The sequence below is a fragment of the Dermacentor albipictus genome, chromosome 10, assembly GCF_038994185.2.
Source record: "Dermacentor albipictus isolate Rhodes 1998 colony chromosome 10, USDA_Dalb.pri_finalv2, whole genome shotgun sequence".
NCBI lineage: Eukaryota > Metazoa > Arthropoda > Arachnida > Ixodida > Ixodidae > Dermacentor > Dermacentor albipictus.
In genome coordinates, this window is record NC_091830.1 from 49,440,684 (window position 1) to 49,512,772 (window position 72,089).

Consider the following 72,089-nt stretch of genomic DNA (forward strand, 5'->3'; position numbering starts at 1 on the left):
GCATTCGCTCTATCATCTTTCGCTGTGCTCGTTCGCTCGGTCACGCCGACACTCACTGCAGAAACGGGCGCCTGACAGCGGCACTCTGAAAAGTATCAATGAATAAGATTGACGAGAGAGCGGCCTTGGAACGTAGCCCCTGCGTGAACGAGAGGTAGCTTCACTGCACAAAAGTGGGTTGCAAGATGGTGGACGTGTGCCGAAATCCGGCTCCCTGCGGGGCCCATGCACAGTAACTCTAGAGACCCCAGCTTCATGTGCTCTCTTCAGACTGTGGACGGTTGGGATGTTTACACTATCACAGCCCAGCACGCGACCTCCACCACCCAACACCTGCATTTTTGTCGCATAGGCAAGCAAGCAGAGCACGTGCCAAACTGCTGGTGCACGTGCACGTGCCAGCACGTTTGGCACGTGCTGGCACGTGCCATGCACAGCCTGCGAGCAACGATGGATGGTAACTGGACTACGACGTTTGTTTGCTCGTGCGTTTAAACATTTAATGAAACAATTTAATATTCATAACTTACTTTTTAATTTCATCATCATCATCATCAGCCTAGTTACGCCCACTGCAGGGCAAAGGCCTCTCCCATAGTTCTCCAACTACCCCGGTCATGTACTAATTGTGGCCATGTTGTCCCTGCAAACGTCTTAATGTCATCCGCCCACCTAACTTTCTGCCGCCCCCTGCTACGCTTCCCTTCCCTTCCCTTCCCTTCCCTAGGAGATTGTAAATAAAAGCAACATTATATTGCCAGCAGGTCTTCAGAATTAAAAAAGTTAATCTTTATTAGTCAGCTTTGACCTCATGGCAGAGAAGGAAATTTCAATAAAAATATCATTATGATGATTAAAGCCTGTACACTTGAAAGTGGTTCGATAGGACAAAGTGCGAATGCACCCGTGTACTTAGACTTAGGTGCACATTAAAGAACCCCATGTGGTCCAAAGTTCCGGAGTCCGCCGCTACAAAGTGCCTGATAATCCGATTGTGGTTTTGACACGTACAGCCCCATAATTCTGCCAAGACTTCTGCCGCGATGCGATGTGCCATGTGAGGCAATGGCAATGCTACACCTTCTCATATATGTTATAAACAATTGCACACAACAATGCCTCAATAAAACGCGTTTCCCTGTATCTTCTGTGTACTACTCAAGCAACAGTGGTACATGCAAGGTAACATTTACCATCAGCTCACTACTCTCATATTGCACCAAACGCTTGAGAAATGAAACAGTAGCAGTCTGCATCACAGCTAAATATCTTCAATGAAATCAAGCAGCACAGAAAGTTTCGCTTACATCTATTCCCACTGTGCTTGAGATCCACATAACTTTCCACACTGTGAAATTATATCCTTAAGGATCACCCTCGTTAATGCAATAGTTATATTCGAAGTGGTAAAATGCGGCTGTCGTGTCCACGGAAATTTTGATTTTAACGGCTTCAGTCCAATGGTCGTTGCCTGATTGCCGACTTCTGTGGGAACGTAGCCTCCAAATGGGCTACAATTGACAATGAATTCAGGAAGTTGATGAACCGCAAGGAGGCAGGAGCTTTCAGACGGGCTCAAGAAAATAAAATTACTTTTTGTGCAGCATGGTCAGGATGCCGTGCTATATGTTTTCAACGTCTATCAAAAAAAAAACCCACAATATCAACAGAGGCCGACAAAAAATGTGGGCATGTTGAGAAAGGTGAAACCGATGGAAACCGATGGAATATAAAGACAGAACACCATGACGTACATTGGCAGGGTGGCCAAATTTCGGGATAAATAATTTGGCTGTTGGAAGAGTTCAGCTTGAACACGATGGTACGAAATAAGGCGACGATATGAGCACATGTTCAAGAGAGGTCCAGTAGGGTCCAATGGCCGACGCCAGCGCCTGGCAGCTATCGGTTGACTACACATATAAGCGAGATGCTTAGTCGTCAGCCTTACAAGGTCAGTACTTACAGGGTGAGGCACGGGTCTGAAATTTGGGACGCGGACTCCATCACATTTATTACAATGCACTCTACGGTGTCTTTCTTTGAAGGTTCATACAGATTTTCACGCACTGACGATGCAAACAAATTGCCTGATGTGGCGACTGTCACCTTCCTCGAACTGCCAACATTCCGTAATGATGTCCTCTACAGTCACAAACTATTGAATGGAAGTAAGTGCGAGGAGTTGTGCGCGAGGCCTTTGAGTACGTGGGCAGTCTTTGTGGCGTTTGATACCTGCTAGTGTGCATTGCAGCTATATTATAAAGGCATAATGGCAACATGGTAGAGAGTATGCAGCACAGACAAATACTGCATGTATTACTGTGCCATAATCTTAAATAGTGATCATCTTCCACGCACCTGAATAACATTGACAGGGCAGTGCTTTGACAACTAATTTCAAGTACGGTATATGCCATGCCCAAAAGTGTAGCTGGCCCGGTGACCAGTAAATGTCACGTGACATTGTGAGCAGCGTCTGCCATAGCATGCTAATGGATGGCGAAAAAAAACAGTTCACCCAATTATTGTGCCTTCCATTTTGCCCCAAGGTGCAAAGCTAACTTGTTCATGCATCCATCCTAAAACCTAGGCACATCTTTTCTCGATTTGCAGCTGCTGCGGTAGGTCATTAGTACGGAAAGCAAAATTGGTAGAAAAAAAATGTGGAGGACGCTTAAGCTTCGCCTTTAAGAGTAGAACGCGATGTATTGTTATAACAATACGCGCAGGCGACAGGTGTTGAGGCGAGGCAGCGCACTCGTCAACTGCACCTTCGTAGCAGAAACAGCGCCGTAGTAGCTACCATGCGTCTCACTATGCTGGAGCCGCGAGGAACGCCGCCACTGACGTTACGGGTGTCCCACTTCGACGGTGCACAAAATGAGACCGATGAAGAGCCGTTGGCGTTCGTAGCGCGAAGCTCCACGGCGTTGCAGTGCGTACACAAGTGAGGGGTTCCAACGTGAGCTGACTGGATAGTGCAGGCACCAATCCTCGTCGCTCGCTCTGGAGCTCCCCACCATACAGCGCGCCCTGAAATGAACAGTCCACTTAACAGAATAGCAAATGCACTGCCCCCCTCCTCCACTTGCCTGCTCAGGAAGAACATTACTGTTCTTACGCACAGCCCTCGTGCCAGCAGCGAAAGGCAAAACGCTGTCTCGCCGTTTAGCTGAGCGTGAACGTGCGCCTGCATTGCTTAGCCGCTTTTGCAGCCAAACGCACCTTACGTCTCTCAATCTCTGAAAGCCTACTAACCCTCAACGCACAGGCCGCTCACGCTCCGTCCAAACCATGGCAGCATGACGATGACGGACGCGAGTGCGCCTCGAGCCCCTGAATAATTGGTATCGCAGTAAAGCAGAACTGCTAAGAGGCAGGCCGATAGGATCACACATGGCGAGAGTTTGCCTATGAATAAACCGGGTAGAAAAACAATGGTGTTAACCGGGCAGTGTAGACTACACTCGCATAGCGATTCAATAAATACAGTGGAAAATTCTCGAACTGGCCAGTCTACAAACATGGTATTCAAATACTGTAAAAAATGACGGCTATGCCCTGCTAGCGCAACACAAATCTGGTAACATGCTTTGTCCCATAACAAGCATTCGCTGGCCGAGTAATGGCCTGTGTCCTCTTGTGGAGAAGTCGCAACCGTGGCTGCAGGAAACAATGTGCGAAATCTTTCTCTCTTCAGGAAGCGTAGTTTTCAAGGTGGCTCTGCAGCTATAGCATTTCAAAGATACACGGGTTAGGTAGATTCCAGGTTGCGCACAGATTATTCCGCAGGGCTCGCAGGTAGTGCCAGTGTCGCAGATTGCTGAGATCGTGGTTAGGTGACTTGCAAGCACCAATCGGCTGCCACTGGCTTTCACAGTCAACCCGAGCTTTCACGCACAAAAGAAAATGGGCGCTTGGCGACCCCGTGACAGCATTAAAACATTTTTAAGCGAGTGGGCTTGCCAAATGGCAGCGTCGTAGAACTACGTACAGAAGTGGTCAAACGTTCCTAGGCCACAGCGTGTTCGACAACGTTCACTCTCAAGCAAGTTGCGGAGTTCCTGGAGTCATTTGGGCACCACTCTGAAACTGTGGGTGTGGAGAAACAGTGTATATTACAGTATTTTGCAAGTCAAGAAACCTATTACTGCTATGTGCTGGAAGCTGTAGCGAGCAAAGGACTCTGAAGCTGTCCAGACAGGAAGATAAATAGGCTCAAAATGAACCATAACTGAGCAAAGAATGCTAATCGCATTAACAAACCATCTGACAACGCACTGTTCTCTTGTTATGACGCTATATTTGTCATGTTACACGAGACAACGGGAAGCATTGTTTCTCGTTTTCAAGCTACTGAATTGATCGCACATCCAGTTGACAATGGAAATGCATGCTTGCATGACAGTGTGTAAAGAAGCCTCTATTGAATCAAGCGGACTCCACGTAACATTTCCATTTTGCTTAGTTTGAAAATAGGAAACTGTATGTTATTGTATTGCACTTAGACATATCGTCATGCAAGCATTCCTAGTAATGTGGATCTTGTTTTGTTGCAGCACAAGCTGAACAAGTACAACAAAAAGGCACATTTGACACACATCTGACATCTGCTGTCCTTGTTCAGCTTGCGCTACAAGAAAATAACATATGCCGTACCAACAAGCCCCTATAGCTATCCTCGTAGTAATGTGGACCTAATAACGGATCCAGTCGCGTGCGTTATTCTGGATGGAGAGTGAAATATGGATTGGGAGTGACATACGAAAGGGAGTTAACTCACTCAGAACTGTTAATAGGCCGCTTTTTTTTAGAAAATAAAAAAAAACAATTGATAACATGACTTGCGCACGCGCAATTCATCGATTATGTTTCATGTCCTCCTCGGCGTTTTCTCCCTTTTTTGGTATACACATGGCAGGTAGAACGCATTTCATATAAATAGCTCACAATTTTTCAGGGTGGCCAGCGGCTCCCCCGTGCTCAAGTACGTGGGAAGTTGGTTACGAGAACTTGGTTGAAGTGCACGCAAAATCGGGCGAATTTGTTGCAAGTGTTTTATTCCTTGAGAGAATTTTACTTAATTTGTGCTAGCCCATGGTTACATTAGGAAGACGCAAATTCACTTGAACTATTCCCAAGTGTGGAATCCGCAGACACCTCTTTTGCACGTCTGAAAGACAGAAAAATAAAATATGGCGAAGCCTGATTACACCACTGGATGCGAAACTTACTTTGTCTATAGTCTGTATGCAATTCAAAAACATCAGTATATTTATTTGCAATAACACTACAGGGGTTGTTGATGGATTAACACACTTTAATGACGGGTTTTCATTAAAAAAAGAACATGTTTCAAGAGCATTTGCTGGAAATTGCTATTCGTTGTAGTATACTAAATCAGAAAATATATTTCGCGCGTAATACGTCCTTATTTCTCGTTCCCCAAGTCCTCTTAGATAAGGGGTCCCGTAAGCTTTGTTTTCCTAACCTGCAAAACTGACAATTTACACTACTATCCCCTCATTTTTCCCATCAGACACGTATGCGAATTACAGGTCCAGTTTAATTAACGCAATAAACACGTCTGTTATCTTTACAACAATTTATTTTCTACAACATTAGCATGCTGCAAAGCATGCTTCAAAAAGAACTCGCCAGAGATGACATACCTTTCCTCGATCGCACGCCATGCCAGCAGGCACATTTACCCTACGGCAGTTGGGATAGCCATGAGCAATAGTGCAACAATCCATTTTGCACATCTTGATAAGCTGCGGATTCTGAAAGCATACGAAACGTTACATTACGAGAACTTAGCGACATTGTGATATCTGAGAAAATTATCATTGATGCGAAGCGATTTTAATGCCTGCCATTACGCATCAAAGTGGCGCCAGTCCATGCTTCCTTCACGTTTTCTACAAATGTGCCTGCGAAAAATTCTGAGCAGTTTAATGGAGAAATTGAGCACCAGTGATAGGGAAGGAAACGTACTTCAATGCCCCCAGTTAGTCACAATGAAAAACGCCAGGAAGATAGCTGTCGCAAAACGTAAGTCTTATACGACATAAGACGTATATTCTAGGTCTATTTAATGTTGCGAGAAACGTGTTCATAGGGGGTGCATTACTTTTCATACCACACAGGTATTTGAAAAATCACCTGAGACACATACTACAATTGTATACGTTGGCCTGGAATACTGGCGCATAGTTACGCGAGAAATGAATAGTCAAGGTCAAGTAATTATAAAAATAAGCACCGCAATAAGTATTAATTTTGCGGCAAATATTGGAATTTACGAAGTGTAGCTTGCGAGTTCGCAATGCGTTCCACTTGGAATGAATTCTCGGAAAACACCACTCTTTATATTCGTAATGCGGATGAATAAGTACATTATTGGTCCAGTTACTCGTATGTTTCTTTGCATAAAACGATGTTCTGCTAAAAAGTAAGTGGAACAACATTCGCTAGTTATCGCAAGTTTGACGGCACACCTCTCGACACCAGAGACATTCTCAGAATATGTTCGATGGTGATATTCCTCTCGAACTCCCGGCCGCAATTTGTAAATTACAATATCTGCATTAAAGAAATTACTAAAAGCCTAGTTCGTGAAATATAGTTTTTAGTTGATTGCGAATTTCAGTTTCTCTTAGAAGTAATTTTCAATTCTTTTAGTTCTCCAGCTCAAGGATTAGGATTGTGCCTTTCCCACAAGCAATTAAAAAAATCTAAGAAACCGAGTCGTAGACAACGCAGACAGAGTATCTCATGCAAAAATATGGGTTCATACTGTAACGAGAAATCAAAGAGAGAGAGAGAGAGAGAACTTTAATGAGCACCAGCAGTTTAGTCAGCTGGGCCTAGGCCTTCCATGATGGGACGTCAAGATCTTGCCTCTTCTCTGCTTCGTAGGCCTGCTGGGTCGCCCAGAGTTGGTCGTCGAGATGGGAGCTGCGCAGAGCGGCGTGCCATCTCGATGAGAGGGTCACGGGAATAAGGTCTGGGTATTGATGCTTGCACTCCCATAATATGTGGCGGAGTGTTGCTGATTGAGTTTTGCAGGCCTTGCACATCTCGCTCGGGTAGATGTTGGGGTATATGGTGTGATAGCGTGTGAGGGAGGGCTACGTATTGGTCTGTAACAGGGGTGGTTGCCTGTGTTCTGTTTAACTTGCGGTAAGGAGTGGGGAAGGTTCTTCTTGCGAGGTAAAATGACTTCACAAGGTCGTTGTATCTTGTAAGGCGGTCACGTACTACGGGTGCACCTGCACCGTCTCTGGCATGGTTGACTAGTCCTCGTGCTACGGAGTGTGCAACCTCGTTGAGGCTGGTGAGGTGCGGATAGAAAACGCTGGCATGTGCTGGGATCCAGACGAGGGTGATTTGATTTTCAGACGAATGCGGGGCTTGTAAGATACGGAGTGATTGCTGAGAAATACGACCTTTGATGCAGTTGTTGATTGCTGCGCGAGAATCGCTCAGTATGGTGTGACAGGCTGCGTCAAGAGTGGCCAGGGCGATGGCCACTTCCTCGGCCGTCTCGGCATTTTAGGTAACGATGCTGGCAGCATGTCGGAGCAAGCCGCCTGGTTTGGTAACCGCCGCAAAGCGAGGTCCATCTTGGTACTTAGCCGCGTCGACGAAGGTGACGCTCGCGGTGTTGGCATAAGCTTTGATGAGGGAGGTAGCTCGTGCCTTCCTGCGTTCTTTGTTGTGGTCAGGGTGCATTTTGCGAATAGGGTCGGCGTGCATCTATTGCTGAATGTCGCGTGGTATTGGGTGTTTGTCTGCATGTTGACGGTGGTATGTGATATCAAGCTTGGTTAGAATGCTGCGGCCCATTTCTGTCAGGGTAAGCCGCTCAAGTTGAGATCATCGTTGGGCTTCGATTAACTCGTCTAGCATGTTGTGGATACCTAATTGTAGTAGAAGTCCCGTGCTTGGTGTGGTTGGGTAGTCCTAAGGCCGGCTTATATGCTCCTCTGATGATGATGTCCAGTTTAGTCTTTTCAGCTTTGTACCAGTTGAGAAAGGGCGCAACGTAAGTAATGTGACAGATGATAAAAGATTGGACAAAGCGGATGAGGCTTTCTTCGTTCATACCCCCTCGTCGGTTGGTCACTCGTTTCAGCTGTCTAGATATATTATCGGTCTGTCGAAGGATCTTGGAGATAGCCGTAGAGTTAGCTCCGTTGGCTTCTATGGTCATACCAAGAACGCGGATGCTAGGTACCACGGGTATGGGTCTGTCATCCCTCAGATTGAGCTCTATTTCCTCGTGTTGGCGTTTATTCGTGGAGCCCCATGGGGGGGGGGGGGGGGGGGGGGTCATCCACGGAGTGTGAGGCTGTATAGGAGAAGCTCCGAATTTTCGGGGGAAACAGCGGAGTCCCGTGCCTTCAAGATAATCTTTTACGACGCAATGGCGTCTTGTAGGGCAGTTTTGATTTGGCAGATACTGGCCTTTGTAGCCCAGATTGTAATGTCGTCGGTGTATATGGTGTGTTCAATGGCGTCGAATTTTTGTAGTTCTTCTGCTAATCCGAGCATAACCAGATTAAACAGTATTGGGTAAATGACAGAGCCTTGCGGTATGTCCATGCTGCCGAAGTAGAGTTCCTCCAATCGAATGTCTCCGACCGACAGGAAGGCCTTCCGGTTGGATAGAAAGTCTCTTACGTAGTTGTAAGTGTGTTCTCCAAGGTTGAGCAAGGAAATGCGTTCGAGGACGGTGGAGTGTCTTATGTTATCGGAGGCGCTCTCGAGGTCGACCTAAGTTATCCTCGATAGACGGGTTTTAGATAGGTGCGCGGATATATGATATTTGTATACATATCGTGGTTCAGAGCCGCACGTAAGCACGTAAGCAGGCAACTATGAAAGCGGCTGGATACACCAGACATTTTCATCATGCTTGAACAGCACTTAAAACGAGTAGGGAAAGGGATGATTGGGGTGTGGTTCACCTCGCTCCCCCCGAAACCACAAGACACGCACACACGGGCGCACGTACGTCCGTCTGCTTACTGGCGCCTCCAGCTGGCCCAGTCACAGTCACCATCCAATCAGAAATCTTATGTCTCTTAATTAGCTACGACGAACACGTCTGTAATCTAGAGGGTGTCATCTGTCAAACATGCCTTGTACATTTCGCGCAGGGAGACAGCCGTGCAAGAAAGGGTCACGAGAACAAGTCCTGTGCTACGTCGTGGGCCGAGCCACCGGCCTTGACTTAGGTGGAGTGGGAGGACAAAGCTGTAATTAATTACAGCTTTGTAAGTAGGGAAGCAAAGTATGGCGGTTCACCTCGCTCACCCAAATTTGACACAAATACGCCACATCCGATTTCAGCAAGCGATACCATTTCACCAAGCGAAGGACGTTCCATGCCAAAAAAAAATAATACATGAAAGCGTAATAGAGTAAAAGGAAGTAGAGGAAGAAGTCAGGTATGTTAACCAGTTAAGTGTCTGGTTGGTTACCCTATGCTGGGGGAAGGAATAAGGGGAAGAGAGAGAATGGAGAGAGAAGGTACAGTGCAGTGCTTGAATACAGTGCTTGAGTTAAAGCCGCTCTCGCAAACCAGACCTTCCGAGAAAGCAAAAAACGGCCTTCACTGCCTTCTGAGCCGATGATCGGTGGGGACGGTGATCTAGCACTGTCGGCTCACTAAGAGGACAATCATCTAATTTCCTCAATGTGTTGGACAAATATTGTCTTTGTGCTTGAAATTAATGACAATGGTACAATAAGTGGTCAATGTTCTTCTCGCATCCGAAAATATCATACGCAGCACTATCAGCCATTCCAATTACTGCTGAGGACTAGAGTAATAACTTCTTATGTCTACGCAGCAATACCAAAGGTACGTTGGTGTTATGGTGCCGAAAAAAATCAAAAAAGAACAATGCTAGTATAAAACAAATTCATTACATGTGGTTTTAGCAAGCGATCCCATTTGACCGAGCGAAAAAGAAAGAAAAAAAGAACAAAAATAGAACCTGCATTGCAAATAGGAGTTCATTGCAGGAAAGAGCTCTTCGTCACCCTGTGAGGGACAAACCTTCAAAGACAACCCATGACAAGCCTTTCAAGCCTTGAAGGCCTAGAAAGCGTTGAAAGATGAGTGTGCGAAAATTAGAGCTAGCAGAACGCTTGTAGGTCCCAAATAAGCTGACCTAATCTCTGGCATGCGAAAAAAATAGCGCGAGTGCATACCAAGAGGGCTGCGGAGCATGAGGAGGAGGAGGAAAGAAAATGTGCTGGTCTAAATATTTTAAACGTTACAAGCAAAGCTTCGAAAACTGATCTAAACATTTGACCAGAAGAACAATGACCTCCTTATTAATAATTAATGAGCACAGCATGAACCAACTAGCCCAGCAACACGTTTTGTTAATTCTTTATTAATATGCCTAATAATTCCATTGTGAAAGAAAAATATCCGCGCATTTGAGTTGCTCACCTTTTTCACTACCACCTTGTTTCGCCTTCCTTTGATGTGTTTCAAGATTGTCCTGCAATAGAACTCTTCGCGCATTGTTTGGCCAGGGAACTTCCTGTAGTTTTCCTGGTAGTTTTGATGCGCCTTGACCTCTATACATTCGGGTCTTAGGTTCCTGCGAGAAAAAAGCGTAAATGATTGTCACATTAGCTGATTAGGCGAAACAAAGTGCACATCACTTGTAGCGGCTCTGGTTCGCTGAAGCATAATGCAAACCTCTGTAGAAACCTCTTAAAAGAAACACATATTTGAGGCAACATACATGTTCAACAGTTATGTGATACCAGCATAAAGTGCTAATGCTAAGGCAGGAGATCTTGTTAGAGACCAGCGTGGAGGTACCGCATCCTCCAGAGGGTCCGGGTAGCCACTGGTATCTGGAGAACGTGGGCAGTTTCGAGAGCAGCCAGACGCGATTCCGAGGCATCAAAAGGTGTATCGACAACATGGTTGGTTTTAGACATGTCTTGTACCATATTTGTCTGACAAGCAACTAAATCTATAATGAAGCCCATGAATGTTGTGCAACTTTTTTTTCTATTTCTGTGACTTATTTTGAATTTCGTCCTGGCTAGTCTCAGTAGGTGAACCCGGAAGTTCTGCGCACGAAACAAGAGAGTCACTCGATGCTCGTGCCACTAAAGAAAACAGGAATGTAGCCCGGTTCTATATAGCACGAAACCTGCTCGCTCAGATGCACAGGCTACAAATCTCAGCTTGAAATTTTTTGTCTTCGACACCTAAAATAAACTCAGTTGTCCGAACACACTAGTACCTAATGATAGAATGCCACAATATGAGTATAGTTATTCCTGAACCTTCCTACTGTTTATATAGTGACAGCGACCAATAGATACATATTAACTTTTTCTAAAATGAATTCCAAGACTTATAGAGGGTGCGTGCCCTGCAGTAAACCACGATAGAAAGCCTGTCTGCAAATGAATGCAACCTCATTAAAAACTAGACGACTCTGAATAGGCCCGTTATAATGTCATCTATGCATTGAAGAGACAGAGGTTTCTTTTTTTTTTTCAAAAAGAACATAATGGTCAAAAAGCGGGCACAAAATCCAACACTCAGATCCCGCTCTCAATGCACATTACACACGTGGGAACCTTTTTGAGGTGCTTAGGGTCCCCGTTCGGCAGCCTGTATTGCAAAACCTACTCGTCAGTAAAGCTTGTGGGTCATAGGTCATGTTTAAATTTAATGTGCGTTCGGAGTGCATGAATGAAATCAATGACACACTCAGATAAATCTCCGAATAGTCCATTATGAGTCAGCAAATGTCGTAAGAGAAGATGAATATATCATTTCTCTGTGCATTACTTCACGTATACGATGCATGCGTATATTCATTAATCTTTCTTTTTGATATTTTTATGGTTTCATTACATTTTTACCAATCTTTCATTTTTCTGCTTTTCATTGGCCCGTTACGAGAAACCTAACCTTTGTAGTGCTCTGATTCCCGCATCCCCATTTTCCTATTGTTCCTGTACCACATTACGCCTAACCTGTGGCCAGCAGTTTCCATCCTAATGCAGGAAATGGCAGAATGTGCATTAATAATTGCGCAGACGTTATGTACCCGTGAAGCCACCCAAGGATCTACCAGGAAACGATTAACCACCAGCGACCTTTAGGTTAAGTTCTGACTCCCATTCCCCCTTCTGCTGGGTTCTTCCTCCCATTTCTTGTATGGTGGTAGGCTGTGCTTCCTCTTCCTCCTTTCTTTATTCACTCGATGGAACAATGGTGCCTTTGAAAAAAAATGTTTTTCTTGCAAATGCGTATTTCGTGATTGGTTAATAAATTCATTTGTGTCTTTTGTGTACGCATACCTTACCTGTCTGTTAGCAGTCATCCGACAAATGATTGACATTGTTTGCTTCTAGTTCTCCGTAACTAGTTGCGAAATGATGCAACAACGCTATGTTCTCATTTCGCACACATTCGTGGAAGAACGTGACTTGGCAAAAGCATTCTGCTTGAAAACTTGGACGCCTATTATTATGTTATCACACGTGCAGCATGTATCCTGTGCACACGTAACTAGATTTCGCGAAAATGCGTTTCTTTTGTAGTCATCAGTTCGACGAAAGTTCGTCTGGTCAGGTAACATGATCATGAAGAAATTGCGGTCACTTACCAAGTCAAGGCTAACATAACGCAGAGACGTTTCGGACCCGTACGGGTACCTTGACCACACTCAATGACGAGTGTGTTCAAGGAACCTGTACGGGTCCCGAAACGTCTCTGTTATTTTAACCTTGACTTTGTCAGTGACCACCATTTCTTCATCATGCGTTTCCTTTGCGTGTGTTAGGCAGGGCCTGACGTTGGCGCCTTGACTCACGGGCAAGTTGTACTGCAGTGTGTATTCCCACACTTTCTTTTGCTTCTTATAAAGCGAAACTGTATATGACTAGCCGATCTGTCCGTCCGTGCGTCCGTCCCTCTCTCTGTCGGTCACCTCTACGCTGAAAACTACTCCAGCGCAACCCCATGCGCATGCGCGAAAAGAAAGAGAGAAAGAGAGGCGCGCGATTAGCCAACACGACCTAGATAGCAAAAGGCCTGTTTACTCCCAACCATGACGTCACGCTACATCGCCCAAAATTTCCATGAGAAGGCTGGCGTGATGAAAGCGGTGACGTCAAAGTCCCTGTTGCCTGCTCGGGAGCATCCCCACTAGATTCAGTGGTAGCAGGACCAGGTAATATGACGTCATGGATTGTAGTGAGAAGGCCTCGTGCTATCTAGGAATTAGCTGCTCCAGTAGTGACGCCGTTGATACAAGGTCGATTCAAATAGGTCGCGAAGCTTCTGGCGAAAAGCGGTTCAGTACAGATTGTCAACGACATCAGCATGAGGGGTTATGGGAGCAGCGATCGAAGCGCGACTATGTTTGGAGGGAACAAACATTGGGGAAGAAAAACGCGTTTTTTAATTCAAACGAGACACAGGTAGATTCATTCAACGAAAATAAAATTCCTAGTCAATTTTATATATTCGTGATGAGTTAAATAAATACGTTTAATTTTATTATTATTAATAAATGCATTTCTTTTCAGCGCCCATCGCTACAGGGGGCGTTGACGCCACTATCAATCGCAGTGCAATGCACGTCTTGAAATGGGCAGAAAGGCGCACTCGTATCACCTGTTGAAATACGCCCCCCTCACTAATTGTGCTTTCTTGCTTGTCGAAGTTTGTCTGAATTTGGTGACGCGGGTAGCTTCATTGCTTCTTAATCTGTTCAGTCAAAAGTAGTGAGTTACGACCGACAGATAATTGTGTAGTTGTTTTCGTGCGAATGCGCTGGCCGACGGACTTGGCATCCGACTATAGGATCAGCACTCTACACCTAAAGCTTTCGTCGGCCTCCAAAGAAAGTATGTTCTGCGCCGGGATGCGATTTCGACAACCGTACAGCTGGCCTTTTCCTGCATCGCTTTCCACGCTGAAAGATCGAAACGCCCATCAAGTCGAATGGCGGGGCATTTGAATATATAGCTCCAAAGGAAGAACAACAAAACAAATTTCGCGCCTTCGAAAACAAAATGACGTCACTTCTGCTTTTAACGGACATGGCGTCACGTTATTTTTTCTTCCGCCGGAAGTGTTCCCACCACATACAGATGGCGCTAAGCCCCATGAACCGGCGATGGACCGCCATGTTTTGAACGTATGGGCTCCTATGGAAGCTTCGCTACCAGGTACATTTGCCTTGGTTGATATCCGTCGCTACCGAGCGCGCGCGCAGCAGTTTCTATCCGGCTCCGAAATGAGTAGGCCACTCGTCATACGTACTCCTGAGCAGCAGGCAGGTTTCGATCAGCAACGCCGCGAGCGCTGGCCCATGCAGCCGAGTGCAAGCAGCAACTGCGCACCGAGGATCCGGCAGCCTAATAGGCCGTCATTTAGTGAACTTTCGGGATAAACCCAGTGATAAAGACTGGGGACGAACGTTTCGGTTTTGCTGGTTAACCATAGGTACGGAGTGCTTGGGCGGCGATTTTCGTCCACAACTTCTGCTTTGCGGACTGACTGCAGAATCCTCAAGCAACTTTCTACTCAAAGTGCATAATAGAGCTGCCGTGGCCCTCTAAAAGCACTCTTGAAGAAGACCTGCCCCCGGCAAAAACGACTATATATTTGTTTTGCTACGCGGACCTGCGCAAATATATATATATATATATATATATATATATATATATATATATATATATATATATATATATATATATATATGTCAACCCATCTACAACGAAGTTAATAGAAATACCTTAAGAAAATGCATGAATACACAGTACAGTACTGCCATAGGCTGATGAAAGATTACGGTACCTGGCAACTGTATAGGTCGTCGAAGCAAACCACGTTACAAAAACAAAGCAGATTTATTTTCTACACAGACCTTGCCAAGAAATCGGAAGTAAATTTGATTGCGTTCTTTACTCTGAATTTTTAAAAATTATTATGTGGTACTTTGCGAGCACGGAAAATAATTGCAAGGCAGATTCACAGATTTGCGCGAAGGAGGACAGTAGTGGCTTCAAAATACGTCATTATTAAAGATGCCACTTAGCTGTTACCATATCGCCTACTTCAAAAATTATTCTATTGCTCAAGCCAAATAGTGTGCCAAAGCTTACTTGACATGGGCCCGTATCTTGTCCTCACTGCACCGTGAAAGTCGATATTTTTTCACACCGCCGTCCACGTAGCTCATCAGGTATCCCTGGGACCACGAGCATTCTGGATCGTTAGACCAGTCGCCGTCATGTGGTGCTCCAATTCTGCACGATGAATTGACATATACACTTGTTACTAATAATCTTTCTTCTGATCAGAACAGATACTATTCAATGATTTTAAAAGATCGGTACGACGTGCTAAACTATATCGATAATGAGCCGACACAATTATAACCGCAAATCGAGCAGCTGCAAGTGGTAAGACTTTCAAAACACTACTGCGTCGTTCAATACGCTCCATATTTTCCGTCGAATTGACACGAAAATATTTTCAATTTAGGTTCACTTACACGTGTGCCAGTTCATGAGCCATCGTGTGGGTTCCGCTGTACGTCCTTGCAGTGTCTTCTCCTTCGCCCGCAGCAAACTGTGAGCAAACAGCGCCCAGAGCTGCGAGTCCTACAGAAACGAAAGCAGTATTAAAAATCGCATCAAAAGCTATCCTTTCTGCTCTTAACTTGGACTTAAAAATATTCAAGTTGAAGACTGGCGTGGGCGTTGTGCGCACGGCACTACAAACACACCGACGTTCCTGAACGCTTACGGAGCGAATGCATTCGTCACGCAAGCGTTCTGAGATTTCTGTACACGTTCATCACGCCAGCGTTGTGAGATGCCTGGCAGCGCTGCCAGGGTGATGTTTCTTGTGCTCAGAGGAAGTTGCCTGGAGCTCTCCATTGTGCTGATGGTCACACCAGCGTGCAGTTCAACGCCACGCAACAAGTCCAAGTCCAACAACTCCACCCAAGCGCAACGCTGAAGCTTCCTATCGCTGTCGATGCTCCACTCTTTTGGCGATACTGAAAGGGTAAGGCAGCAACTCTATGATGCGGCCGGCTGATCCCTTCTCGTGAACTTAATACAAATCGTTGCCGCTCTCCTGCTGCTACCTGCTCTCGCAGCGCATGTCTAGTGCGTACCTTCTCTCTTCGTTCTTGGTCCATTTGTGAGTGCTCCACAGGCTACATCATGAACGCATGCCAAATCTCTCACTTTTCTATCATGATGCAGTTTATATTCGAGCAGCCTTCGCCCCTCCCCCCCCCCCCCCATTCTCGGTAGAACATTTTGAAATAATTTCCCCTGTCGTCGGAAACGCCTTCGTTTTTCTTTCTCCCCGTTCCGACAAGGGTCGACCTCATATAAACTTATTCGCTCTATTGGTTCTCAATCTCGACGCGAAGATTTATGCTGTCATCTTCCATGGTAGCAGGCTGAGTTCAAGTGACGCACTTGTAGCGCAATATTCTGAAGGTGTTGCTTGTGAGAAATAATTTAATTTACTACATTTGATTTCAGGAGGGCGATTTTTACGTTGTAAGGTACATTTAAGAGAAAATGTGAAATTAAGCAATATTACTACATTACGTTTCTCAAACGGCACAAAGCTCCCGCAGGCGATGTTCTGTAAGCACCACTTGTCAGTCGTAGTCCTAGGTTATGAACTCGATCGAGTCGTCGGACGTAATATTGTCTGGCTGAACCATATATGATGCTACCATAGTCTAATATGCTGCGTATCAAGATGCGGTAGATGCGTCACAGGCACTTACGGTCAGAGCCCCAGCGCTTCCAGGAAAGCACTTTGAGGACATTAAGTGCGTTCTTCGCTTTTATTTTAAGGCTATTTATGTATGCGAGAAAGTTCAATTTTTTGTCAGACAGAACACCCAGAAACTTGTGTTCTTGTTTTACCGGCAGTGTGGCTTCCTGTAGCTTAAGGAGGGGATCTGGTTGTGGGCCTCCATTTTGTGTAAAGACAACACCAATAGTTTTTTTTTTCACTTGAGAAGCGAAAAACATTTAGAGATGCCCACTGCGTTAGTTTATTTAACGTAATTTGAAGTTTCCGTTCGCAGGTTGCCGGGTTAGATGGGCGACACCAAATTTGTAGGTCATCCACATATAGTGAGTGCATTACAGAGTTGTGCTTAATACGCATCCCTGTGGCACACCGTTTTCTTGAATGAATACACGTGACAGCGCCGTTCCTAAACGCGCTTGGAATGTTCGGTTGTACATGAAATCGGCTAGACATTTGAGCATTCTACCACGGATTCCTAATCCCACCAAGTCCCTGAATATTCCAAACCTCCATGTTGTGTTGTACGCCTTTTCTAGATCAAAGAAAACAGTGAGACAGTATTGGTTGTGCAGAAAGGCCGCACGTATGTCATGTTCTAGCCAGACTAGGTGATTCGTTGTAGAGAAACCTTTCTTGTACCCACACTGAGGGTTCTTATCGGTTTCAAGAATGTATGTCAATCTTATGTTTATGACGGCATCATAAAAGTTTTCTAGACAACTTGTGAGTGCTATAGGTCTCTAGCTGGTTGCTGTTGTGGGAGGCTTTCCAGCTTTCACGAAAGAGATTACGACGGCTTTCTTCCACTCACTAAACATTTGTCCCTTTAATCAATCTATTTTTTTTTACATAACTCCAAAGCCCTCTACAGCGTCTCACAAAAGAAACGAGTAAAAAATTAGAACCCACCCTCCGAAGTATCACTATTATTCATCACAATTAAAAGTACTTCAGTAACCGCTTATAATTTTATACTATTACGTCACTGCATCTAGAATAAACCCAGTCGTATCAGGCATACAACAGAATATTTAGGATTATAACTGTTGAAAATATTTATTATTGATTTGCCCGCTATCTACTAATGGAAAACTAGGACTCCTTGCAGATGACTGCATTATTTACAGGCAATTTAATGCATTTCCTAACCCTCTAATTATTACTTCTTTATTAGAATCTGTGCACACGCGTTGTAAAGACTGGAACATGTGTTGTTTTGGCAATGCCTCGCAGAAATCGTATATTTCTGAGCCCAAGCCCATGTTCATTAGACTGCCCGAAAGTGCTGGTAATGGTGAATTGAGTTCAATAGTACACATTGCTGTAAAACTATAAATACAACTCCATGAGCAAGCATACGTTTCTCGTAAGCAATCGAAACACTATAGATGGCGTCAACGAGAGACATACTATTTATGGGTGAATTCTGCACAAATGTTGCAGTTAAGTTTTGCCTCTAGTGGCATTTCTGCGGATATTTGTTGGGACCACTCATAATAAGAGGAAAGCTCTGCTCTGTTGTCAGCTATCAAGGCAGAAAGCTGGGCTAGTTGGTGTGTCATCATCAATCAAAAGGCTAGCGCGAATAACAGGGACACCGACAGATAAGATGACAGGACGAGCGCTAAACATCAACTGAGGTTTTACTGCGAGAGAAGGTACATATATACATTTGGGCATTCTTGTGAGGCTTCTCCCTCATGATTTTGGCACAACCCCTAGCTCTCCTGACTTAAACTTTTGTGCGAAAAGTGTGTGCATTGATTTCCTTAAACATGGGGCCTGTAGGGGTATTGTGGGTAATGGGATAAAAGAACTGGCTTTAGACCACTTAACCATATCCGTAGAAAGGGGGCCAGTAGGACAAACTGAGTACTGCACTGAACGCACGACAAGCTTAATCGACTGCAATCACTCCTATGACAACAAAATTACCAAACTTTCGTAAGATACTTCAGTAAGTTTGATAGTAAATAAGGTGGACATATCTACGTCGTACACACCTTAACACCGCAGTCATGGAGGAGTGTAGGATGTGCACCAGTACATTTAGTCCTTTCGAAACACATAAGACTCACCTGTTACCGTTGGGTCCATCTTTCCATCTTTAACCCTTGCGAGATCTTGGCTGTAATGAAAGATAATTATTGGAGAGTGTGCCTCAGAAAACGAAGCTCTATACATTTCTGTACACGAGCTGCAATGTCTTGTTTGTAACATTTCTTTATGGCCAATCCAATATACCTGACAATGCACCTATCGCTACCGAAAATATATAAAATACGTTCGCTTACCCGGTTGCAAGATAGATCGTGTCAGGCTTTCCAGGTATTTTGCCTTCCCTGTAATAGGCTTTCAGCGCGTCTAATGTGCCTGCCGCAAAAAGGTATCCCTGCTTATGTATAACGAAAGGATCGTCCTGTGTGGAAATGCAAGGAAAAGCTTTTGAGGGAGGGATGCTTGTAATTAGAGTGATTTTCATTATTTGAGGGCATTTAGCATGTTGTTGTTATATTGTAAGTGGTTTCGCCGGAAGATCGCAGCAGCGCACTGTCACACACACACACAAAGTAAATAAAAATAAAAGATAGCGACATACAAGACACTACATGTACCTCTGGGAAAATGTAGGAGACAGTAATCGTTTCCGTTTTTTCGTTTTTTCATCGAGAGTGCTGGTGCTCTTAAATAACTTTCAAACATGCAAACTAGACAGCATGTCATGGGCGAAATGTCGGTTGTGTTGAGATCATAAGAAATGCAAACTCCGGACACTGACGCTGCCAAGAGCATAATTCATCTTCGATTTTTTATCCACATGGCCATATTCAAAATTATGAGGACCTCACGCCTGCTGGTTGGTAGACTGTGTGTTGAAGACTGCAAACCAGCCCAGTTTTGTGTCATGGAAAGAAAGAAAAACAATATTTTTTTCTCCAGTGGTTGCCTCTTTTCTCTGTGGCTTTTACTGCAGTTGAGTTGCACTAGTGGTAAGTACGTTGACCGAGAAGGTGTCATTAGACCGTTACATGCTCTTAAGGTATTATTTACTTCTTTGTAGTTTTGGACACCCAACTACAAAGTTGTGGTACAAAAAGTGCACTGCTATATTTTCATCTCTTGAAGTCACTGGCCACTTTGGCTGAACATCCATAGGCTTGTGTTGATTACCCAAGCGACTACGGATTTATCGGCTAGCCACGCCCAAATTTTTATAGAGGGAAGTGCTAGAATGTTGATGCATCTAATTTATTGATTGTGTTATTTACGTTGTTGAGCATTCGTTATAGCATACTGCGGACGCTGAGTCTAGTCGAAGTACAATATATAGGCGGCATTGTGCTTGGTGGGTGCGTCAAAGGAACGTCACCAAGAAACGCCAAGTGCGATCGGTTGCCCAAAAGATAGGATAAAACCTTTGCTTGCCATGGTGCACGTTTAACTGGGGGCCGCGTTGTTCTCTTAACGCAAAGTAGTGTATTGTGACAGAAAATATCGGTATCGGAACGATACCCAGCACCTCCGCCAGTTTGTCACAGACAAAGCCACAAAAGACTTCGGTTGACGCTATAGATCTTTTATAAAGCTGTTCTGGCAACTTCGTCGTTGTTTTCTTCTGGGAGCCAGACAACACGCCTAGCATGTGGCGCCGAATTGCACCGAGTGGCTCTCAGTTCTGTCAAGGTCGGGGCAATATGGCTACTCGCACCGGCGTCAAAAGCGCCACTGTAGCCAGCCTAATGTATGAAATATATGTCACGAGCAATGCAATACGAATGCTTCACATTCCATGTTGCAGTCGTCAATATTCTAGGAGGAAATCATCTCTCAGTACAGTGCAAAACGGTATTTAGGTGACAAGTATGTCGCCTGAAGCCCGGTATGGGCACAAAGGCATACTATAGGTGTTCCTAGTGTACTAACGCACATTTCGCGGTAATTCTTGATCGCGGAAAGACAGGGAGGGAGGCTGTGCCTTCTGGTCTTCGGGGTGGTGCCCGCGCAAGAGTCTCGGAGGCAGCGGAGGGCAGCACTGAGCATGCGCAATGGGTCGCACGTGATTCGCACATGCCGTTATGTGTGTAAAGCTGTTAGTTCGGAGAGTAAAGTGGCGCTGCCTAGGTGAGTTAACGTTGCTTCCGAGCTGCTTGGCAAAGCGGCGCGCAACAAACGGCGGTACACTAGTCTTAACGACGAGCACAAGCTTCGCACGTTTCCGATAGTTCCCGTTACGGAATTGCGGCCTTAATTTTTTTTTCTAGCTATCAGGGCCGTCTAATGCAGACTACTTGTGTGGTACTATCCACACCTAAAGCTCCTTGCCAAATGATGTCACAGTTATGGCCCAACGATTACTCTTGCTGCTGCTCTAACATTCTTCTTGAACTAGCTGTGAGTCTAGAAATTTGGGGGACGGCAGGAAAGCGCCAGTCCCGGCACCATTCCTACGTTTACTGCAAAAGTCGTCGGCTAGTTATGAGCTTACACTGTGAAGGTACACGTGGTCAGTTTTTCGATGGTGTGGAAAATGACACCTAGCAAAGTCGCTTTAGAAGGATTAAACCCGTCTTGGCCGGAACAAGGTGTTTTTTTTTTTTGTGGGGTGCAACTACTGAGCACAGAGCGGAAACGCGGAGCAAAAGCTTGAGAACAAAGCACCAAGTGCTCTTTTCACTTGTTCACGTGAATGGTGTTCACGTATGGTGGCATTAGCCACCATACGCTAATGCCAGTAATAGGGGATTAGAGATCTCACGTACTATCTCTCGTTGCAGAAAGAACACTAACACGGTTTAACTACAGAGCAGAACCGATGTGTTCTTCTCAGTTGTGTTCTCTTGTGCTGGTGAACACGGGTTGCAACACTTACTTTGCTACGTGTAATTCCAACGAGGATGAACCTTATCCGCGGATTTTTCATGTCCAGGTATCTTAGGTTCACCTGAAATACAGCATTATGTGCATTTGTGACTTGCTTAACGAAACAGTTGTTCCTTATAAGTAGTATGTTGAATCTTGGTATGCATTATTTTAATAAATTCCCATTTGTGTTGGTTAGAAATTTAGGGGTGCGCAGTCTGTCTGCAGGAATGAATCTCTCAAGGACGTTATTGCTGGGCATATGTTCAACATTCTGCTAAGGTGAGTCGTTTATTTAATATAAAATGATGCTTTCTGACAGCCAGAGATGTAGCTACTAATACACTCAGAGAACCGGAGAATATAGTCCTCTTCTTCACAAGTCGTCCGCCGCATCGTAGCATTATCCACATTGCATACGGTGCCCAGAGAGGGAGTAATTCAGAAATCATACGGTGCAGACTTTTAAAAACGGTGACATGAACGAAACTGGTAATGTCATAATGACTCCCAATGCACGTGACCCTGAAAATTACGTAAGTAATGTCACCGAGGTACGCCAGACTGTCGAAGGGGTCAGTGTAGTGGGCCATGAAGTTTAGGTGCAAGCGGCACTTCCGATGTGCAGTCCAATGCCACAAGCCATTTACTTTTGTGCATGAGATATATTTAGGTCGTTCATCGAGGGGGTCTGAATGCTTTGAGATGAAACCTACGGGCACCGCGTATGCGCCAGCCTCCTAAGCGCGACAGAGTGCCACGTCAAGCCAAGCTTGATCATGCTGGAAAAATGAAAATTGTCATTGTTGAGCGTGCAAGCGGCTCCGTGATTTACCTTACCAAATTTGGGAGGAAGACATAGGAAATAAGGGCACAGATCCCAAAATCTTTCATGGCCTCGTAGCTAGCGCAGTAGCTTCATGCTGGTGACTGTGACGACTTGTAGGTCGAATCGAACACCGTGCTTACTGGTAAGGTGAAAACGACAAAGTTTCGAGGTCACAAAAGCGACAACTAGGAGATCAAGGTCAGTGCAGCCCTATCGAGGCATGCGAGGACTACGTAAAGAGGAGAGTTGTGCTCAATGTACTCATGAAATTTAATGCTACTGAAGATGTTAACGTCTAGGCTATATTTGAAAATAAAATGTTCTACTTCAGGCTGCGGATAAGTGTGTCCACAAACGGCGGAAGGATAGGAGGGGCATTGCAAGAACGACACGGCATTACGTATAATAAACTTGAACTGGATTAATAGGTTTATGAGCGCAGTTTTCCTTTTCCGAAGGTATTGGAATTCGCCAATTTAATGACCTCATGGTTGCCAGAGTTGCGAATCTAGATCTGAGGTCCACGTACGAAAAATAAGCAGCCCACAGTAGAGGATCAATGCAGTCGTAGATACGATCGGGGAGGTGTGCGTTTTTTCTTTTTTTTTTTGCTGCAAGACTCGCTTGTAGATTATCTGCACACAACCTGCACGACCCATATTTTTTCTTTACGATGCGCACAGATGTAGCCAATAACACTTAAATGAAGGCCTTTCTTCATATTTATTTACATGTTCAACAATAATTTTATTCAGCCAGTGATACTCGGTATGACTTTTGCTGGTTCCGGATGGAGATCTTGTTTCTATAGCAGCATAGTTATCGAAAGCTGTACCCAAACATGTTGGGGCGGGTGCGGAGCATTCTTGAAAGTGTCATGGACAAGGGTATGTTTTGAGATAATGTGAACCATGGCTTCAAGCTTCACTGACAACGGAGACTTATTCACCATACTTGGTAACATGACAACGCCAGAGGAGGCAGCAATCGACTTATCTTCGATGCTCTCACATAGGCTCACCATGTCTCTGCTAATGTCTGGCTCATGTATGGCCAGAAGCATCCCACTGGACAAAACAACGGGTTAAAACGGAAGTTCCAACGCCCATAATTAGAACATCGTATTTCTAACGTAAAGGAAGCAACGCAAGCATATTTTCTTACGCACACTTGGAGATCACCCAAGCTAGAACGTCGAAGCTATTATGGTCGACATCACAAACATAAACAGGCACTCGCACTATAGTACATTATTAACAGTACATCATCCGCGACTGCTACAGACTCTTGACCACCACAGACTGCTTGGCAAGGACACACAGTACTTCACCAGCACCTTAGTTTTAGGGTGCGTTTTAGGGTTCTAGCGTTTTACGAGAACGATTCATATTCCGTCATGCAGGAAGTTGATATGAACTGGAAATTCATCCTGAAATACTTTCACATCCAACGTGATACCCGCCGTACTTTTGCAAGGAGCCCTTCAGGAGAAAACGTGTTTACGCCTAGGTAGTATTTGATGAAAATCATATGGGCTACAAAGGGCACAAACAAAAAGGAAAACACACTTACCATCACAGCCCTTGAAACTTATTTGTTTACCGTAGAGACTGATGAATATGTGGACAAATACCCGCACGCACACTCCATTCTCAATACCTGAGACAGCAAGACGTCTAACCACCTCGTCTCTGGTCGAAATGCATTGTATCACTTATGCGCTTAAGGTTTTCTCTTTCCTAAATAGTATGCTTGCATTACCCTGCATACGATCGCATGGTTGCTTCTTCCAAGCTCCCCGGCTACGCTACACGGGACAGGCCGGGCACTGTATAAATGAACCAGCCAGGGAGCATGATCTAAACCTTTTAAAAATACGACAAAGCACATTTTCCCACACGCTGCAAGGCCTCCATGTGTGAATCACGTTTCGGCGAAATAAATTCTCGACAGATGCAAAAATCACAACGCACGGGAGTTAGTCGAAGCTTACTATATAAGAAAGAAGAACACTAGCTGTTTAAATGAAACAACGCTTCTTTCATCTGAATCGTAAACAAGACTTTTTGACCACTGGGTGTCTCAAGTAATGGGATTAACATACGCATGCGTGTGTTCCTCACTTTGCAATCCAGCTTTCCTACTTTTTTTGCGAGGAATGGTTCCACAAGTTTGAACATCTTAATAATATTTGGGGTTTTACGTGCCAAAACCACTAAGTTTGAACATCATTCAGTATATCCTCTGTGTCCATACTGTATGTCTAACTTGGAAGTTCAGCAGGTTTTAAAAGCGTACTTTTGGTACGCTGCCTTTTTCCTTTTTTTTTCCTTTTCTACGAAGCACTCCTTCACCTTGTCAATGAAACACCACAGCGTAATAGTGCAAAGAGACCGGTGGCAGGTTTTGGTGTCGCCGGCTACACCTCGTCACAGGGCAGAAGAATCAGTCACACAAAAATGCTACAACTGAAAAATCGAACCTTAAGTTACGCGGAGTCGAGGAATCCGCTTACGTAAATATGTGAGAATAATACAAATGCTCCGCGCACGGCTACAGCCGTTCAAAGCAAAAATATATAAAGAAAGATAAGTTCTCGGTAAGAAAAAATAAATACTTAGAACTTAAAAACTCCGAGCAACGTTGTCCTTAATAAGTTACAAGAGGTACTCACTGCGTTAGTCATGACTGCCAGATAAGCAATTAACTCCTCATTATTTTTAAAGACTTCCTGATGCACCGAGTCAGAAACAACGTGAAGCTCCACAGTAAACTTTTCCGGGTACGTTGATCGCTCCTCTTCTTTATCTTTCGGGGAATGATGATCTACACATGAAAGCAAAGTGACCATTTTCATTACCGTTCCTTGTATATATTAAAGCTATTTTCACCGAACTCCAAATCATTCTAAGAAGTGATAGCCAAGAATTCTGCCACAAAAAGTTGCCAGCAATAAAACACATTCATGCCCGTAGCACGAATATTGCGATCGTGAGCACGAACTGCTCGAATTGTTTTGATACTACAACTTCGTATTATTTTTTGGCTGCAGTGGTGGAGCACAACGCACACCACATTTAGAACGGTTTTCTGTTTGTTCTCTAGGTTGGTGAAATTTCAATATTTTACTCTTTCCTACTTTAAGCTCTACTTCTAAAACTCAGTTGTAACAAATTGTAGCACTTTCAATACTAAGAGCTCCTTCCAATAGCTGATTTTAAGGTCTCCTTCTTCTGTGATGAGCGAAAATGCTTGTCGTCCTCGAAATGTTGGTTTCTCTTCAATATTGGAATGTGTTCTGGAGTGAGTGAGAAGGCCAAACGAGAAGCCTCTACGAAGAAGTGGAACTGTGTGAGAAGTCGAGGCAATGGGAAAAACTGTTTTGCTTCTGGCCAGGGTAGGAAGCGGAATAGAAGGTCATCTTGAAGTTCGCAGCGGTGGATTAGAAGCCTACCTTACTTTTGGACTTACCATGTAAAATGAACGGCTTCGAGAAATCTGTCCATATGCTGTCTATTCAAAGTTCTATTCAAAGTGCTGTCTACTCATAGGTGCTATTTACATATTCTTGCATTTTAGCTCCATGATCACTTATCACGCGTACTATATCCACAGACCACAACATGTATCACTACCATAATTTTATACTGTATATTATTTTACGCTTCCATGACACTGATTCATTTCAGGCCACTTTACAGCCATGTTACATCCCACCATCGCAACTAACAAATCAGCGCTTAAAATAACATTATCAGTCATGGCGCTCTTTGGCCATACCCGGCCCTTGCGTCACTAAACAACACACATGCATGCAACGTGATGAAATTAAGAAACGCCTTCATTGTCATGACCATGATATCAAGAACGTGAAGCAAAAGGTGAAAATTATGGGAAAATCTGTAGTTCCTCAGGACCTCTGTGAACTTCGGTATGACGTTGACGCCCCTTGAGTAGCGTAGCAGACGCTAAAATTTCGTGACATTGGGTTTTTGACAGATTAAGAAGTTGTGGCCATCCAGAAGGTGCCAGCTAAGCCGGGAAGAACACGAGGTACAATCGTCTTCTTCGCGCATCATGAACAGCCCAATGCCTGCTTTGATAACAAACACTCACTCAGAGGTACAAACTAAATTTGTGTCACAGACCAGAAATCTTCATAGTGCCTGCCTTTCCTTTCTTTAACACTGCGCGCACGCTACGCCTCGGCCAAGATTGGCTCGTACGTTATGAGCGTGTCATAGTGTCGTTGAAAGGAAGGTAGCGAGCGCGGAGCTTTTAAGTAAGCACACGCATGCAAGGCAGGGGACGGTTATTGTTGTTCGACAAAAGGACGCTACAGTGGGTGCAACAGCATCGATGCTAAAGCATCAAATCGCTTATCGAGCGAAAAAGCTGGCGTCTGTAGCAGTGAAATGGCACCTAAATTTCCCATTGGCTGCGACGCGATTTCGCGTGCACACCTCGACGGTGTCGAGCGGGCGAAAGGAACTGTTGCTACGCTGGCGCGCCACCAAATACATTGATAATATATGCAAGAACGTGGTGATGCTAATTATTAGCACAAGTGACGACCGCCACTGATATGTAGAACTTCACTACTCGACCCTTGCCGCTAGAATGGCAAGGATAAGTGCGCACGCGAGTAAAACTACGTTTTAATCCCTTACATGCGGGTAATGACGTAACTTATCATCACGAAGAGAGTCCTCTGGCGCCTATGACCAGTTTACTTATCCGGAACTTTCCGCAATTTTCACGCGCGTGTATATGTGGAATTTCTTGCAATTTCGACACATAAATAATGCACAATTATTTTGCTATTTTTAAGCAAGACCCGTTAATATGCAATGCGCTTCCCTGCATCATATATTTAAAAGAAATTTAGGTTTAAAGAAGTTTCACCTTTCTAAATATTTTTTTAATTTCTCATGACAGTTGAAGGTGTGCAGCATATTCTTGACACTTCCTAGGAAATAAATCAGTGCCGATTGCTCCTTTTTTATGTTAATGTGGATCAGTGTGGAGACCATGGTCTAATGCAGCCTAATCCGAATTCAGTCACTCGGCGTATGGCACTCGGCATGTATCGCTTTTCAATGAACTCAATTAACCTCTTTCACGCCAACTTGGCTGCTGGGCGCCTGCCGCTCTTCACTAAATCTTTTCACACTGTCACGATCCGCCCGGGTTCATGAACGAGGGAGGGCTCGAGGCACCCTCCGTTAGACAGACGCTCCGCAGCGTGGTGGTGTTGAACAATGACTGACCGCCGAGCAGCTGTGCGTGCATCAACTTTGCGTGGAGCCGGGGCTGGGCCAGCCTGTGAAATGACATGTCCCAAGTATTCAACACTGCGGCAGGAAAATGCACTTTTCCAGCTTTAGCATGAGACCGGCATCCTGCAGCCGTGCCAGGACGTTGTGCACGATCTGCAGGTGGCCCCCATCGTCGCTGCCGGTAACCAGGATGTCGTCCAAGTACACCACCACGTGTCTCATGCCCCTGAAGAGGGTGTCCATCTCCCTCTCAAATATGGTGGGGCTGAGGCCGCGCCAAACGGTAAGCGCGTGTACTGGAAGAGCCCCAATGTATTCCATATTGTGACATACTTCCGGGAGGCATCCTGGAGCACCAGCTGCAGGTAAGCATCTCGGAGGTCGAGCTTGGTGAACTTCTGTCCACCGAACAACGCTGACCAGAGATCTTCAATCCTGGGCAACGGGTACTTCTCGACGGTAGCGACAGGGTTGAAGATAACCTTGAAATTCCCGCAGATCCTGACACTGCCGTCTCGCTGGAGGACGGGTAGGATGGAAGCGACAGGGAGTTTAACTTGGTTAGGAGGCTGGAGACGTCTTTCACCGTATGCAGGCTGACTTCCTGGTACTCTGGCAGACGAACGCCCAGTGCATGAATCCAGTTTCGGCCCAGCAGCGTCGGCGACGACCCCTTAGTTAAGTACAGAGCTAGGGTGGCCTCCCTGTCGCCAAAGCTAACGCTGACCTGAGCCTGACCCTAGACCTGGGAGAGCTGCCCGGAGTAGCTGCGCAGCATCCCGCCCGAAGATTCGACGGACACGCCGGGGAAGGTACGCTTGAACAGTTTCCCGGCCATGACCATTACGCTGGCCCGTGTGTCCTGCTCCATGAAACTGGGGTGCCCGCAGACTTCAACGGTCAGCATGTGTGGTGGCACAGACGACAGAACAAAGCCTGTGTGCCACATGTCGAAAATTGGTGGGTCCTCGGCCACGACGTGGAGCCTGGCCGCGGAAAAACTCGAGCCTGCTGCCGCACGCCCACGCCGTGTACCCTTGCGACGGCTACCCTGGCCGCGGGCTTGCGTGGAACCTAGGCTTGAACCAGACTGCTAGTGCTGTTTGCTGTTCATCCTCCCCCTTCGGCATACCCGTGCCAGGTGCCCAGTTTTTCCGCACGTGAAGCACTGCGCTTGAGAAAACTGGCACCGTGAGGGAGAGTGGGCACCACCACAGCGACCGCAGGTACTGCCCTTTGTCGCCAACTTGTTGACCGCCGCTTCCGCCGATGATGAGCCAGTCACACGGGCAATCTCGACGGCGACCTTGGCGGCATCTTCCATTGCCAGCGCTGCCTTAACGACGTCGTCCAGAGAGGGGTCGGGAAGCTCTAGGAGTCGCGTCTGCATGGCGGGGTTGTTTATGCCGCAGACAAAACGGTCCCGGAGTAACGAGTCCAGCTGGTTCCCGAAGGCGCAGGCAGTCGCTAACCCTCGTAGAGCAACGACGAACTGCCCGAGGGTCTCTTCTTCCGGGCGGCTACGGTTGTTGGAGCGCGAACTCTCCATTAGTGTGGACGTTGCTGTGTTGAAATGCGAGAGCAGTATGGCGGGCAGCTCACCCAGCATCTTAACATGCAGCGTAGCTGGCTTGAAAATGTCGAGCAGGAGACCGAAGACGCTGGTCACGCAGCTGGCCAGGAAAATGCCCCACTGTTTGGCCTCGGGTGTGTCGTTTGCGCGGAAGAACACGTGCACTTGCTCCTCGTAAATTTTCCAGGCGGACCCATCTCCCTCGAACGTCTCGAGCCTTCCGGACAATGACATGGTGGCAGCAATGGGGGGAGGTGTTTCGCCACTCGCGGCGGCATGGGACGATCCGTGGGCACTCGTCCCCAGTGTCACGATCCGCCCGAGTTCTTGAACGACGGAGGGCTACATGCACCCTCCCTTAGACATACGCTCTGCAGCGTGGTGGTGATGAACAATGAGTGACGGCCGAGCAGCTGTGCTCAGCTGTGCTCGCCGGTGTTTATTGGTGCGGTGACCAATGTTGCCTAGTGAGCCTGGCAGGCCAACGAAGATTATGACCGAGGGAGCGTCACATGCTTGTTGCACACAGATTCTTAGGCCAAGTGGTAGGGGTGCGTAGGTGTGGGTCGCTGTCTTACGAAAAATCCTTTGAAAATTTCTGGTGTGAGGTGTGATCAAAACCGTACCACATTTGTTCAGTCTTGTCTGAATATGTATTTCAAAACGCCTGACTATGACCTCCGCGATTTACGCGCGCCCGGCTATACCGAGAGGGTGCTGTTAACCGGTAGGGTGCCTCGATGTCATCCGGGCTTGCCGCTCCATACAGGGTGGAGACAACGGGGGCGCCTACTACGGCGTTGGGCACCCGAATGACGGACGCCGTAGTAGACGCCTCTCACTGACGCCGTAGGGGCACGTTGCCGGCGCTCGTGTGTACGCGCGATTCGGGTGTCCGACGCCATAGCACACGCCGTGGTTGTCTCCACCCTGCATGGAGCGGCGGGCGAGAAGGACATCGAGGCACTCCAAGGTGTACGGCCCGAGCGGAGGTCGCGGTAGAAGGCAGACCGCAAGATCTCAACGTGTGCATTGGCTCTTTTTATTCTTTCCCTTTTCGCAGCGTTTTTAACCAAAGGGGAACAAGCAGTGCCCAGATCACGTAGTAAGACATTTAGGAAGTGAAACTCCCGTCAGCGCGAGCGAGCGCGGGCGACCAGATAAGGTCACAATTGTTGTATGCACCGACGGGGCCGTATACAGTGGCGACGCCATGCGGCGCGTCGTAGAAGCCGCAGCGAAAAAAAGTGCAGCGCTCGGGCAGCGGCTCCGGCGCACGGCGCGCTCTCAACGGCGGTAATTTCTTTCCAGGCCGCCAGGCGCCGCCAGCACGATAACGGCTCCATGGGCTTGTGACCTTTTCTGGTCGCCGCAAACAGCGGAGTTTCCACTCCTATATGTTTCTTGCTCCGTGGCCCAGATTTACTGAATGCATTTATTTTGGCTAGTTTACTCAGGAAAACACAGCAATAACTCAGTTTTCTCAAATTAGACCATTGCAGGAATATACCTTCTGGTCTGTTTTATTATTGTGTTATTTATTCAGGCCACCTCTCCGCAGCGTAAAATATCCTTATGTGAGAAGTAAGTGGGTATTCTGGCATGCTTCTTTGCTGAAGAGGTATCTGGATGGAAATTGAGATAATTGTGGTCGCCGATGTATTGTGGGGTCCTCATCCCGTAAAACATGGCATTATTGTCTATTTATTACTATTGATGGGGTACGGACAAACACAAGCAGGGCTGCTTTCTGTGTTATAAGAATCCCATTTAAACACCAAAGTCATTGGAGGTCGTCAGCTGTTACTTTCGTAGGGTGCTGTGCAATGAAAGTTGACGGCTCCGAAAGATTTTGAAGCATTGTGATACCCGACACATGCTCAGTGCTTATGTTCTGGTATTTAATGTGCGTTAATACCTGTCTACGCAAGTCATTTGTTTCCCTTGAATCCTGCATGTATTTCCGGAAGCTTAGCGCAACCAAGCAGTATCTACTGTCACGCTAGTTGGTACGGGAACGAGCCCACTCGTTGCAATCCCAATTGCCATCGGCGAAATTTCATAGGGAACTCGTCACACCAGTCAGCTGGTTCAATGCCATCTCGAGAGGGGAATTCTGGAGATGGTGGCTCATCCTCATTTGGCTTTATTGTCACCGCGCCCTTGCCAACGACAGTGCTGAGCTCAAAAGTGAATGGAAAGTGGATATCACATATGTAAGCAAACTCGCTTATGAGTCGACTCACGCGAACTTACACGGACTCACGAGTGTGAGGCTGGCTGAGTAGCCTTAGTCCGACTGAGCCTTAAGCAAAAAATAAATGTTCTGTTTACGTCTGTTCCAAAAAAGGCATCGCTAAAATCTTTGCGACGACGGAAACGCCAAACTTTGTCTAAACGAGAAGAAACGGGGTTAACCAAGGGGCCTGATAGTCTTTGTCTAAGCAGCATGCACCATACTCCAAACGACTCCGCTGCCATCTCAGAGGCCATGCACCGAGATGTGTAGTTCACGGCGCGCCGCTAGGTGGACCACCGTCTGCGGAGGAAAGCGCGAGAGAGGATCCCAGCTGCAGTACATGGGTCATACGTGACGTGCTTTCGCGTTGGCGCTACGGTGTGCTGCTAGGTTGCTGCAATGATAATCGCATTAACGTCAATAGTCATCTTCAGGTTATTTTTGTTGGAATTTTCACCCCGCGAGTATACATAACGTTACCAGCATGGCCGGGTGTTCTGCAATATATTTTACGTAATTTTTTATTTAGGTAAAAAAACTCTCCCGCTGCCAATTTGTTTGAATTGAAGTCCAACTACATTTGATGCGGTGCATGACGAATGGATAATGTGGTGTGTAGAAACCTCTAACAGTGATAAATACCTAGATAAAGCTCGCGAACGAAACCTGTGCTTATTTAAGTTTCAGGCTGAATTTATAAGCATTAGGTGGATTTCTAAGCTATTCGAGTGTTCTTCAGTGCTTTGACGCGGATCATAACGAAAGGGCAAATAGTAAAACATATGCAATCATCTAAAATTGAGATCTCCACTACTTACCCTTTGGATTTCTTCCGCCTCTTCTATTGCGTTGGTTGAGCCCATATGAGCCTTGGTATACTTGTGAGAGCGTCGGCTCTGCAAAAATAGACACACATATTTTCTTCGCTGCGCAGTAAGCTGGAAGTTGTGGAGTATTATTGAGCGGCTTAATATCTATTGTAATTTGTCACCTCGAAGTGGTTTAACGACTGTGGTGAAACAAAGGGAAAGTACTGGAGCAGCGACTATCGATGTTGTTGCCAACCGCTGTAATCATGTGCAGATGACAGGCATTAAAGCGTATTCACTTTCTTGTGCATAGATAGAACAGCAGACATAAGTAATAAGCAACAGGTGCTATATACGTATACCAGTACGAAAACGACCGAATATTAGACAAGAAACAGGACTAGTTAACGAGAATTTTCTACCATACAAACGGTAAGCCGGTTGTTGCGACCTCACTGCCCTGTCCAGAGGTATCTCTCACGTAGCATCGCTCTGTATTTGATTCGCTGGCTATTTTTCCGCCATAGTCAAGGTTACAACTCAAACCAGTCAGGACAATATTTTAAGTGAGTGTGTGCCGCGAGGTGTTGAAGCCCTCCTTTGGACTTTTTTGACGTCTGCAAACATTAGGCCTAAAATAAGCTAGCCAGTATTGTACCTACAATAAGGAAGAAGACAATATCGACCTTTCTCGTGTGGCAGTTTGCTATAGAGCGACAAGATGGCGCTTTCAGTTGCGCTGCGCACGTTGCTTCAGCTGAAACGCACAAATACTAAACCAATACAGCTTCTGTTCAGCTACTGTGGGATCAGCTGTCGGAAAGTGGAAGAAGCACAACAAGAGCACCCCAACTCACCGCAGATCAATACCACCACTGAAACGTTGGAGGCGAAGGCTTCTCCTGACGATCTCGACGTCCAACGCATTTCGGTTACATACGCTCCAGTTGTCGGGAAGCGTGAGAAGCAGCCCGAGATCTTTGGATGCTATCGGTCTTCCAATCTTAAAGGCGAACCTTAAGCTTCCTCCATGTTTTTTATTCTCTGTCTCTCTCATTAACGTTATAGATGGATTTCTACGCCTATCAATCGCGTTTCTAGCCGCGTTCCAATATAACTGCTTAAAGCTTCGTAGATACCTTGATGGGTGATCAAAGTTTTCGGAATACGAAACATCTGGAAATGGGATATAGTTAAAATGACTAGTTCACCTTTCCCCTGAAAAAGAAAATGACATGAATAGCGTGGAGAACTTCGCTTACCATTGTCAATATAGGTGCCGTGTATCTCTTGTACTTTGTAGATCTTGTGCAGTATTTTATCATGTAACGAACGTTCGTCTTGTGGTAGAGGCTTTATTCTCAGTTCGTGGTTGATAATACCTTCCTGGTAGAATAGGAGCAAGTATAACTCATTCGCAGTCAAAAACACAGTAAGCAAGATCTATGTATTCAGCGTTTTAAAGTGCACGAAAGAAAAATGTAAGGTAATGTCGAAGTTTTACAGCGAAACTGTTAGCATTCAGTCGGTATGAAGTTTTCGTGTCCCCGTGCGCGGAACTCACACGAAAATGTGAGCCCATCTCGGAGACAGAGAGACTTGCGCTGAACGGAAGCCCTAGAGGACTGGGCACGTACACTGCACTTCCGCGCGCAAACGTGTACGCGTAGCGTATGTCGCTTGCGGTGGTGCTTTATTTTTAAAAGAGAGTGATGCGCTATGTTAGTCATACATCCTCAGCCTGCATCTGAAATCTAATAAAGGTAAACATTTGGCGTCAGTCCTTACATGACGTCACAGAATATGTCATAACGTTGGTTGCGAGTGGCGGTTCTACATTGGAAATCGCGTAGGGCTCCACGTACATCGCAAGGCCGGCAAAATGGGCACAAGAAAGGCACAAAGACAAAGAAACAAAGATCAATGTACTCTTGCGTGTCAGTTCAAACTTTGCTTACTAGATACACCGCCTGCTGTCCATAGACATTGAATTTTAGCGAACACTGCTGTAAGAATACTGATGTCCTTTATGGAAGGAGCAGGCTGAGTCGTACAAGGCGAGATAATTTTATTGCGAAATAAATTTTTAGAGGCACGTGATACGCGCTCGCACCATCGGCGCCAATGCCGGCGCCATGCGGTGAGGCAGGTCATGACGTCACGAGCTGCTCTCGGAGCCGACTTTCACGAGCATACCGCTGGGCGCATCCTAGGCCGTCGCGCTGCAGGTTTCAAGTCGCGTGATTGCTGCGGGTGCAAGGTTAGCAAACGACGCGGACGGCAAGGGGCTAGCCGGAAATTATTGCGCTTCAGTGGGCGCTCTGCTGTATCTCGCATGCGCTGCTACATTTCGGAGTCGCGAAACAGTGACATGTTGTAGAGTGAGCGCAGCACATTTTACGACATCTGCGCATGAGCCCCGCAGCCTACCCATTAGTATTCTTCAGATCACGCGAGTGTTGTTACCGTGAGTGATCGCCGTGATCGAGCGGACGATGTTCTCGTGTGTTAGGACGGGTTAGATGGTGTGTACTTAGAAAGGGAATGTTTGCTGTAACTTGCACTGCGTATGCAATTCCGAGCCATACTTCGAGCTATATTGATGCGCCCTTCGGACAAAACGGTGACTTCAGCTTTTAGACTAAAATACGAGACGGACACGCTACTAGACTGACATACTGGAAGGTTTCGAACGCGTGAGGCATATGATTGTACTTTCAGTCCTCAGTAAACACAGATAAATGCTACATCACCTATTACCGTATGAAGTCCGCAGACAATAAATAAAAGCAAAGCATCAGGGACAGTACTTGAAGGCTGCATATCACAACCTATGAGGACGTGAAAAAAACAGCCTTTCCAGCAGTGAGAGCCAAACCCACAACCTATGTTGAGATGTCACTGAGATTTTCTCTTGTGGTGTCTGGAGAGGCGTATCGAATATGGCACGCTTATTGTATAGGACGACACCACACACTACAGGCTTTAAGTATATGCTGCCCAATATGTTACTGACATTGTTATGAAATATTGGAGCAGTACATTACCCATATTGCCTAGTGAGTACAACCAGACTAGTTGCATAAGAAAGGACTTACGACTTCCACAACGCCTTCCCTCTGGCGTAAGACAAGAGAGGATTGATGATGCACGTCCTGGTACAGAACCTCTTGAATTGCTGAGGTGTCAACCTGCGTATACACGTCAATTTTGGAGTTCGCGATGCGTAGAAAAAATGTATGGTTCTTTGTTCGATGCATCTGGGGTATTCCGCGCGAAAAATGTCACTTTTTTTCTAGCTCCACAGTAAAATATTTCTTTTGCTTAAGTTGCGTTGTACGTGTCGTTATGCTCTGCTGCTTCACCACAATCCTAATTTTTACACAATTAAGACTTAATTATTTATGGCACTAAATGGTACATTTTCGTAGTAAATATATGAAAAGTTCTAAAAACAGATTCTGCATGCATTTTCATAATTCAAAGTTCTTTACACAACACTTACAGAAGAATCATGGTTTCGTAGAAAATGCAGCTCATTTGAAGGTAATAATACAGAAAAGAAACTAAATTGTGATAATAGCGTAAACGTTTGCGTAGGAACGATAAATTAATGAAACATTCTTCGCAGAGGAGTCTGTTCATAGGAGTGCGCCAGGACACAGTATCTATGACCCTTCTATATCTTGAAGATACTCAACTGTTTTGTGGGCTATGGGCGTGTAACCTCAGTAAAAGAAACACAATTAATGAGGAAAGAAAGGGCTCCCGTACAGAGCGCTACTTTACTCAAGAAAAGAATTCGTGGTGCAGAATTTAGCACTGTAGATATTCTACGTCTACATTTACAGTGCTCCGTCCTACCGCCCTTTTTTATTCCTCCCTTCCTGCACTACTTTCCATAACGTTCAATATACTCATTTCAGGGTATCACCTAATTCTTTCCATATGATTAACAGTACCTTTTGCGTTCTGCTCATCATCTAAGAAGTTTTAGCCAGACGTTGAACAAACGCGTTAATTGTAGGTTGGTTTTAACAGCCGGCACTGTATTGCACGGATCTGGAATTTCTCGTGCAGGAGACTCATATGTATTCTGTAAACAATAAAAGTATCGATGTGTGAAATACGGTCTCAGTCCAGTCAGTGGACCTGGGTGGCATGCGGGGAATCCCTGGCCTAGAATGAAAGTTTCCAAAACATGGGGCGCTATAACATAAGCCCATTTCAAACGTTTCTATTCCATTTCTGCAATCATCTCTCCACGATTGGTGAAAATATTTCGGGTCACGCACACGTCGCTTTTCTATCACGTGACGTCAGGACAACAGTGAAAGTTCCTCATGTGAATGACTTGTGCACACTGATTTTGCAAGATTAGTCTTAGCTAGGGGGAAAAAATCTGAGAATGCCTAAGCACTTTTTATGAGTTGTGAATGCGAAAGCATTAATGTCCAATTCAACACCACTGAGTGACCCTTCCAGTTTTGTGCTTCGAGTAATATTTGCGTTAATTAACGCTCCTTCCACCCTCCTTGTGTTGGTAGAGTTGACGAAGATGGATTTCCAGTTACCATGAGTTCTTGTTAACATTCAACTGGCTCCCTTTGCAGCCCTCTGTGAATGACGATGACCAGAAAACCTTTTATATACAACAGCGTTTACCCAATACCATAAGAATTTTGGTACTTTATAATGAATTGTACTGAGGCACAGTGCGAAACATTCTGAAGTTAGAGTTCATGAACGTTGCGTGTTTTTAATCTGCACATAATTTCGCACAGTGGTCTCTCCTGGATTTCACATTCATGAGCACGTTATACACGCCTCCTCGAAAACTCTAGCTCATGAAATTGTAGCTCCATGACTCAAAATTTTCTAAGACGCGTGCACGTATAACTTGTTCATGCATTCGATATCTTAATGGTCTGATTAGATAGAATTACATTGAAAACTTATCACTTCAAGACAAATATTAGCGCTTGCTATTTGCAGGCCACAGGATGGCCTGCCTTGCCACTTAGAAGAAAACTTGAGACTGGGACCAGTTTTCAGGTATGCGTCAGTAATAGTTATGAATGACACAAGTTTGCTATGTGCATTTTAAGAAAGCTATAAAAAAGTAAGTAGGGCTTTGTTTTTTTGCTGCAGTTGGGAGGGCACCTATATTAACACTGATGCTCTTTTTTAAACGAACATGCCCTAATCTCATCTTTTTCGTTTCGCGAATTTCAAAGGGCCCCTAAAAATTCACCGACGATTACGATACTCCCTAATCCCGAATTTGAGCGCAACCCCACACGTGTTTTCGATTCGTGATACATTGGCTAGCATGGGCAATCTTTCTCGTGCGGCACATTGCAAATGGAGTGATGAGTGCCGCGTACTGCCTCGCTAATCGGGAGATCGCGAGAGGCAGCGCGTGGCCGACGCCCGGACGTGATTCACAGCAGCCGCTGCAGCCAGACCCCTGCTCATGCAGCGCTTCAGTTGACGCGCTCGCAGCATGCCATTGGTGAACAAACGACGGCACGTTACTTTGGCGCCCTCTCGTAGCGGTCGTCGTCACACAGTCCCTCTTGCGCGGTACTAAGCTTTCCCCCTCACGCTTCCGCCATACGCTCCTCCTCCACATTCTTCATCGCGCTCTCTCCGCTATCACCGTCTTCCATCACCCTCTCCGCTCCGCGCTCGCTCTTTCATGCTTCACTATGCCGTTCGCTCAGTTACGGCGACGGACGCCGACGCTGAACGCAGGAATGGGCGCCTAAGTTTAATAAGTTGCGTGTAAAGTTACTTGTTTAAATTCTGTCCAATGCTTCAGTGTAGACTGCGATAAATCAATGCTTAGTGTACGCTTCATAAAGAAATCCAAATATGGCAGTACAATTTCACTACCTACCAAAGGTAACCTTCTCGCTTTATTAAGTAAGAGTTAACTTGCCTTACAACCATTTATTTTTTGCCGCAACTTGCTAATCAGAAAAAAACACTTCCTATTACTTTAAAATTAGTTTTTCTTGCCACGTTAGTTCGGCAATGTGCAATATTATTACATGTATCAAGAAAATTACACTGCCTGTACGTACTTCAAACAATCTATTGCAGGAAAAAGCAACTGTGAGTGAGATAAAGAGCAGAAATTTTATTTTTACGCGCGATGTGTGTTTGTTTACCGGAGCAGGTTAAAAGAAGTGATAGTCCGGAAAAGTAGCCACTGATATGTAGTCAATCACCCGACAGACTGTCATCGTGCTGCTTTCAACGTCTTTCTTCGCAGCCCTGAACATTTTTAAACTTGTAGCTTAGATGAGATATCAGCGCATGTCGGACGCCCGTATGTGCAAGCACTGTTTGAATCTATGGTACATTCCTGGTTCCGAAAGACTTGTAATGTTCAACGCCCATGCTTGTACGTTGAATGTGATCGATTTAAATTACCAAGTGAACTATTCTACTTTCACGCAGAATATTTACCTGAATACGATATATTCTGAACTCATCAGTCTTCTTCCGAACGCTTCTTTTGCTCTTCAAAACGTGGATAATCTTGTTATTCTTGTCATGACAATGATCACGAAAACACAATTTCCGCTACGTCACAATTCCAAATGTACTCATTACACAGTATGCTAAACCCGCTACAAAACGAATGTGTGTCGTCGCAAAATTTGCAATTACGCCGGAGCGCCGGCGTCAATAAGTTTTGACAAGAGGGCGAGAAGACAACAAAATTTCTCTTTTGGGCAATAACACGGAGATGTTGGGCGTGTATCATATTTGGGGGCCGTGTACACAATAAAAATATGGGAAATGTACAGCATACCGGGCTAACTGTGAAGGTACTTTAGGCTATCTAGTTTGCAGCAATAATGCTTTTGCTCGCTTACCGTGTCCAACAGTTGTCCTTCGTGACTGCTAGTAACAAGTAGTAGGTTATCAGCCAGCACCGAGCTTTTTTCAAGATTCAGTGTGAGATTGCTGTTGAGGCGTAGAACCAAGCTTTTGCCATTTGTTCTCTCTTGTAGAATAGTTGGATACACATAGAAGCCTTGTTCTGCCAAAGAAAGATAATCAACAACACAGACCGTCGAATGAACCCGCTATAATACCAAATTGTTTAGTCCTCTTAGATTGCAATAGCAGTTATACAGACAGTCCTCGTCAATTCGCACCGTCGTCATCGGCGTAGACGTCTACGCTGCCATGAGCTTCCGCATAAAATCCAAGTGCTATAATATGGCTGCTGTTCACCGTATACAGCAGGTGGGAAAGCGTACGAGTATGAGCCGAGAAGAATGCCCGCTTGATTTCGCCATCTGACTCGTGGAAGGGGGAGGGACGGCTAGCGGATACTCTTGCTAGGAGGGGGCAGGTTAACTTGACGAGAGCGTTTTCCTCGCATTTCTCCGAGCATTGTGTGCATGAGTGAGTTGCGAGAGAGACATCTGGATGCTGTGGTTGAAGCTTTAGTATTTAGATTTTACCTTTAGTATCCTTTTAAAGTGCACGGCTTTTTTTCCGGATCAGCTCAGCGATGTCATAATTCGGAGAATGAGTGCGCGTACTATTGATCAGCAGGTGAGAATTTGCCTGAAGGAAACGACAAATCAACTTGTGTCGAAGAGGCGCAGACTAATGCATAGACGTACTACGACCAGGAGACAGATCTAAGTAGCGCTAACATGACTGAGAAAATGTGTGAGCGCGTTATGTCACTGTTCATTGCCGTTTTGATCAAGCACTTTTTGTGTGAAATGGGTATATATTTCTGCTGTATATGTTGGGTCACGGCGTGAGAATATTCACTTTTGGTCTCTCTGGAAAACTTCTTATATGTAATTTAATACATTTTGGGGAGTACGTTGCCACTATAGTGAAAGCGAGCCTTCTTTAGAAGAATGTGCAACTTTTCAATAAAACATGAAGTCGTCACTGGCGATCGGTTGGTCAGAATGAAGTGAGATTTCATTTTCCTGCGCCAGCTCCATGATCTCTAGCTAAATGCATTAAAAAGGGGGCAAGGCATGTGGACTTCTTGCCTTTCAAAATACTTCTGATAATATGCGAATACTGTGCTGGCGCGGTTCTGTTTGGTGATGACGGTTTTTTAAAAACTGTTCTTCGAGAAAGAAGCTTCAGCTACAATATGTTAAAGTTCGAGTTTCTTGGAACATTCCTAACGTCCCTGAAAATGCTTTAGTAAACCGTCGCAAAAACAAGCAATGACGATGAGAAGTTGTGACCGAGGAAGGTACATTTCAAGTTATAGATGTGAGTGGCATTAGCAAGTGACGGGAGCAATGTAATAAAGGCAGCCCACTAATACACTTACGGGACCAAACAAACCCGCAGACGCAATGTTGTAGACGAACATTAAAGCTGTGCGCATCAAATTCATCGCAACAACGGACCGATGCCCAAACAACAGCTTGCATGAATGAACAGGACAGTGAAAATTTACCGTGGCAGCGCAGTGTACAACTAGAGAAGTTTTACATTTTACTAAAAGAAATTATTACCTATAGCTTACTTCAAATTATTAGAAAGACCATTTACGAACAATACCCGTGCACATTCTCGTTCGACTACGCAGGCCTTCGACACTTTTTGTGTTTTCTCTTTTTCACTCCATTTTTTTTTCAGGCAGGAACAATCACTCCATCATATTCTTGTCGAGCAGCGCACCGAATCAACAGTTCATTCATTCACACTGTGTCGCTGCACTATGTACGACCGATACTCCTAAAATGGTTTTGTGCTACGTTTATGTCCTAGCTTTTAGTCCAGCGGCACAAACTGTGCAGTTACTCCTCATTGTGCATACCTTTATCGGCACTACGTTTCTCATATCTTCAAGTAACGTTATCCACTGCGAATATCGACAAAGTTGTGACAGACGGGTACTACCCAAACATTTTCGACATTCGCAGTGAATAACGTTATTTGAACATATGAGCAAAGGGAGGTTTAAACAATGATGTGTAACATGCGCAATTTTCATTGAGTTTAACAAAGAAGCAATAAATACACTAGAAGTATTTAAGCATTGAAGCGCATGTTTGTACGCCTCAAGAAGTTTAAACTGACTTGCGTGCACGGGTCTCGCCGCAAAAAAAATGAATAAATTATAAAGCTCTTCGCGAAGTTTCTCCCGATCACACTTCTAATCGATGATTAACTGCAACTACATTTTCTTAAGTTTTAAATAACAATGCCGTCACTAGGGAGAGAAATGCAAGAGACGTAAAACGGATTTACCTTCTCGGGTGTATAGGAAAAGCGAAAGGAAAGACATGATTGCAAGCTTGTCTAGTAGGCCCATATTCACATAAAGCGTTATTTTGAATGCCTATGTTCGCTATATCGAAATGCGCGGCAACACGTCTTTCTACTATATATAGTGGACCACAAAAGCCGCACAAGGTTCGTACCTCAATGCGTCTTGGCTCACATTGTTAACGCTCCGGAAAGTTCATCCTGCCATCGAAGCCTTCAACTCAAACTGAAAGTTTATTACGTTTACACCACCTCCTGTCAACGCTCAACGCTAAAAATATAGACCTTGGCTTCACTGACCGAATTCACCTATTATGAAGAAACACCATAAAGTTCATCCTGACCTTCACGTTCTATAGCACAGACGTAACGACCACAAAAACAAGTGCAAGACGGCACACGAAGCCAACAAGCCAAAATTTCCACCATGTTGAAGTTCATCCTGACATTGTGAACTTGGAGTAAAACTCGAAGCTTATTGTGTTTATACCTCCTCATTTGAACACTCAACGCTAAAAATGTGCCCCCAGGTGTCCTGATGGCGGTCACCTATTCTCATTACATCAAGTGTCTCACAGCAAGTCGTAAGTGCGACTCTTATGCAAATGCCAAATTCGTTCTGGAGCACTGAGTTCGAAAGAAATGAGGCTCAACTTTAGTAGGGTGCGTCGTGTCATGGCCACTAACTTTGATGCCGATGTGGTGAACCTATGCACTCTTTTCTATCAATCAAACAGCCGAACAGGCAGAGCCAACAATTATCTTTTTTATTTCGGAAAGAAATTATGTAAGCGATCGGTTCTAATTACTGAAACAACTGAAAATGCAGAAGCATCAGCCTCGTTAATGCATTAAGAAGCAGAGCAAAACAATGCCTTTCTGCATAAGATAATACATTTTACATTGTGATTCAACTTTGTCCCAAACGCTGACCTAACCAAAGCGGAGATTAAGAGAGCATGCTAGCAGTGCTTCTCTTCCGATAGACAAGTAAGAGCGAGAATTCAGGCATAACCAATTTTTTTGGTCATGCTATCCTTTCTAATGCAACTAACATTGAGCAACAGATGCACGTGTAATTTGGGGATCAGGGATGAAATATTGAGAGGTTAGATAAACATTCGTTTATTGTTACGTAATTATGAAGCTCATGTATGTACTAGGAATCCCCGGAGTTCCAAGATTCGGCCTATACTTGCACAAGTAATGATTACGAATCCAATCTAACAGCAGATAAATTGAGAATCAAATATCAATATGGTACAAGGTCGAACGGTTTCGAAAAGAAAAGTGTAGAAAAGCACAATGAGTTTTTAGATCCTCTTCCATGTTCTTATGTAATCACCTGTTAATTCGAATAATTGCGTCTCGCGCGAGAAGTTTCTCCGAAATCAGTATTGATTAGAAAAGAATAAAAATTTTTGGCTTCCAGGTGGCCGTATACAACTGATGCAATCACATGTTCTAGCATCTTGCAGCATATAGATGTTAGTGATATTGGACGGTAGTGCTACCGCGTGTATTCATTACCTGACATTAATATTGATATAACCTTTGGTATCTTCCAGTCTGGTTGCAACACCAGTCTCTAATGTTGCCTGGAAATGTGACGCAGAACTTTACTAGATACTACGGTGGTGTTCTTCATAATTTTATAATTAATGTCGTCAATGCAAAGGATGTGCTTAGCTTCAGGTTATTTATCAGGCACGTGACTCCATGAACTGTTATTTCTAAAGGAAACATATATTGGCAGTTAAGTATCGATACATCCGGCGCATCAGGCTCATCTTCTGTGGTGAATATAGGAGAAAAAGAAGCGTTGAAAATAGCAGCACAGTGAGTACCTGGAAGGAAGTGTTATTATTGTGTAAAGAAATGTTATCGTGGTCCTGATCTGGGCTTATATTGTACCAGAACTTTCTGTAATGACATTTCAGAAGAGATGGCAAGTCATGAGTGAAGTATTTGTATTTAGCTGAAGACTGGGCTGGGCAGGTCATTTTTAAGCATTCTTTGTATGTGTCCCAAGCTGCTTGCGTGCGCAGTTGTTTACCACTATTCTAGTGGCGCTTGTTCCTGTTTGGCAGTAAGCGTATGGATCTGGCAAGCCATGGGTGAGGTTTATAATTGGTTATCTTAATCAGAGGAACGTACTGATTTACAAAAGGCAGACATGTTTACATCGCGTGGGGTATCTCTCGTTGCTCAGTGGATACCTTCACACGTAGGAATCGCCGGAAATGAAGAGGCTGATCGGCTCGCTTCAACTTGCGCTCATAACAACTGGGACTGCCCAGAATGTTTGGGCAAGCTTCATGGCGCTCGTCTGCTGATTCGTCGCCACCTACTCAAGCAGCATCCAGACCATTGCGTCGCAAATGGAACGTTCCCGCCCCGTGTTCGCGGTCGAGGCTTGACCCGACGTGCTAGAGCACAACTACTTAAGCTGAGGGCTGGTTGTGTGAACATGCACGAACGTTTATACACCTCTCAATTACGCTTGTTTTCAACGCGGTGGCATTAAGGGCCTTGTATCCCAGAAAATCCAATGTTGCGGTGTCGGTGGAGTCAACCGCGCGCGAAAATTTTCGTATATATCTATATGAGGTACAAGCATATATATCCCGCGCCTTGTTATGTGACGTACGGTATATACGGTTTATATTGCCACACCATTCTATCACTTCTCGACAAAGTTGTTCCTCAAGATCTTGAGAACGAGAGCCCAGAAAGAAGCTGTCATGAAACAAAGCACCAGCAGCGCATGCCTTTTATGTTAAACCTTCTCAGTCGTAAGTATTAAAAGTGGGAAACAAAACAAAACCTCAAAATTAAGTAAGTTCCTTGGCGCCTCTGCACAGAACCTCCGCGATCGGCCCACGCCGGAGGCCGCTTTTTGACCAGAAAGCTCGCCTTTGTACTGAGTGTTCGCCGCCAGCGTCCCCCGGTAAACATTACGGTTACATAAGGCTGCAGTTGCCGTTAAGCGTGAGCAGTCAGGGGTCTTTGAATGCTGTCACATTCCACTCTTAAAGGCGAGGCTTAAGCATCCACCAATTTTCCGTTCATCAAGACATGATTCTCCTTCTGCTTTGGGAATCATTGGTTGATTCGTTAAGTTGGGTTTAATTGCACGAAGGCAACTAAGGCCATGCTTGTTATTTGTTTTTTGTTTCTTTGTTCGTTTTTGTTAATCAAGTCTGCGAGCGTCCGAGCACACACAGAACGCTGTTGTAGTTGCAAACACTTATTCGCCGGACTGACCACTGTAAATTTCAAGAAACCTGTTGGAGAGGAAAAACTAATTGCCTAATGCCGCTTTATATCTCTGATGTGTCTTCGCCGACTTCAAAATTGTCTAATGCAAGTATTTTGAATACTAATTTCTTGTAGGTTTCTGTTGTAAAATTCTGTCAGAAATTATATAAATGTTAGAAATTAAACCGGGTCTCATTGCATAAAAAACATTTTCTGGCCAATCTGTGATCTGTTCTTGCTGGTCCATTTATAGATAAGTAGATGGCTAAAAAATTTATAAAATAGTAAATTACTCCATGCAAGACGATGGCTGTCAGGTCTAGGGGATGATAGGGGTATAATAAATGCCTCAGGTGGTGATAGCATCTGCCCGTGCTGATTTAGTCAAAGCAGTAAATTCAGATGAAACATCCATTTTTTGCCTAAAGAACGCGGACAGACGCAAAAAAGTGCAATCCTATTTCTGTTACAGAGTCTCCTTGGACCAAACTTTGCTCCTGACGCCTGATTGAATGAATTCTCCACTATACCAAAATAAAGAGGCCTTGGCATATGGCACTTTTGGTCTTTTTGGAGGGCACACAAGATCTGCCTGGACGGCATCACTGCCTTCTTTATCTACGAACCACACTTTCTTGCTGGCAAAAACGGAAGGCTTCGTGATATGCAAAGAGCGGTCTCAGATAGACATCGATTTTTAAGCTCCTCCAGTACATGTGGAGTAGTATGAACAGTTCATGACATAACTTTTTCATGTATGTCAAGTAAAATATAAAATGACCTGAATTTAAGCGTTTTCTTTTTTATAGAACGCTGGGCAAGGTTAGACATGCAAACAAAACTCAACTTTTCTTCAATCCAAACAAAAAAGCCCGTCTTAAAACGTATGACGCGCGCGTTCATTGTAACATGTAATCGGAAATTTTGAGCTAAAACTAAAATTGTACATCTTTGAACGAATGAGAGCTCACAGATATCAACAGTTTGTGATCCCGCTATCAACATTTCGTAACTTCAAAGAAAATTTACACCAAAGCAAACATGTGCTTTGGTATAAAGGACGCTGAGCCTGGAAGTCTTATTCTCATATATCTAGGAAACAGCACTGAGAAAACGAGAACATATGACGAGTTAAAAGGTGAACGTGACAGCGGGTTTCTATATGCCGCTGCTTTCTTCGCCGACAACACAATTGAGAAGTTTATCCCAAAGGTCGAAGCGTTGAGAGTCACATCAAGTTTTAGCTTTGCGATCACGCTCCTCGGGCGATGTTGCAACAATACGCGGGGGCGACACCTGTTGAGGCGGGGCAGATCACTGGGCAAGGGCTCCTTCGTAGCACAAACAACGTCCTAGAAGCTACAATGCTTAACACTATGCTAAAACGATGAGGAACGCCGTCATTGGTGTTTCCGGTGTCCCGCTTCTATGACTCACAAAATGAGACCGGTGAAACGGCGTTAACGTTCGTAGAAAGAAGTGTGCTTCCCGTTGCGCTCAGACGACTGCAAGCTCCACGGCGTTGTACGTAACCAATTAAGGGGTTTCAGCGCGAACTGAATGGACACGTCTCGAAGCCGGTAGTGCAGGCGCCAATCCACGTCGCCGGCTCTCGAGCTCTCCAACATTCAGCGCGCGCTGAAGTTGACAGTCCACTTAGCGGACACAAAACAGAATAGACTACCCTCTCCCGGTTCCGGAAAAAATATTACTGCTTGTGCACAGCGGTCATACCAGCAGCGAAAGGCGAAACACTATCTTGGCGTTCCTGCGGACGCGACTAACCTGAGCGTGAACGTGCGCCACTTTGCATAGCCGCTTTCGCAGCCAAACGGCTCACACGTCTCTCGATCTCTGGAAACCCACTCACGCTCAACGCACAGGCTGCGCATGCGCAGTCGAAATCGTGGCAGAACGACGACGACGGCCTCGAGTGCTTGTATAACTGGCATCGCAGTAAAGCCAAAAAGCAGTGAGGCAAGTTGATGGGGACACACATGGCGAAGGTTGACAGATAAATAAACCGCCCAGAAAAAGATGGGTGTTGACGAGGCAGTGCAGAATCAATACGCATGCCGATTCAATCTCGTCGACATGAATCATATTGCACCAGTGACATCGCTCACTAACTCAAACGTGCAATGAGCACCCCAGCGTGTCTTACTATGGCTTGGATGCTAGATGTGTAACTTGTGTCCATGTAGCTTAGGTTACCGAACCCGATTATGATACACAAGTATGGCACCGAACCTTCCAGACAATGTCAAGAATTGCTCGTAAATATTGAGCTACCGTTACCCTGTCCACTGCAAAGGCGCGTGGACGACACCTTAGCAGCTCGGAATAGGCCGGTTTCCATATTTTTCAATGATTCAGAACCTCTGTTGTAATGCATGTCTGGGTAAGGTGTGCGGTCAAGTGCAGTGAACAAGTTCTCTCGGAGCAACTCGCAGAGGCAAACATCCACGTCATATCGATTCTGAGATGGCACCACGTTTTCACCACTATTAGGCAATCGGCACTACAAAATGTATGTCAGCGTGCCCATATTAATACGTATACTTCTTTATCTTTCTCCAATGACCCCTGTTCACCGGACAATAAACGTTAAACCTTATCGCCCAGCGCAAGACGGCCTGCATGATTTGAAACTTAGGCAGATGTTATTCTGTGCTCGCCGAACCTTGTATTATCAGATTTTGATGCGTGGCATGAATTGTGCAGTTGTCTCTGGAAACCAGGCAGGCCCCAGCCATGGGCAACCAGCGCTGAAGCTTCGCGTGCCGACAGCAGCGCCGTAACACACAGCCTAGCGAGCGGTAGACACAGTAGAGAGTTTTAGCCCAGCGGGTTTACGGCCAGCGGAGCGGAGCGGTCTCCACCGTTGCGCCAGCGGAGCGGCGCGCGAAAAAAGAATTTTAGCCCAGCGGATCACCCGCTCGAGCGGGGTAAAGAGCGGGGAGCTCTGCTGCCCCACCTAGTGGTTCGAATAGGAATTACTGAGAAATGAAATTGAATTACGCTTGCTTTTATTATGCAAGAAATGTTGAATAAAGATATATTACATGTTCTCAGTGCATTATTTGTTAATAATGTACTGAGTATTAATGTACGGGTCAGCGCGGCAGTCGCCGTCTTCGATGCAGAACTGCCGGCGTTCATGATCGCGGCTGCCGTCTTGCATTTCCCATACACGCCCGCGCGCCCTTACGCACGCTCGCGCGCTGCGTATACGCTCCGCTGGGGAGTGCTTTCCAGCGGGCGTAAACGCTGCTCCGTAAAACCGCTGGCCGCCTCAGCGTGGTGCGCATGCGCAGTCGCGTCTCCGCTCGCCCGCTCCGCTCCGCTGGCCGTAAACCCGCTGGGCTAAAACTCTCTAGTTTCCAGTAGCACACGCAGTGATTTCGTGTCAGCAAATTCACCGATTGTCTTGAGTCACACTTTTCACGGCTCCTCAAACGGCAGGGAACCGACGTGCTAGGACGTAGCAGCGCATGCGCTCTACGCAGCGCGCATGGCCATGGACAGAACTTGGCTGGCCGCATCGGGCTAGACAAACATTGATACAGGCGCACGTTTCTTATCGCTAAATATGTCGTGCCATCTTCGTAGCCTCCCTATCGTACGGTTTCAGCATATTTTAGTAACGCATGAAAAATGTCGTAGCGCCTCCTGGCCAGCGCTGGTTCCAAGGTAGATGTACTGGCAGCGAAGGCTCCATAGACGCCCATTGGTCCAAAAAATGGCGGCTCGTGGGCACTCCAGCGCCCCCTGGATTTTGGGGGGCAAACTACGCAAACGTGACGTAGAATGACGTCACGCATACGTATGCTTTTGGCGCGAATTATAAAGCGGTCTTTCTGTAGAATCCGCGCTTTCGAGCCCGTACCTGTCGAACGTTGCTGCCTTTCAGCGCGCCCTAACCTTTGCCAGTCAAATGTGCTCGAGTTCCTGCTAGTTATGGCCTTGTTAATGTGCAATTGGGAACGCAACGAAAGTGACTGGTCAAGGAGGGGCAGCATAGAAAGGCAGCAACACTTCCAGACACTGGCGAAGCATGCATGATTCGTAGTGCAAATACTGGTGCTAGTACTTTTGAGAGCTTTTGAGTACAGCAAGGTATGATGCACAAAGCACTGGCTCAAGTGCACAGTTCGCAATAGAGTGTACGGCAAGTATGGTTTTCATAGTTTCATATTCATTGTTTATTGCAGCAACCAAACAAATACAGTCACAAAGCACACCCTTGGCACACAAACAAAAAATACATGTCACAGGCAGCACAAGCAGTATTGTATAAGTTGGCTAATCATCTCAATAGTCACAGTGCAGATAGGAAAAAGCCCTGAAGTGCCACGAACGTTGTCAGTTAGGAAATTGAGAAGTATAGAAAACAATGCTACGACAGCTTCAATTGAAGCAAACATAACATGACATAAGTAGGCGCATCAACACAGACCATAGAGCACAGTGGGACGATTCTTCACATTTAATTTCTTCAGCTGAAAGAATATAGCAGGTGCGTTTACATCTGCAAGGCAATGTTAAAGCCAGCTTTAGCACCCTCAAACGTGCTCAACGTAGGAGCAAATACCATACATTGAGCCGGCGTACCATCTCCAGAGTACTTCTAGTCGTTAGCCGGATCAATTTGAAGTAATTTTACGTCAACAAAAGTACACATGTACGTCAACAAAAGTACACGCTGTCGCAGTGTACCACGGAGCATCGTTTCTTCACATGCCGCAAGCTCATCTTGAAATGAAGCGCTAAGCGCTTCAAAAGACTTCGCACTGGCCGCACGCCGAAGGAAACGACAAAACCGAGAAAACTGCCGCAGCGGTGCAGCGGGCTGCAAATCTTACCGAACGGTGACAAAGAAGCGACGTGCAAGGACGAAGAAAACTTCGCAAAAGGAGCATTTTGAGACCGGCGAGCTAAATTTATACGCTTTACCAGGCGCGCCATCGCAGACAGCTGGCGATAACAAATCGCTTCGTAAGCTCCCGCCACTGTGGCCGGGTTAGCCGGGTATCGAAACAAGGCCTGCAAAGACGCGCTGTAATGCACCGCACACTCGTAAATAGGGGGCAGGTCAAGAGTGTTGCAAAAATACAAAATTTGCCAGGTTTTAATAAAATGACTTACCTCTTTCATAAAACAAGGTGCTAATATATTTTTTCTTTTCTATTGGCAGATTACATTCCAATTTTGTAGCTTTATCATTTCTTTATATGAGTGTTTTGCCCCCCATCCTCTGGTTGTGCTGCAGTCGCGCTAAACCACTTTTCGGCCCAGCCTTCGCCACCACTTTAAATCCGCCTTGCTGGTTCCCCATTACACTAGAGCCTGCGACGAGTGATGTATAAACGCCGACACGCTTGACCAACTAATAGGTTTTTCGACGATCGGCGTCCCTGTCCGCCGCTATCGCTGTGCTTTGATTGTAACTTGCTATTGTGGGCACAGGTTTGCCCATTATAAAATTTCTCATATTATTTGCAGTATCGTTCATTTGTTCTTCTCCGTCATTACTGACTCACAATATGAAAGCGACGATGGCCTTTGTACTTCTGCGAAGAATAATTAAAACGTGATGAACCTGTGCCCAGCATGAAGACGTAAAATCATCGCTTAGTTTCTACAATGAAAGTGCTGGGCAAAGTAGGCTGTCCCCAAAGATAGTACATTCGACGTGGTGGCTGAAAGCGCTAACTGTTGTGAGGCAAGTACAAGACAAACTGGCCCGTGACGAATGCACCAAGGGTATGAAAAAAATAGTCGGCTTTAGCCGGAGAGGAAAACATGTGCGAGTAGGACCTACGGCAACCAAGAACAACAATCATGGCCTAGTGGTTAGAGCACTGGGCTGGTGTGCTCGGTGGAAGAGATTCGATGCGAGTGTTGGTAATGCATTTAAGTTTAATAGAGTTCCCAAATGAGGTGAAAGAGGAGTCTAGTTCCCTACCTATCTACCGCAAAGCGCCTTGAATGAGCCACCTAACGCTTCGCATTAAATCGAAGCAAATGTTCGCCCTGACATCTGGGATGTAGCAGCCTCCTTTAGCCGAATACATGCGAGGTGGCAGAACGAAAATGCGCCCCAGCACAGAGCTGCACGAAAGTATCTTGCATCCGTGCCCTTAGACAATAATTTACCCCCGAATGCATAAACGCGACTGAACTCGAACTTGAACTCCAACCGGCATGACGTGGCTTCCATGCACTGCACAAACCTGCATCGACTTGAAGCGCCCAGTTGAAGCGAACTCGACTCGACCAAGCCATGGTGAATTCCAAGGCACAACTACGTTCGACCCGACTTCCAGCAGTCGCAGCACAGTCGAACATGGCGGCTCGTTTCATCGAAGCGCATGCGCTGGCGATATCGTCCTCGGCGCAGTTTATGCACTATTTAGAGTGCTCTGCGACTGCTGAGTGATAGGGAATACCCGATGGACCTGTACAACGACCAGCAGTTACTCCTACGCTGCCTATTCTCTAAAGAAACTGTGCGAGAACTGCTGCTGTGGCTGCCGCTGGAAACATGTGGCAACAAACGAGGAGTACCTCTCTTGCAGATGCTGCAGCTGCTCCAGGCACTCTCTGCTTTTACGGCGCCCGCACCTTCGAGATCGCCACATGAGAACTAATCAGCGTGCCTAAGCCGCCATTGTGCGCAGCCGTCGGGAAGGTCACGCGCCTCATGGTGATGCAGCTGTTCCGAAATATTGCGTATTTACCGGAACTGTCAAAGTTTTCTTCGCTGATGCGCGACTTTCATGAGATTGCTGAATTCCGACTTGTTACGGGGTGCATTGATTGCACCGACTTGGGCATAAAAAGGCCCTGGCGGTGAAGAAGTGAAGTGCTTCGCAACCGGAAAAGAGTGTTTTCACTGAACGTACAAGTGAGTTTTACCGGATTTGAACAAGTCAAGAAACGGTTGTACAAAGAGAAGCACATAATAATATCACCGTAAATGTTGAAGATTCCAAACTGGAACTGATGTGTTTGGCGATGCTGAGAATGTAGTTAATTCACACAAACAGTGATTGTGAAACAGTAGTGTTCACGCATTTAACATGCATCAAGCATCTATAGCTGATTGAGCATTTAGACGAAAACTGTCATGGGAAGGAATTTCACGCGCACGTAGTGTGCCACTGCCAAACACTTTATTGTGGCAAAAAATACTTTAATCAAAGTAATTTTATCAATACAGGAAGCTTTATGTACAGTGACTGAAACTACTGTGGTAGGAGAAGTATTGCTCAATTGGTGGCAAATGCGTTGCTAGTCCTACATATCTCCACTCATTCGAGCTTAATGGAAATTACTTGTTAACAAAGCATCAAAACAAATATGTATGAGGGGTTCATTTGATTGGTCATCTCTGTAAAGCACAAACGAGCATATGGTTCTACAAGACTACCACCATAGTGCTTTCATCTATGAAATAATACTTTAAGTATCCTCGCTAACCCGCCTGCTTCGCATTTTTCTGTAGCTTCAACGTTACCACTTGCAGGTAATCGCTGGCCCCGAATTGCAGTTGTATTATGTAGCTGCCAGTGGGCTAGAATCAGTGCACGATAGCCGGATTTTCAAGATTACCCATGCCCGAGTTCTGTACGAGGAGCACCGGGTGCCAGGAGTGCTCCTTGGAGACACGGGCTGAGCCCGTCACACATTTCAGATGACACCAGTTTACGAGGAAAGTACACGAGATGTAGCACGATTCCGGCAAGTATATTCTGATCTTGTTTGAACATTATTTAATTATGGAAACATAATAAATATTGGTTGTAATACTACCCTAAATCAGCTATTGTAATCGGCAATCAGCAACGACGCCCATTTGGTTCGCCTACTAGCTCGCATGAAAAATGTCTTGCTATGCTGCTTGCTAAAACTTTTGTTCTGTACCACTGTCAGCAGTGACCCAAGGTATACTTCAGCTACAACTGCTGCGTGTATTCATTTGATAATTCCAAGCCTTAGACTCAGGAATGAGCGTTACCAAGCAGTAGAGCAACCGCAATAATGGAGAATTGGTGTAAAGCAGCTTATGTGTTATCATAAATGTAAGCATCACTTGTAGTTACTGTCTGACTGCGTGTTTTGCAGTCCCTTAAGCAAAGTTATGTTGCAGGCGAAACTCAGTTTTTGTGTGTTTTCATTTAGACAGGTACAACAAGGCCCACAGATCAAGCCGAAAGTCCACAGAACAAGCATTTGAAGTCTGGAAACGTTGCTACGCTTTCCTCGAGATGAAACTGCAGCGCGAACCTCGTTGTTCTGTGCGGACATAACTCCATATGGAGCCCTGCACAATCTGGCATGCATAAGGAAAGATCCAGCGATTGGTCCACCGAGGCCAGCCAACCGCAGGTGCAGGTCGAACCTGCACTCGCACCTTACGTCTTTTCACTGCACTGAAGATTCCTGTCAGGCACTCAGGCGCGAGAGCTGTTTGTTCGCAGCTGCTTCACATAACATTCATACATGCAGCTTCACATCAATGATTAAACTTCAGTTTGCTGAGAGGAGTGTTGATGGTCGACTTGTTACAACTGCTAAGATCACTGCTTGTAACCAACTCTGACCAAACTGTTTGTGTATTTTTTATGTATTTGCAAAGTGTTCTAGATATTGTAAGCTTGTATTCATGTGTGTGCAGTGTCCTTGTATTCAATCATTGATCTTGAATTTATTATCAATGAGCAGGTTTTGATTAGGTTTTATGGTTTCACCACCAGTGCTAAAATCTTTGATGAAATTTATTACTTCGTCTCTTGTTTTTCTTGTTGAAACTATATAAATTCTGCGTTTATCATGTATAATGCAATGGCCGGAATGCTCTGCACATGTGCTCTTTGTTGCTGCACTCCATGTGTAAAAGGCATGAGGTCGGGGACCTACTCAGGTGCGAACGCCTTCCGTTGCTGGCATTTAAGTGTTTAAAAATGAGAATGTTGCATTAAAAAACAAGCCTTCCTAAACATGCTATACCACAGCAATGATTGTGATGTACAACACAAAAGAAGAATTGTTAGGTTTGTTTACACCACTGATGCAGTTGGAGGCTACCCTGCCTCATCTGATGCGTTCTTTTTCTTGGACTTGAAGCAGTTCAATTTTTATCTTGTTTTTCCTTTTCTATCTTCTTGAACAAGTCTCCGTGATCATCCTGCATCAGGTTCAGGCGCATAGCGTGCTCCTCATGCTGAAGTGCTGTACAATGGCAGCTTATTCACCAAGAGCCTGCTGAAGAAGTGCCATCCGGCCTCATAGCTGCCTAACGTTTTGTGCAAGATCGTCTCCATTTTCGTCTGCTACTGAATCATCTCCCCCGGTGTTCGAACATGATGACCTTGTTCAGTATTTGAAGGCTCGTGCGTTGACTGTTCATTTCGATAGCCGGGCACTGGCGTTAAGCCTTGGCAGCTTTCGCCTCAGTTCGCCCCGTGCATTTGTTCATAAATGGGGCTGCTGCACCGGTAGTCATCCACAATAAGAACACACAAAAAATAAGACATCTTTCTCTTTCATGATGCATGCACGGGAAACTCCACTGTTCACGTTATACAATACGTGGCCTATTTTGTTTTACTTTTATCTCTTAGTTTGAATAAGAGGTCATGCAGTGGCATACACAGTGTTTTGCCTGCCCGCAACAACCACGCACCTTGTGAGCACTTGTTATCACGTTACACAGCTTTGCAATGCTCATTCAAGCTGAGAAGGAAATTTATTTTATTGTATCAGTACATGTGCTGTTCATGCTAACAAATTGCCTCCTTTTACAGAATTTTCAGCAAAAGCCTATACACTGAAATTTGAATGGATGCATGGGAGTGACAGCGTGCCGTCTCTATACTGCACAAAATGTAATTACCGTAGTCAACAAATTTTTCACAAGATCCTTGTGACCTACTTTTTACGTTAGGGCTTGGACTTTCCACTACTGATTGCTCGCCTCAGAGAACTTCAGTTTGGCCTAGTTGGTATTTACCAACTAGGCCTTGCACTTGCACATTTACCAACTAGGCATTGCACGCGCTACACATAGGGTGCTTTACCTTTGTACATGAACAATGAACATTGCATCAGATCCTTTAGCACCCATGTCACGTTGCGCACGAAACTTGAATGTTTGAAAAATTATTTCATTCCGTGTTGTTATGCTACAATCGTAATTTATGATTCTAAAGAAAGGCTATACACTTTTGAGTGTCTGTACTGTATCAAGCTGTCACAAAGTGAGCCCTGCTCGCCTGTCACCATGGGTGCAGCAGCCGGACAACAGGCTCGCTTTCAATGGCAGGGAGATCAAGTGCTCCATTGCTCTCGTCAATGTTTTGCATGAGCGTGGCCATATGACCATCCAAGGAGCCCACAAGTGCTAAGACAGCAGACATCGGTGTCGGTGGTGGTCCTAGTTCTGCAATATATATGGGGTGTTCCAGCTAACTTGGACCAAGATTTTTAAAAAACCCAAGAGCTCTAGAGAAATTGTACAGACTGCGTGGTAGCGGCAGTCGTGTGTACTTACAGCCACAGTTTCTTAACCACGAAGTATTATTTATTTACCCGCCGTGGTTGCTCAGTGGCTATGGTGTTAGGCTGCTGAGCACGAGGTCGCGGGATCGAATCCAGGCCACGGCGGCCGCATTTCGATGGGGGCGAAATGCGAAAACACCCGTGTGCTTAGACTTAGGTGCACGTTAAAGAACCCCAGGTGGTCGAAATTTTCGGAATCCTCCACTACGGCGTGCCTCATAATCAGAAAGTGGTTTTGGCACGTAAAACCCCATAATTTAATTTTAAGTATTATTTATTTATTTGCTTTAATTACCGATTTCTTAAATTATTGCTTGAATCGCAAACATAATAATTAAAATGTTGTAGGGCACCTTATGTAACCTCCGAATCGAGCATTTATTTCGTGCTGAAGTGGTCCTGGTTGTTTTTTCCAAGAAAAACAAAAGCCCGCGAGACATGCGAAATACGAAATAGATGCGCACTCGCACGCCGCTACTCACGCGCCTACAAGCAACCATTGAAAGATGTACGGCTGCATTCTCTTATCGCCGCATCGTACAAGGCTCAGCTACGCTTATCAATGCGTCAGCGACGTGTTCTCTTGATGCCGCGACCATCACGCAACGTGAAGCCCTGTGTCGAGCTGCCGCCGCTAGTAAAGCCGTGTATGCGTGGCTAGTCGCTTGGGAGCGCTTGAGTATCGGCGCGCGAGCGCGTATCTATTTCTTATTTTGGATGTTTTGCGCGGTTTTGTTTTTTCTTGGAAAAACCGACGAGGCAAAGCTGAGCACTAAACCAATGCTTGATTCGGAGGTTATTTGAGGTGCCCTACAACTTTGTAATTGATACGTTTGAGATTCAAGCAATAATTAAAACGTTCACTAATTTAAAGTAATCAATTATTACTTCGTTGATGAAAAAATGCTGGCCGTAAGTACATACGACTACGGCTACTATGCAGTCGGTGCGATTTCTCTAGAGCTCTTGGGTATTTTTAAAATCTTGGTCCAAGTTAACTGGAACACATTGTATATACTACATATTCTATCACCACCCACGGTAGGTGTTCGTATACACCCACCGTGGTTGCCTAGTGGCTATGGTGTTGGGCTACTAAGCACGATGTCGCGGCATTCAATTCCGGCCATGGCGACCGCATTCGATGGGGGCGAAATGCGAAAACATCCATGTACTTAAATTTAAGTGCACCTTAAGAAACCACAGCTGGTCCAAATTTCCGGAGTCCCCACCCTGCGGCGTGGCTTATGATTGGATCGCGGTTTTGCGCGTCAAGTCCCATAATTTAATTTTTTTACCTTTACAAATATAACTAATGTCACTGCAGCAATGCAGAGCGAGAGAAAATAATTTTCTTAGAACGTGGTCCGGCAGTTTTCCTTCGGGACCAGACGAAGCAAAACATTTTCTAGACAACCGCTAATTTCTTCCAGCTGGTTCCTTTATGGTTTTGTGGATGGCTACAAAATTTATAATATCATGAAACTGCTCCCGGCAAGACGATGGTTGTAGGTCTAGTTGATGCCATGGCAATAAAAAATGCCTGCGGCAATGATGCCACGTGCTCGTGCTGATTTATTCCAAGCATTAAATTCAGATCAAGCCGTCATTTCTTCTAAATAGGGGTGGCAGACGCGAAAATTGCAATGCATTTCCCATTACAGAATCTGCCTGCACCAAACTTTCTGCCGCAAGCCTGGTGCAATGAATACTCCAAAATACCAAAATGAAGACGCTGTGGCATGCGCGTCTCGCTTTTTCTGTTCCTTGGACGACATCACTGCCTCCTTTTTTCTGCAAGTCACAAGTCCTTGACGATAAACACGGAAGCCTTTCTAATATTCAAGAAGTGATCTGAGTCAGACCTCGATTTTTAAGCTCCTCCAGTACATGAGGACTGGGATTATCGTTTGTAATATCCTCTTTTCATGTAGATCAAAGAAAATATAAAGTGACCCGAATTTAAACGTTTTATACAGAGAGAGGAAAATACTACAACTTTTCTTCAAGCCAAACAAAAGGCCCGTTTAAAACGTATGACACATGCGTAAATTGGAGCATGTAATAGGAAATGGTCAGGTCAAACAACAAATATTGCTCCTGCAGTACATGAGGAGTGGGATGAACAGTTTATACCCTTTTCATGCATGTCAGAGAAAATATAAAGTGACCCAAATTTCATCGCTTTCTTCTTTATAGAACGTCAGCGATGCGACGTATGACAGTAGAATCCTGCAACTTTCTTGAATCCAAACAAAAGGCCCGTCTTAAAACGTATTCGGCGTGCGCTCATTGGAACATGTAATCCCAAATTTTTAGGTAAAAGTACAAAGTTTACACCTTTGAACAAACGACAGCTGGCAGTGATCGATAGTTTATTATCCCGTTATCAACCTTTAGCAACTTCAAACAAAATTTACACTAACGCGAAGAGGTGCAGATGGCCATATCATAAAAACAAATGAAAAGTGCGTCTAGACCGGCGAAAAGGACGCGGAGCCTGTCAGTGTTAATCTCATCTATCGAAGAAAGAACACGGAGAAAACGAGAATATATGACGAGAAATAGTCAAAGCGGGAGCGTGACAGCTGGTTTCTATATGGTTCTGCTTTCTTCGCGCAGTTCAGCCCAAAGGGCGAAACGTTCAAAGCCATATCAAGGTTTAGCTTTGTGCTGATGCTACTCGCATGATGTTGTAACAATACGCGGGAGCGACGCGTTAACGAGGAGCATCCTGCTAGACAAGTGCACCTTTGTAGCATAAACAGCGCCCTATTAGCTGCCATGCGTCTCACTATGCTGGAGCCACGTGAACGCCGTCCTTGGCGTTGTCGGTGTCCCACCTCGACGCTGAACAAAATGAGACCGATGAAAAGCCGTTAGCGTTCGTAGCGCGAAGCTCCACGGCGTTGCACGTACACAAGGGAGAGGTCTCAGCGCGAACTGACTGGATATACCTCGAAGTCGGTCGTACAGGTGCCAATCCACGTCGCCGGCTTCCGGGCTCTATAGCATTCAGCGTGTGCTTAAGTTGACAGTCCGCTTAGCGAACATACAGAGAATACAGTTACCTCCTTCCCCCCCCCTCCAGGCTCTGGAAGAACGTTACTGTTTTTGCGCACAGAACTCATCAGCCTGCCTCTGAGTGCGGTGTGCATTCAGAGGCAGGCGGGTAGGAACACACTTGGCGAGAAGGAGCCTATAAATAGACCGGGTAGCAAAACATCATTGTTCAGCAGTCAGTGTGGAATGCATTCGCATACAAACTTAATAAACAGAGTGGAAAATGCTCGAAGTGGCAAGTGTACAAACATGGCGCTGAATTACTGTCGAAAATGATGGCTATGCCGGTCTATCACAAAGCAAATCTGGTAACATGCGTTGCCCTGCAACATGAATTTCCTGCCCGAGTAATGATCTGTGTCCTCTTATCGTGAGGCTGTCGCAAACGTGTCTACACGAAACAATGTGTGACACAGTTTGACACGGTATGTGTGACACAATACTTCCGGGCAGGCATTATGTGGTAACAACGCAACACATTGGCTGAGGCCTCTGTGAAGGGTTATATCAGAGCTTTTGTTCGGGCAGATGATGAAAGAGGGTAGGCTTGTGAGAGGCTAGGGAGATGACGAACACTGAAACAAAATTGGTTTCTGTCTGATGCTTCTGCTGCGTTCCGCTGAGTACACTTCGTGTCCAGTCTAGATTTATTGCCTCCGCTGAAGTAACTGGATCAGATAACGTCATCGCTGAAAGCCGTTGTATCTCACTCTTTTAACAAGAGATTCAGAATTCGTTCATAAAGAGACTCAGGTAGTGAACATTGTAATGAAAAATTGTATAAATTTCCAAGCACAATAGCCGCGCAAAAGGGAATGAAATATTGGAGAACACAGCTAAGTCCCTTTCTCTTAAAATGAGCCAGGCTACGTTCGGTCTCCTATAATCATATCACTTATATGAACAGAACGGCGTCTTTTCCTTTAGGTGAATAGAACATGAATATTTTAATGAAAGCAGTAGTTCGCGAAAATATAGTTAAATTATAATATAAAGAAACCTGCTTGCCTAAATATTTTGCAGAACTTGAAACGCTTGCAAGAACTTCAAAAGAAAGTGTTTTTTTGGTAAGTATTTAGTAAAATTATGGTTCGGTTGCATTCTCAGTCGACACACCGGCGCTTTGCTCCACAAGCATTTATTGAAAGTACGTCGATACTTAGTTTGGAGACAGTTATGTTTTCGTAATTTCGGTGTGATTATATAAGAACTTTTACATGCCATTCCCAATCCTATGGACAATAGATTATTCATTTATTCGGCCTTGGTACCCATCAAAGCTCAATATAGGTGAAATACAGCGCCTTCATTGCTTTATAGAAACACCTGTTTTCTCGGAACTGTTGTGACACCGTCCAGCCATGAAGGACATCTTTTTCTACAATGTTAGTGAAAAACACGAGGAATGCGTGCAAACCGGCACATTGTGCTTCTGCAGTGTAGGAATGCACACAGGCTCATCCTGGTCAGGTTATCAGGAATGCGAGCTGCACACATGTGCAGACTTTACCGCTCTCAGGCTTTCCCTGTCTGAGTAGGCTAGATTTATTATTTAAAATGCACTCCTTTATTGAACTTGTGATTCGCAGCTGCGTGGCCCAAATACTTATCATAATTACCTTTTTTTTCTCGAGGTGGTTGAACATCCTACTATTTGAATACATTTGGTGCAGTTAATCATAGTTCATCGCGCTCATTTTTGTTGCTGCTGTCAGTTAGCAGCGGCAGGTAGCATTGTCGCGGTAAGAAGTTTAGAGAACTTGTGTAAACGGACACATTTATTTCTTTTCGCCGTTCAGTAGGACAGCGCCCAAGTGCCGACCTGCCCGACAGGTGTGGAGGGTGACATTTGAGATCACCTTCATATTTGAAGTGCTCGTATAGCGTTTAATAAATACAGTTTTCACACAATCTAAAAGTTTAGGACTGCAGTTGAGCAACCTTTTGCTGCGGTAATGTCTTCTTGCATGTACAAGTCGATGAGTCATCGTAAATATCCCGCTTGGGGATTAATCAGCTCCGACACCAAAATTTCTACTAAAACTGATGCCGCGACTGAAATGACACAGTACCACCTACGAGGTTCGACGTATGTTATGCTGTCTGTATATTTGCAGTGCTGATATATAGGGCACTATGTCGCTGTCAATACATGGAACTATTAGGCAAAATACCTGGTATTGGCGTTGTCACCTTACTGTTGGCATTGACGTAGTTGTTCCTTTCAACGTTGCTTTCCACCAACCACAGTAATTCATATTCGGCGCATCCTGCACTGTGGCTGTGTTCTGTGTTCGAGGCTTATCATCATCATTGCCATGCACGCCTCTTTTTTGGCACCGAAGCTGTTTTCACGAATAAAAGAACTAAATATTACACGCAGTCTCACCACCATCTTGTCAGTAACGTTCTCTACTCGATACATTTGAAGTAATTTTTGTCCGCTACAGTATAGCTGATTACGGCTTCCGGTAAGCATAGATAGATGCTACTTCTCTAAGAGTCCACCTGCGCAAAGCCTTGCACTGAATGCCCAATATTGTTTGTTTTTTTCATGCAGAAAAAAAATATTGCGTGACAACTCAGTACATAGCGCGCTCGATACCCAACTACAGACTGCTTAGCTGACGTGGGTTTATATCCTAGTGGGGGCGATTATGTAAAAGTTGGGGATGATGATGATGATGTATGGGGTCTTTTGGCGCAAAGGTCCGGGATGTGCAAGGAGCGCCTAGAAATGGTATGAGGAAGTGAAGTGTCAGTGTAGCGAGGCTGTATAAGGACCTAAAATATTCTCTCAGAAATATGTAGAATATGGAATTATTAGAATAATGCCGAGGACAAGTGACGAGGGCGATGACCATAAGATATATTTTAAAATGAAGAAACACGAAAAAATTTATCAGTCGCACTAGCACTACCGCCTCAATATTACCCTTGAGCAGAAGAATCTGGAGGCACGTGATCTATAAAAAGTACATCGAGCTAATTCAATGTTTGTGCATCCCACAAGTTTTTTGCGTAGGAATGACATCAAGTCAGTGGTAGGAATGGGCATGGGCATTTCTAGCTTTTGCTGCGGTGGACGTTTCCATGCAGTTTATCGGCAAACTCGTTACGCTCTATACATTTGCGCCCGGGCACCTAACATATTACAACCTGTTGCTTATATGCATACGTATTGCAGAGCAGTGAATACAGAACGTTTATTACCGCATTGTTCTGTTTTCGTAACGATTCTAAAGGTTTACGGCATTCACCACCCAAGATGACACTGATGTGCCGGATGTATCGACACTAAACTGCCAATGTATGCCACCTTTAGAAATGACAGTTGAAGAAGTCTGATGACTGATAAATAACCTCAAGCTAACCACATGCTTTGCTGTTGACGACATTAATTCTAAGATTCTGAACAACACGATCATAGTATCTAGCAAAGTTCTGTCTCACATTTCCAGGCAATCATTAGAGACTGGTGTGCTGCAACCAGACTGGAAGATACCAAAGGTTATATTCATATTTATGTCAGGTAATAAATACACGCCGGAAAACTACCATCCAATATCATTAACATCCACATGCTGCAAAATGCTAGAACATGTCATTGCATCAATATTATTCGGCCATCTGGAAGCCAACAATGTGTATTCTTTTCTAAAGAACACTTATTTCGCAGAAACTTCTCACGTAAGACGCGATTATTCGGATTAAGAAGTGATTGCATAAGAACATGGAAGAGGATCTACAAACTGATTGTGCTTTTCTACGCTTTCCGAAAGCGTGCGACGTTGTACCATGTTGATGTTTGATTCTCAAATTATCTGCTGTTAGATTGGATTAGTAATCACATGCTTGTGCAAATATAGGGCGAATCTTGGAACTTTGTGGATTCTTACTACATACATGAGTTTCATAATTACGTAACAATAAACGAAAGTTTATCTAACTTCTCAATAATGCATCTCTGATCGCCAAAATACGCGTGCATCAATTGCTCAATGCTAGTTGCATTAGCAATGATAGCATAACCAAAAATAGGTTATGCCTTAATTCTTGCCCTTGTTTGTCTATTGCACAAGAAACACTGGTAGCATTCTCTCTCAATCTCATCTCAATCTCACTCAACGTTTGGGAAAAAAATTGAATCACAATGTAAATTGTATTATCTTATACAGGAAGGCATTCTCTTGCTGTCCTTGTTAATGCATTTACGAGGCTTATGCCACAGCATATTCAGTAATTAGAACCGAACTCTTACGTCATTCCTTTCACCAAAAAGAAAATAATTGGTGATTTTGCCAATTCGGCTGTTTGATTGATAGAAAAGAGTGCACAGGTTTGCAACATCGCCAACGAAGCGAGTGACCATGACACGGCGCACTCTACTAAACTTGAGCCTCGTTTCTTTCAGACTCAGTGCTCCATAACGAATTTGACATTTGCATAAGACTGGCGCTTAAGCCCTGCAGTGACGCACTTGATCCAAGGAGAATAGGTAACCACCGTCAGGACACCAGGATCCACATTTTTAGCGTTGAGTGTTCAAATGACGCGGTATAAACACAATAACCGTCCAGTTTTACCCAAGTTTCCAAAGTCGGAATGAACTTCAAGATAGTGGAAATTTTAGCTTGGTGGCTTTGTGTGTCATCTTGTACTTCTTTTTGTAGTCGTTACGTCTGTGCTATAGAACGTGAAGGTCAGGATGAACTTCATGGTGCTTCTTTATAATAAGTGAATTGCGTCAGTGGAACCAAGGCCTATATTTTTAGTGTTGAGCGTTCCCATGAGATGCTGGAGAAACAATAAGCTTTCGGTTTCAGTTGAAGTCGTCGATGGCAGGATGAACTTTCCGGCGCTTTAACAACGTGAGCCAAGACGCATTGAGGTAAGAACATTGTGTGGCTTTTGGGGCCACTATATGTAGTAGAGAGACGTGTCGCTGCCCATTTCGAGAGAGGGAACATTAGCATTCAAAATAGCGTTTTCTCTGAACGTGGAGAAATTAGACATGCTTGTAATCATGTCCTACTTTCAATATTCCAATCCACCCGAGCAGGTAAATCTGCTTTAAGTTTCTTGCATTTCCCTCCCCGGTGAAGGCGGTATTATATAAAACTTAACAACATTTAGTTGCAGTTAAGCATCGATTAGAGGTGTAATCGGGAGGAACTTCCCAAAGAGCTTTATAATTTATAAATATTTTTTCCTTACAGCGAGACCCGTGCACCGAAGTCAGGTTACACTTGCTGAGTCCTGAAGATATGCGTTTTAATGCTAAAATTCTTGTGTATTTATTGCTTCTTTCGTTAGCGTAATGAAAATTGTGCATGTTACTCATTCTTGTATGACCATCCGTTAGCAGCACATTACTCGTACGTTCAAATAATTCACTGCGAATATCGGAAAACTTTGTGCATTACCCGACTGTCGCATTTTTGTCCATATTGGCAGTCGGTGACGTTACTTGAATATGTGAAAAACGTAGTGCCAACAAAGGTGTGTACAATGATGAATAACTGCACAGTTTGTGCCACTCGACTAAAAGCTAGGACATAAACGTAGCACAAAACCTTTCCAGCAATATCGGTCATACATACTGTAGCAAACCAGTATGAATGAATGGACCGTCTATACGGGGCTGGGCTCGCCAAGAATGAGGTGTGATTGTTCCTACCTGAAAAAAAAATTCGAGTGACAAAGAGAATACATAAAAAGTGGCTAATCCCCGCACAAACAAACGAGAATGTGCACCGCTATTCCTTGTAAATGGTCTTCCCAATAGTCTTGAAGTAAGCTATAGGTAATCATTTCTCTTAGGAAAATGTTAAACTTGCCTCGCTGTGCACTGCCCCGAAACGGTGAATTTTCAATGTCCTTTTGATTCATGGCAACTGTTGTTCGGGCATCGGTCTGTCGTTGCAATGAATTTAATGCGCACAGCATTATGTTCATCCAAAACTTTGCATCTGCATGTTTGTTTTATCCGGTAAGGATATTATTGGGCTGCGTTTATTACATTGCTCAAGTCACTTGCTACTGTCACTTCCATCTATAACCTGAAACGTACCTTCATCGGTCATTTCTCGTCGTGTTTGCTTGTTTTTGCGACTGTTTCCTAAAGCGTTGTCTTCTGAGAACTGAGAATTTGCACTGGCACTGAGAATTTGCTCCTAGCCACCTTCTGTGCTCCGTTAGCCAACGCCATGGTCGCGCAACCATATGCCCTCAATTTCGTCCTGGAGATCTTGTCTGAATACGTAACTCGAGAAAGTCCGGTCCTAAATACTCGGGTCCATTTAAGATTTACCGTAGGGTAGGTCGCAATACTTTCAAGCTTGAATATGGCAAACGTTGGAATGCATCCAAACTTATCATATGCCCTGTTCGACAGGATTTTCTTGAAACCTTAACTGAAAGGAGTCATTCCAGTGACAACCCATTTCTTGATGATTATTTCCCACCTTTCCTTCCAGTTACTACTGGTATAGGGGATACCTTACGTTTCTTGTTACATAAACGTGCAGTACGCACATCATCACTATGGTACTGTCCATCATAGGAATTTGTCTTTTATGCCAAGAAGTTTTGAACATTACTTACGTCTTTAGCATCCTAAAGCGGGGACTGTGTCAACATTTGTGGAGTGTAAAGTGCTGTATACGTACAATCTTCAATTCACGACAGCCACAGAGCTGTCTCCGAGTCAGACTCAGAGCGAATGAGCCACCCATAAGTGCTGTCTCAAGGGACACACGGATGTTCGCATTGTCTACTTCTTATATTTTGTGACCTCTTTATTCTGTGTCATCTGTATGTGCAAATGTGCCTCTCGTCTTCCCAAGACGGGTACTCAGCAAAACTGTAGTGCCATCATGTTAATTTTATCTTCATGTTGTGTGTTTCTCTTAAAATTGGGAAGCCAAAGACGTTCACTTAGAAGAAGGAAGTTTGTGATAGGTACGTGTACCTGAATGTTCTATTGTATAAAGATGTCGTCACCAAACACGCGTGTTACAGTGCTTCCATGTGCTCTTTAGTCGACTGAGTTCAAGCCAATAATACGGCATGTAGTAAGCAGCATTTCCACTGAGACTATTTTTCCATTTGGCCAACGCCAACTAAGATGTGTAGATGATACATGTCCATTACTGATACTAGTAGAAAATCCTGTTTATTTTATAATGATGAATAACATGTCCAAAACTTTCATTGGAAAACCTTCATTGTGTAATGCTTACACGTCTGTGTTCTTCTGTAACTCATGACTAGCTTTTGTTGCGAGGAGAGCAAGTGGCGCATTTTTCTCTGAAGGGACAGGAGATGTAATATCCTGTGTCGGCTTCCAGTTTCAGTTTCGAATCGGTTACGTCCGCGCGCCACTCAGCGCCAAACGCTGTAGGTACACCTGCTGCGTTGCTGGAATAGTTGCGTTGCTCTCGCTGGAATAGTCATTCTTTGTGTGGTCCCCGACTTGAGCTCCGCGCCCCGGCCATTAGGCCTCTTGCCGTAGGTTCCACGTCCGGCCGCCCCGTCGAAGCTACTACACTGTTCTCTTGTTATGACGCTATAATTGTCATGTTGCGGAATAGATTAGGAAGTTTGCAGGGACAACATGGCCACAGTTAGTACATGACCGGCGTAGTTGGAAAAGTATTGGGGAGGACTTTGCCCTGCAGTGGGCGTAACCAGGCTGATGATGATGATGAATTATCATGTTACACAAGACAGCGTGAAGCAATTGCTCCTCGTTTTCAAGCTGCTCAGTCGATCGCATATTCAGTTGCCAATGGAAATGCATGCTTGCATGAAAGTATGTAAATAAGCCTCGATTGAATCAAGCGGACTCTACGTAACATTGCCATTGTGCTTAGTTTTAAGATGAGGAACTGTGTGTTATTGTATTCTGTTTAGAAATATCGTCATACGAGCACTGCTAGTAATGTGGATGTAATTACGGATCCAGTCGCGTGCGTTATTCTGGATGGAGAGTTAAATCTGGATAGAGAGCGACGTACGAAAACGAGTTGCCTCATTAAAAACAGTTAACCGCTCACTTTTTGTGAAAAAGAATATTTGACGACATGGCTGCCATACGCGCAATTCATCGATATTCTTACATGTCCTTGCAGGCTTTTCCCCATTTTTGCTATACACATCCCAGGTAGAACGGGTGTTATATACATTGTTCATAATTTTTCAGGATGGCCAGCGGCTTCCACGTGCTCATGTACCTGTCACGCGAAGTTGGATAAAGTGCAAAATTGGGCGAATTTGGTGCATGTGTTTTATTCCTTGAGAAAATTTGTGCTAGCCCTAAGTCAGATTAGGAAGAAGCAAATTCACTTGAACTGTTCCCAATTGTGGACTCCGCAGACACCTCTTTTGCACGTCTGAAAGAGGAAAAGATAAAACATGGCGAAGCCTGATTACACCACTGAATGCGAAAATTACTTTGTCTATAGGCTGTATGCGATTTAAAAACTGCAGTATATTTATTTCAAATACCAGAACAGGGTTTGTTGATGGATTAACACACTTTAATGACGGGTTATCATTAAAAAAGAACATGTTTCAAGAACATTCGCTGGAAATTGCTATTCCTTGTAGTATACTAAATCAGGAAATATATTTCGTGTTTAACACGTCCTTATTTCTCGTTCTCAAAGTTCTCATAGATAAGGGGTCACGTAACTTTTGTTTTCGTAACCTGTAAAACTGACAATTTATGTTACTATCCCATCATGTTTCCCTTCGGGCACGTATGGGAATTACACGTGCTTTTTAATAAACATAAAACACATATATGTTATCTTTGCAGCAAATTATTTGCTACTACAGTAGCATGCTGCAACGCATGCTTCAAAAAGAACTCGCTAGAGATGACATACCTTTCCTCCTCGATCGCAAGCCATGCCAGCAGGCACAATTACTCTGCGGCAGTTGGCAAAGCCACCAGCATTGCTGCAACACTCCATTTTGCATGTCTTGGAAAGATACGGATTCTGAAAGAATACGAAACGTTACATTATGAGCACTTACCAATATTGTGATATCTGAGAAAATTATCATTGATGCAAAGTAATTTTAATGCCTGCCATTACGCATCAAAGTGGCACCAGTCTATGCCTCCTTCACGTTCTCCACATGTGTGCCTGAAACAAATTCAGCGTCCGTGCAAGTGTGCCTGCAAGGTAAGAGGAGCTCTTGACGCCTGCTTCACCTCCGCCGCAGATCGGCCCGGCATTCCGCTGTCTTCGGTATCAGCCCACGTATGGGGAGTGCTTAACGCCTGCTTCACCTGCGCCGCGGGTCGGCAAGGTATTGCACTATATTCGGGATCGGTCCACGTATTGGGAGTGCCTAACGCCTGCTTCACCTGCGCCGCGGGTTGGCAAAGCATTGCACTGTCTTCGGGATCGGTCCACGTATTGGAAGTGCCTAACGCTTGCTTAATCTGCGCCGCGGGTCGGCAAGGCATTGCACTATCTTCGGGATCGGTCCACGTATTGGAAGTGCCTAACGTTTGCTTAATCTGCGCCGTGGGTCGGCAAGGCATGGCACTATCTTCGTGATCGGTCCACGTATTGGGAGTGCCTAACGCCTGCTTCACCTGCGCCGCGGGTTGGCAAAGCATTGCACTGTCTTCGGGATCGGTCCGCGTATTGGAAGTGCCTAACGCTTGCTTAATCTGCGCCGCGGGTCTGCAAGGCATTGCACTATCTTCGTGATCGGCCCACGTATGGGGAGTGCGTAACGCCTGCTTCACTTCCGCCGCCACCCGGCCCGGCATTGCACTATCTTCGGGATCGGCACACGTATGGGGAGCGCTTATAATGACTGTGTCACCTCCGCGGTGTGATCGGCCAGCATTACACTATCTCCGGGATCGGCCCACGTATGGGGAGTTTCTGCTTACGACACGAAAATTTCTTTGGTTGGATCTTCGCTGTAAAATAAGGCCGTCTGCGCGCAGACGTTCGCGCACTTGTTTTCGTCGAGACGACGCGAGCGCCACCACGAGACTCTATACTTCACCAATAGGGAAGTGCAGACTTGATCGCCTGCCTTCACTGGAGGGCTCTGGCGGAAAGATAAAAGGTTGTCGCTGCCTTTGGTTTTATTCAGGTGGCGTCAGGTGTATAAGCTTGAGGAGTGGAGTACAGCCAATGTTTATAGTTACTCACCGTGATGTTGCGATGGCAGAATTTTGTATCTTAAGGTACTCGGTACATTTTTTTCATGTATCGGAATTACAGATACTGATACTCGTGTTGCAAGACGTATAATCATACAGATACAAGAAAACCAACCAACACCTAAGATGATATCAAAGGTACATGTATCTTTGATATTGCCAGCACTGGGTGTATCATGTATAGCAACGGCCTTGTCCTTGTTTTAGATACTCTCAGCTCATCCATCATTAACCAAGTGCAGTACGTAAAAAATTAGGTGAGGTGTAACATGGACGCAACCGAACTTGTGAACGTGAAGCGTGTAGTGTGTGCTGCAGAGGGTGCACATGCACTAGGGTGCAGAGACTACGTAGCCAAATACATGTTACATTTATTCACGCACTAGAGAGCTTCCATTCTTAACGTAATTACCTTACAGTTATGTGGGGTGGGGTCTTTAGTCTCATTTGGGAAACTTACTCGTTCCCTATTCGCAGTCGGTCCACCATGGTTAAAGGTGGTGGGCGCGAATCGGCATCCTTTCTTTCCCAATCTCATCGCGGAACTTCCGGACCCATTTTGTCGAAAGCGGGTGCGCAACATTCGAGGGAGCACAAAATTTCTGAAAAACGTTCTACACTTGTAGGCCATTCAAGTCCTGATGAGCATAGGAACGAGTTTGATTGAGTATGTAACTACGGTTAGTTGTGCTCTCATACGCCACCATTCCCGCTCGCACCGCCACATGAGATATGCGTCTCTCAACGCCGATCAAGCGTGTGAATTTTGCTGCGATCGAGTCATACGTGGCTCGACGATGATGCCCTCTGTTCACGTGACACATATCATCATCATCGTTACCACCACCCTATTTTAGGCCCACTGCAGGACGAAGGCATCTCACTGCACTCTCCAATTACCCCTGTCCTGCGCCAACTGATTCCAACTTGCACCAGCGAATTTCCTCAATCCATCCTTCTACCTAGTTTTCTCCCGACCTCGACTGCGCTTCCCTTCTCTTAGCACCCATTCGGCAACACTAATAGTCCACTGGTTATCTAACCTGCGTATTACATGGCCTGCCCAGCTGCACTGTTTTCTCATGATGTCAATTGGGATATCGGCTATACTCGTTTGCTCTCTTATTCAAGCCGTTAATGTTATGCCTAGCTTTCTTCGTCCCGTCGCTCTTTGCGCGCTCCATAACTTTTCCACGCTTCTTTGCAAGTCTCCAAGTCCCCTGTGAATAGCCATAGGTAAACGTACTCTTTCACTGATCCCGGAAGCTGGCTGGCCACCTTGAACTCTTGTTCTCTTGCCAGGCTATTCAACATTATCTTTGTCTTCTGTATATTAATGTCCAACCCCACTCTAACACCTTCTCTGTTAAGATCCTCAGTCATTTGTTGCAATTCGTCTCCAGTGCTGCTGAACATAACAATGTAATATGCAAAACGAAAGTTGGTGAGACATTTGCCGTTGATCCTCGTTTCCTAAGCCTTCCCACTTTAATAGCTTGAATACTTCTTCCAAGCATGTAGTGAATAGCGTTGGAGAGATTGTGTGCCCTTGCTTGACCCCTTTTTTTTTGTAGGTACCTTTCTACTTTCCTTGTGGATAACCGAGGTAGCTGTGAAATCCTTCTAGCTATTGTCCAAGATATTCATGTACGCCTCCTGTGCTCCTTTATTACGCAATGCGTATATGACTACAAGTATCTCTACAGAATAAAGTGCCTTTTCATAATCTATGAAAGCTATGTAGAGAGACTGATTGTACTCTCTGTATTTCTCGATTACCTGATTGATTACATGGATGTGATCCATTGTACAGTATCCCTTCCTGAAGCCAATCTGTTCTCTTCATTGACTGAAGTGTCGCCCTTGTTCTACTGGAAACTATCTTCATGAATATTTTACACAACATTGAAAGAAAGCTAAAGAGCCTATTATTTTTAAGTTCTTTAACGTCTCCCTTTTTGTGGATTAATATAATCTTGACATTCTTCCAGTTGTCGGGAACCCTTGAAGTCGTGAGACATTTCGTTCAAAAGACCGCATACATTTCAAGCACGATAACCTCTCCATATTTGATTCACTAGACTGTTATTCCATCTTCTCTTGCCGCTTTCCCCCAGTTCATGTATTGCAATGCCCATCTAATTTCATCGCAAGTTATACAAGGAGCCTCTGTACCTTGTTCACTACTCTATTACTTCAAAAGGAAGTAGTTTGACTACTCTAGCTACTGTACAGATCAGTATAGAATTTTTCCGCTACTTTAACTATGTAATTCAATATTGCTGATGATATTACCCTGCTTATCTTTCAGTTCATACATCTTGACTTGTCCTATGCCAAATTTCCTTCCCACTGATTTTAATGAATGAATGAGTGTTTGGTTTTTATTGGCGCAAGGGCCAGATATGGCCAAAGAGCGCCATGCCAGTGTTGATGAATTCGCAATGTAGTTATGAGTTCAATGAAGTTCATGTGACGTGGCTGTAAAGGGGCCTTAAATATAGTCGCTCTAGGGTGCGTAAAATCTATCTGTTATAAGATTATGTCGATGATAATGACATGTTCTATGAGCAATAAAATATATCGTGAGAGAATGATGCATTATAGAAGATATGTGAGATGGTAAAATAACCTGGAGCACTACTGCCTCGCCAGCGCCCTTGAAACACAAGGGCCTGGAGGCATGTGCTATACAGTATGACTATCACAGCGGCATCCTCTCTAGAGAGGAAGCGCTACGAATGTATGGGACTAATAACGAGTAGGACAATATCTCTGAGGAAACCTAGTACAGTGCTTGTATTAAAAGCGGTTCTGGACCGAGAAACATTACAGGATGAAGAGGAATGTGTTGACGGTATGCTAAGGAAAAATGTCTCCTTCTCTCAGATTCGGCTTTCCGACACTCCAGGAGGACGTGGAGCACGGTCAGCCTCTCCCCGCATCTGCCACAGGTTGGAGGGTCATTTCCGGTGAGTAAATGGTAAATTCCTAAATGGTGAACCGGATCTAGCATCTTTAGCGCGCTCGGGGCTGCAGAATAATAAATCACGGCACCTTAGTCCAATCGTGATCGAATGAGGCTTTTGTGAAGATTCATCAAACATTGTCTGTCGCTGCCCCATGCTGTATGGGATAAAATTTTCAGTAAGTTCATTGTTTTTAAGCATTTCACCTTGAGATACTTTATGTGTGGAATAAATGTTAGTTTAGAGTCAAGTATGCTACGTAAGAACTTGTGCTCTTTGTTCACAGGGATTTGC

The 72,089-nt window shown here is 45.0% G+C and overlaps 2 protein-coding genes across 3 annotated transcripts in view; both read right to left on the bottom strand.

Moving 5' to 3' along the window:
* Positions 1 to 5,046: 5,046 nt before the first annotated feature.
* LOC139050269 (venom metalloproteinase antarease TserMP_A-like) lies at positions 5,047 to 41,844 on the bottom strand. Of its 2 annotated transcripts, XM_070526475.1 has the most exons (14): positions 41,718 to 41,844; positions 39,347 to 39,513; positions 35,555 to 35,647; positions 33,719 to 33,842; positions 32,466 to 32,543; positions 25,231 to 25,382; positions 21,738 to 21,809; positions 19,162 to 19,286; positions 18,946 to 18,995; positions 15,573 to 15,681; positions 15,181 to 15,324; positions 10,478 to 10,631; positions 5,676 to 5,786; positions 5,047 to 5,176 (listed from the first exon to the last, which is right to left on the bottom strand). In XM_070526475.1, exons 1-14 carry the CDS (start codon positions 41,779 to 41,781, stop codon positions 5,135 to 5,137), a joined length of 1,485 nt encoding a protein of 494 aa, XP_070382576.1. In that variant the 5' UTR covers positions 41,782 to 41,844; the 3' UTR covers positions 5,047 to 5,134. The 2 variants fall into 2 exon arrangements, with proteins under 2 accessions (XP_070382576.1, XP_070382577.1); XM_070526476.1 differs by lacking the exon at positions 21,738 to 21,809.
* Positions 41,845 to 66,901: 25,057 nt separating this feature from the next.
* Positions 66,902 to 72,089, bottom strand: part of LOC139050270 (venom metalloproteinase antarease TserMP_A-like) — a 97,355-nt gene continuing 92,167 nt past the window's right edge. Inside the window, exons 12-13 of the mRNA XM_070526477.1 lie at positions 67,520 to 67,633; positions 66,902 to 67,021 (exon numbers count right to left, since the gene is read on the bottom strand). Coding sequence (XP_070382578.1) covers positions 66,971 to 67,021; positions 67,520 to 67,633 — 165 coding nt within the window. The 3' untranslated portion in view covers positions 66,902 to 66,970. The remainder of the gene's footprint in view (positions 67,022 to 67,519; positions 67,634 to 72,089) is intronic.

Excerpts from the sequence above, each read along its gene's own strand:
- LOC139050269 (XM_070526475.1), bottom strand. The coding sequence starts at position 41,781 with ATGGGCCTACTAGACAAGCTTGCAATCATGTCTTTCCTTTCGCTTTTC. Across the intron at positions 21,810-25,230 it reads TGGCAGTCATGACTAACGCA|GTGAACCTAAGATACCTGGA; the intron begins GTGAGTACCTCT and ends GCTGTATTTCAG. Across the intron at positions 15,325-15,572 it reads GCTCATGAACTGGCACACGT|AATTGGAGCACCACATGACG; the intron begins GTAAGTGAACCT and ends TTCATCGTGCAG.